We start from the raw sequence: 70,772 nt of genomic DNA, 5'->3' as shown, positions 1-70,772 counted from the left end.
CGGTGTTCAACATGGAGAACTTTTCTACAAATGGCAAGCGGAAGGTGATCCCGGTTTTGCGGCCGAGGTTGCTCACCCATACGATTGGCGAGATGGCTTCCTCTCCAGGCCCACGGACGTGGTGGTGACCAAAATCAGGGATGCTAGTCGGACGCAAGTCGGTTTTGAAGTTCAGGTCGGGGGTATCCCGCTAGATCTGCTCGATGACACGAACGACACCAATGCCCACCTCCACCGTAGTCTCACTATGCGGTAACGCATGGATACCAGGTGGAAGAGATGGAAGTGTTGGTGCAGGAAGCGTAACGGAGGATTTTCGCAGCTGCGGGCATGGATGACTACGCGGTTGGGAGGAGGCGTTCTCAGATGATTGCAGCCGTCGACCTGCCTACCAAACAGGGATTCCAACCCAGTGGTCAGATTCACACTGGCGTCTACCAAGCATTGCTCAACGCCAGCAGTCCTGACGACCTGACCCCAGCACTGCGAATAAAGCTACAGGCTGCACAACATCATAACACATCGGCGATTGATCAGTGGTATACCGAGACGTATCAGCGATTTTCACTTCCTCCTCCTGGTCGGGAGGCTCCTTCGCTGGAGGGCTTCATGCTGCAACATGGTGCCAATTTAGAGGCGCTTCGAGACTTGTTCGCGTTCATACCGTTCCCGGAGCTAGCGGCCAAGACGGCCCCGCCGCAGCAGTTGCAGCTCTGGGGCCGGATGGAGGCTTACCATTCGCAACTGGGGGCCCTGCGCCGGCTAGTACAGGATCCTGATCACCCGAAGGAGCTACGCGAGATGAGTCGGCAATGGCTGGACAATGCTACGGGGTCCGATCTTGGTAACAATCTCAAGATGGCTGCGGATGAAAATGGGTGGGCTTCCCTCGGAAAATGGCTCGCGGACAAGTACCTCCGTGGTCAGCCATGTGAGATGCAGGATTCTGTTTGGGCCACGCTTCACGTGTTACCACATGTCGTACGTCAGTGGGGAGCTACACCAATGGGGAGGGCGCCTCTGGGTGCATTAGCACAATGGTACGCCACAGATCCACTGGTGGAGCAAAGTTGCCGAGACGTCGTCCGCGGCAACTGGGGTGCGATGCTCAAGCTCCATACAGGACTAACATGGGATGAGCTTGCGGATGCGTCTAAGTTCCGCGCAGCTCTCTCAACCCGGAAATAAAGGCACTCGGTGCCACAACACCTCTGATGCAATTTCCATGCGGCATCAGAGGTTTTCGTCTCGAGAGAGGCGAAGCATGGATACGCTGGTGGGGTTTAGCGCTGAGCCATATGCTACCGCCAAGCCAGCACCTTCTCGCCTGCGAGGCGTACGCCAACAGCGTCTGAACGAGTTCTTCCCGGTCGTTTCTGGTGTCGTGCAAGCCAAGCAAACGCGAAACCAGTTTCGCGTGGACCGCCGCAAGCGGCTTACCCAGCTCCGAGCAGAAGAACGAGAGTACATGGAAACAAGAGGTGTTCGACCCACGGGGATACATCCCGCTGATCTAACTTTCGGTTGTGTTACGCAAAATGTGAATGGGTTTGGCGCTCGGGCCTGTGACCGCGATGCATGGTTCTGCAGTCTCCGAACTCACAGCACTCATGGCAGGAGCGATGTCACCCTCCTACAAGAAACGCACGTGGCTGAGGCAGACGTTGCAAAGTTCACGGATTTATACGCTTCCGGATGGGGCTTCCGCACTGGGACTCATTGCCCAACACGGTCGTTCTGGTCTCCCGCACACGAGAAGAAAGCAGGTGTTGCGATCTTAGTGGATCCGTACGGGGCGTTCACGGACGTGTCTCCACTCTTTGAGGATCAGTGGGGCGCGCATTTCATGGCAGTACAAGGACGGATTCATGGACACGCATTGATTATAGTCAACGTGTACGCGCCCCACCGAGTCCCGCAACGCGAACGATTCTTCCGCCAGCTGGCAGCCCTGGAGCTTCCTAGTAATACGCTTGTTGCTGTGGGAGGGGATTTTAATTGCACGCTTGACGACGAGGCAGACCGTAGCTACATTAGTCGCACAGGGGTGCACGACTCTCCTGCTCTGAGAGGTCTGCTCGCAACGTGGGGAATAATAGATCCGGTGGCATCGGCCCGCCCCAAGCACTGGCGGCACGATCAACTTCGAAGGCACCATACTGAGACGCATACCTATCATTATCCAGTGGATGGTCACGGCGAAGCATCTTCTCGCCTGGACCGGTGGTATGTCAACGGACGACGTTATGCGTGGGTCGCCGGATGGGAGGTCAAAGCCCCTGCGGTTTCTGCAGATCACCATGCTGCCAAGCTACACTTGCAGCAGCCGGATGATCCAATCCGAATCCGTAAGGCAGCTAAAGTCCACCCACCTCCCAGCTATTCTGAAGACTTCGTCAAACAACACACACACAGCTTGCTTCAACAATTTCTAGAGCGCATTTCGGTGGAGGGCGTCGCTGCACGGGAGATGGCCAAATGGTGGGACGAACTCAAACAGCGTGTTGTAACGGACACACTGCGGTCAATTCGCGAACGGAAGCGTACCAGGCGCAACACCTACCGCCAAAAGATCCGCCGACTTAGCAAACAGCAAGCCCGACTGAATGACGGCCACTCGGCAACGGTGGCGTCCATAACGGACGCGTTGGATGCGCTGACGCTCGAGGATGTGCGTGGCTCGACCCCAGCCGCCAGGATCCGACGCGCTATTGCCGACTGTCAGAGAGCGAGGTCGTCCTTACACCAGCGTCGCCACTTTGCTGCAGCGACTCACTGGGATGGGAAAACCACGCGGGACTTCTTCAGGCGGATCTCCAGCAAGTTTTCAGACAACACAATCCACCGACTCGATCCGCTACCGGGAGCCCCAGCACGGGGTGTACACGAAAAGGCGGATATCCTAGCGGATGCATGGTGTCCCATTCTCCAGCAAACCGCGCCGAATGCGGCATCACAGGACGACGTTGCCGGTTGGATTGAGGAGGTCACTCACCCGACGTCTGAACAAGAAGCGATAGTGACGGAGATCACGACAGCTGAGATAGAGGCAGCACTCGCGGCATGCAAAGATGGGAAGGCATCTGGCCCTGATCGTCTTTGCAATAGCTGGTATCGCACATATGCCGATCAATTAGTACCGATCCTGAAGATCATGCTCAATAAGTGGTATGAGGCGGGTGTATTCCCCGATTCCTTCCTGGAGGCCGATATTTTCTGTCTTAAGAAGTCGGGGAATTTGCACAATCCTTTAAATTATCGGCCAATCGCTCTATTAAATACGGACTACAAGATTTTTTCCAGGGTCCTAGCGACCAGAGTGCGCGAGACGTTGGACGACCGCATACATCTGAACCAGAATGGCTTCGTCCCGGGGCGGACGATCCATGAGACCTTAAACATCTTCGAGGCTGCTCAGCAGACTGCTATCGAGGACCGTGCTCAAAATGGTGCGCTTGTTGTACTATTAGACTTTATGAAGGCCTACGACTCGTTGTCCAGAAATTTCCTCCTCACGGCGCTGCGACGGCATGGGTGCCCAGAGCAATTCATCAAGACGGTCGAAGCCCTCCATGACGGCACGAATGCCACCTTTCTGGCTAATGGGTTTCAGTCTCACAAAGTTGAGGTAACCAGCGGTATCAGGCAGGGGTGCCCTCTTGCGCCTCTACTGTTTATTTTGGCACTTGAGGCGTTGTACCAGGAACTTGACAGGCATCCAGAGCTTCACGGGGTAATGCTTCACTCGGGTGGAGGGGAGGTTGAGATCAAAGTGGCTGGTTATGCGGATGACACGGCCGTCTACCTAGCCTCCACTGAACAGGTTGCTACGCTTCTGCACATAACCACAACATTTGGAGCAGCATCCGGGCTCCTCCTCAATCATAAGAAAACGATGGTGATCGCGCTCCAGCCGGATGGTCCCGCAGGGGACTCATGCTTGCCGCCACCTCTGCAGTTTCAGGGACCGGAGCACCACGGACGATATCTCGGTATCTACGTGGAAAGTAAGCGGGATCCGGAGAAGACTTGGACCATGGCCGAGCGCCAACTAACCGCCAGATTGCATATGGCCAGCCAGAAAACAACAACAGTAGACCAGCGCAGTTTGATTGCCTCGGTAGTCATAATTCCCAATCTTTTATACGTCGGACAGCATGCCTGGCCTGCAACTTGCACGGTTAATCGACTGTCACAGAAGATCAAAAATTACGTATGGCACGGTGCGTTTATTTCTGAAGTACAAGGTTCGAAGGCCTGGCTGGACGCTGACCTGGCGGCGCTACCCCGGACCCAAGGCGGTCTAGCCGTACCCGATTTACGTGTGGAACTATGGCAATGGCGGCGGTCACAGTCTCAAAGTGGGCAGTACTCGGTTCTCATGTGGATCATATTGTCGGTGATATCCTGTTAGCGCAAGTGAAGGCACCTGGCTCTCGTGCTCCTGCGACCTTTGTGACCCCGAACGCAGGAGATCCGCCGGCTGGCGGTTTTCGTCGACGTTCATCTATGTGGGCGACTGGACAGATGCTGATCTCGGCGGCAGGCAGAGCCGCTGACCTTCCTGCAAGGGCGTCGATGGTTTCGGCCCTGTACCAGTTGGCACGCCACTTCGGGTTTGTGGACCTTCAGTGGAACGGACCGAGGCTAGTTGCGGATGGTGCAGCGTTAAGGGCAACTACCTGTCGCCGCTTTCTTTTCGTTGAATCTGCAGTTCACAGACATAATTGTCTAGAGTGGCTCCCTTATGCCACATTGATGGATCTTAATTTGATCGATGGCCAAACTGGAACTACCGCCAACCGGAACAGTTTTCGCCGCTTGCTTACTTACGGTGGCCGGCTGCGTGACGTCATTCACTGGAGATGCCATGGCGCGGGCGTGATCACATTTACCCTGCTTTTCCCTCGACGAAGACGCACAACCGCACTGTGCATCATTGTGGAAACTCTGGCTCTGATGTTAATCACGAACTACCCCCGTTTACTTTATAGATTTGGCCCCAGCTCCGAGTTACGGATAGACGCGATACCAGCCGATCAACCAGTAATCGGGCGGTTGACTTCCGACTCGCCACCATCGGCCCAGCTGACCTCAGGGTCGACGGTATTTTCAAGGCGCCACGTGATCACCAGTCATCCCCGTCTGACTAAATTTGTGTCCACTTCGGTCGAACCCGAAGTACGAATGCACCATGTGCACCCGCACCCGAGTGTCAGTCGTATGGTCTGTTTATGGGTGGGCAATAGGCGTTGGATCCAACCGCGAAAGCACTATCGCTCTATCATCGCTGCTGCGTCGAGGAGTCGGGGCACCGCCAGCATTGCACGGCGGCAACAGCGGTGGGAGATGCAAAGCCCCGCAGCTGCAGCGGGACTCTCAGCTCGAATGGACACGGATCCGGCGCGTCGTAGGTCTCAATCCGAGGGGAGAGCAGCTCCTCTTCCGACTCAAACATCAAGCCCTTTCGTCATACGATCGAAGTCGTCAACAACTCGGATGCCCTCACGCGGACTGCGTTCGGCTCGACCGAGTAGATCTCTTCCATATCTTTTGGATCTGCCCGGCGGCGGCTTCTTTGCGCACGAAATTATTGCGGAGTTGGATGGCACTGGGTTTGACTACTTCGGGCCTGGAAGAGGCCTTTTTCGGCCTTGCTTTGCCTGTGGTCCCGGCTGGGATATGGACTCTAGCACAAGAGCTCTTTCCGGAATTGGATGGCCCCGCTCTTGACAAATTCTCAGTCGCGCTCACGTTGGTCACGGAGAGCTGCTGGAGAATTGGGGCTGCCCTGTATTTTCATGCTGTGTGGAGATGGAGGGTATCGTTTTTCGACCCCCTCAATAATGTATCATAGGGCCACCCTCCTTTCTCGTCTACGACAGGGATATAACACGGTCCATCTCCATCTCTGCAGGGGTGCCCACCCTGACATGTTCGAGCGAGCGGCGCAAGTGATGCGCAAAGCGCTTCACTCGGACTCAGTCTTACCAGCTCAAACACCTTCAGTAAGGCACTCCAAGTATCTACTCTTTTTCGATGGAGGATCCCGTGGTAATCCCGGACCTGGTGGCAGCGGAGCAGCGGTGGTCCGGGTTGGTGAAGGGTGATGTGCTTTTGAAATCTGCTGGGTTGCCAGCATGTCTTACGCGGCAACGTCGACGACGAACAACGTTGCGGAGAACATGGGGTTGCTAACAGGATTGCACGCCTGTTACAGATACAAGTGGGTGCCACTTCACGTGGTAGGGGATAGCACGCTAATTTTACATCAACAGCAGAAGCGACGACCTCCGAAGGCTAAACATCTTATCCCGCTGTACTGGCGAAGTCGAAGGGTTGCGGATCAACTTGCGGTGCTCACTTGGCAGCACCATTTACGCTCTTACAACAAAATGGTCGATGCGCTAGCCAACTTAGCGATGGACACACGACGTAGTATGCAATGCACACCCAATCGAGTCATCGGCTCCACCTCGCTTTGGAAGGATATTCACTCCTTTGCTGCTAGTGACGTAGGTCACTGGCTGGAGCGCAATAGTGATGAGAACTCTTCGGGGTTCGGGGACTCCACACCTTAATGGCTGGGGGCGGCACTGAGTGTACCAACTCAGGGCATCGCAGTAGGGAGCTTGGTTAGAGACGAGCTCCGACTAGGTCATAGATCTCGTTAGCCAAGACGTAAAGTGACATCAATATACCTCAATGACAAAAACAAAACAAAATACCATACTTCCAGCAGTAGTGTAACCAAGTAATCTTATTCTGAATAATTGCTAGAGTGTAAGGCTATTGAGGTTGCACTTCGCTGTCTGATCGACTGGATCCCTACCGCGAGGCAGACGGCGTGCGCGTGCTGGCACGTGCCACCGGGGTCTGTGGTTGAAGATGGGAGGATCTCGCAACCTGATTGGCTGGACTATCTTTGATACTGGAATGGGATTGGACGACAACTTCAATTTGGGTGCTTATGATTTGCATGTGTTGAGTCAACCGTTTTGAGCCGCAGTCGTGACTAGGTGGATCAGTCCTACGACTGGCAACTTCGTTTGGACCGCAGTTGAGATCGTTTGGACCACATCTACAAGCCTCACCTACTAGGGAACATTGCATACACTAGGGACTGCTAGCTGGTAAAGACACTAGCCTAAATCGAGCTCACTTTCGGATTTCCTTCCAACTACTAACTCGACTACCAAGCCTCATTCGCACACTCTCAATTAAGGCTGGGGCTAGATGGGTATCATACAAAAATCGAGTATATCCCGGTCGGAGTATAACACAATTACCCTACCACTTCCCGAAGTATTATGCATACACTTTCCTATGCAGATTAGTTGCCCAGTTTGCTGACTGGTAGGAGCCTGGGGATGGATGTCACGAAGCGAGCCCGCCTGTGGTTTGCGGAACACACGGAGGCGTAGGTGACGAGCACCAACGCGATTAGGGTTCTGACTAACCGAGTGTAGCGAGCCTTTATGGATTTTGGGATCGCGAGGAGCGCGTAGCTGGGTGGTATTGTATGGGTGACGCCCCACCTATTCGCATGTTTTGTGGGCAGGAAGTCGCATGTTCGGTGATTATGGGGTATTGCCCTAATCAAAAAATCGGCTCGAAAACTTGATACTTCCACAACTCAAGAATTCATGGCCAATGAGGTCGCGTGAAACTCCATGTTTACGTTTCCCTTATTGTAATCAGGTAACGAATATAAATTATGCATTGTTTTACTATATAGCGCTGCCCATCGGAAACAGGAGTTTTTACAGCAGTTAACGTTGGAGTTCTTCGACGCCAAGTCAATGATGTGGCCGAGGACTCATTGACCCACGCCATCGCTTACTTCGTTCATTTTCTCTTTGGTGGCAAACATAAAGCTTCAACAGTCCTCGATTCAAACGATGCACCTCCTTCGGCTGATAATCTTGACGCTCTTAGCCTTCTGTGCGTCTATTGATGCCTACGCTTCGGTGACTGGCCCCACGCTGCCAGTGTCCGACTGTTCCCACTGGCGACCACACTACAAGTGAAAATACTGACATCTCCGCGGGAAGAACTGTCTACGATCATGACGGCGAAGAGAGATCAGGATTGTCCGTGCCTGTCGCCGAAAAGGTCAAAACCTTCTTCTCGTCGCCTAAAGTAACTCAAGATCACCTTCAGAGATGGCTCGGCAAGGGGAAATCTGCAGGCTGTTCTACTCTGACGACTTCACTCGTTGGCTCAAGTACGTCGACGATTTGTATTCCAAGAACCCCGCGAAGGGAGCGTCCGCGATCGCAACACTCACTGTTCACTATGGCGACGGTTGATGAAACCACGAAGATCACGAGAACGAAAGAGCTCGCCACGGAACTGCAAACAAAGCAAATGAACCACTGGGTGGCCGTTGCAAAAGACCCTGACGATGTCTTTCATTTTATGGAGTTGGACAAAGTGAATGAACACATTCTCAGCAATCCGAAGTTTACCGCTTGGGCGAAGTATGTGGACGATTCAGTGCAAAATATCCCGTAAAACAGGCGTCCATGGTCCCGGCGCTCTTGAATAACTATGATGATGTCACTCTATTCGGAATAGCTGAGGCGGCGATGCGCGTGGAGGGAACCAAAACTGTCGCCATAAACTACAGGATCAACTGGTCAAAGCCTGGCTAAACAGTGGTAAATCACCGGGTGGCGCTTTCGTAAAACTTGGACTCGGCGAGCCGGTGAGTAACCTATTGGAGAGACCGCTCTTCAGCAATTGGCTCAAATACACGAACGCCTACAGCGTAAAGTATCCCCACGAGAAGGCAACAGCTATCGAAACATTAACGCAGAAATTCGGCGATAAGCAAGTGGCGCAGATGCTTGATATGGCAAAATCGAAAGATGCACCGCAAAGTATTGCCATCAATTTGGAGTCCGCCCAGCTGGAAATGTGGTTCAGTGGAGAAAAATCTGTCAACGATGTACGAGTGTTGCTACGTCTCTATTCGGTCGGTGACTTCGGCGGCGATTCTCTCCTCAACACTTGGGTCTCGTACATGAATGTTTTCCTCAAGGACAACCCTGGCGAGGTGACGTCGATATTGACGAAGTTGGAAACTCAATTCAGCGACAGACCATTTCACCAAATTCTCCAAGCAATCGTGAAGTTCTCCAGTATGGAAAGCGCTGCAACTAAAATCCAGGCGGAGAAGATCCGAGCGTAGCGAGTAACCAATCTCCTCAGAAGGTCTTTAAATGGTTGAACCTTGACAATGTGGGGATTGATCTACCTGGTGACCCTTTGTTCACGACGTGGATGAAGTACGTCAAGGACTTCAACCAGAAGAATCCAAAGCGCCAGGAATCGGTATTTACACCAATCCGTATGTATTATAATTACCACGAGGAAATGATCAACAAAGCGATGAACAATCCAAGCACTGTGAAAATCGCCGAACAACTGGAGAGGGAGCAATCCAAGTACTGGTTAGATCTGAGGAAGCTTCCTAAAACTGTGTTCCGTTTCTTGGAATTGAACCTGGCTGGCGAAAAGACTCTTGTCAATCGGAACTTCAAACCTTGGCTTCCAGGCAAAGTTCTCCATTCTTGCCACTACTTAGGTCTCTCCCCCCCCCAATGTCTTCATCGCCATCCTTATCCTTAATGGCCTGCTCATCGCCCGCAGTCTCCTCGTCATTCACCGGAGTTTCTTCATTTCCAGCAGATTCGTAACCCGCCGAGGCCTCTTTATCACCCGGTGGAGCCTCTTCATCATCCGCGGGGGCCTTTTCATCTTCCTCATAATATAGTCTAGCCAATTATACTAATCAAACAGAATTATCGTGATCGACAGTGTAGTGTGCTTCATAATATGATTATATTATACATTATATTTCGTTGAAGCAATCAAATACGCATTGAAGATGTTACTGTATGGGATTTTATTATTATAGCATCAAACACTACAATGTATTATTAATAGCGGCACAATAATTATTATTATTACATTTAATATGTGTACGGGGTCAAGGGGTTTCTAGTAAAATCACAATGACTACGACACTCTACTAATAGATCTATAATATTATTAATAGTAATATTATAATTCCAAGGACAGCGATTAGTACTAACATATACTTAGTAGGAACAAAAATCACGATATTAGTACTAAAACTACTAAATATCCTACTAATATCCAGGTTGATGTTCAAGATCAATATTTTAAACGGACGCAAGCAATGGGTGGCAAACAGGTGGCTGCCGAGCTGCTCTGTCGTATTCTCCCGCTCATTTTGCGTTTTCCTCCCTGAAGATTGCAACCGGGTCCGATGAAGTACTCAAAGGCAGATTGCTGTTTGCCTGATATGACGGAAACGCCGCCGTGTTGTATCTGCGGTCATCCTGTTCATCATATCTCCAGCTGGGGTGGACCTGAGCTTTCCAAACGATACTTTCCAAACGATACGGCTAGCACTACTAGGGTCCATCGTTTACTAGCATCTAACGCGGCCACCTCTATGCGTAGATTTTGCAGTCTAGGGTGCGTTCTAACCTTCAGGAATACTGATCCACCGGACGGTGAGCCCTTCCCAGCAAGCGGTCAAGGGATATCTGTGTCGAGTGCAGCTACGGAAGCACTAATATTACTTAGGGACGAAATCGATATTACTACAAATGCCTGACGGGGTCCATCCAAATATTTTTCTTGCCAACTTACTGCAGTGAGGCGTCACGGCATAAAAGTTCTCGAGGAATTTATGTCAGGAGTCAAGGAGCGATAGGAATCCCTGTAGTTTAGTGCTTTCCTGACCAAATCGATCCATCAATTTCATCGATAAACCAGGGTTTTCATACAAACGTAAGTTGGGCTGTTGTCCCAGAAAACATACACCCCGATTCAAACGATAGTTTGAGTTAATGTTACCCTGTGGCGGCAGAGGCAGTCCATGGCAAATACGGTAGTTGCTTCAAGCTAAATTTTAGTTTGAATTTCCAGCGTTCTCATCACATCCTCCACTCTCGTTGTCCGCCGTACTTTCTCTCTATTACAGTCTCAAAGTACTATCATATTGCTTCATCACACATTTTCTTAATATTCTTACATGGTCATGTCGATTGAATCAATGTACAATGCATCGAAAATTGACATAACCTGTGGTGGTGTCGCTAAAACCAATGCTACTGGCACGGCTGCGGTGTAAACGATGAAATATTGGTTTTGAATTGATGGCTTTTGCTACGAGTTTGAGCGAGATTCATTGTGTGGTAAGACCAATAAAAATAATCAGAGGCAATGAAATGCAGTTGATCATTGACCTCCCAATGCCGATCAAAACTTCTGTTTTACGAAGTAGCTCCTGATAGTGCCTTGATCTTCTCGGCATATCTCTCAAGCAGCTCATTGGCGAATTGTATATGATTGAATTGCCTTCTAAGAACTGCAAGCGGTTCCTTTTCAGCTACCCATTTGTTGACCAGAGCGCTTTCCAAGTTCATGGCTAGCTTTTCTGTCTTGGGGTCCTTCTTCGCCGCATTAAATATCCTCAGAAGTTTAATGTTTTTGTAGTTAGCCCGGAGACTGTCGATCATCGTCGTTTTGTCCTCGAGATACCGACGGTTGAACTGGTTCAGGTACTTCGTGAAACCTGAAAAAGGCCGAATTGTTGAAGAGAAAAAGAGGTGACAGGTCGTGAACAGCTACATGTAGTTGTGTTGCAGGAATGAAATGTGCATTTTTCCCTTCATTTTCAGTTCGTTAGGAGAATACACAACTTCTTATCTATTAGGTAGTGTTGTGCAGACGATCTACTTGCAGCCGAGCCACGCTTCCACTTCTGGGTCACACTTGTCGCCAACACCTTCTGCTATCTGTCGACGACGCATTTCAATGGGGAAACGGTCCTTCGTGCACGCGATTGCCATGAATCGAGCGTTGAAGCACATCGACTCGACGTTGTCAGCTGTGGGGCACCGCTTCCACATTGTGCCGTTGCAGGGAGCCATGAGGTCTGCTGTCGGAGGTCCTTCCACAACTCCAGGCTGGAGAATAGGCCCGCACGTAGTGGAATGGAATTTGTTAACAGCAGCGAGTGTCGCCGGCGAAGCCTTTTTATCTGTACATGGGACGGCTGGACTCCCCCACAGCGGGTGAACGCCACAGTTGGGATTGGCGAGGTCGCATTTGTTGGACGAAGGCAGTGAGACGCACGGTCAGTTTTCGGGTCGGACTATCATCATGCGTAAGTGAAACAGCCAATCTCGCAGCCGAGGATGTTACTCTGCTTCTTCTCCTCGACTCTGCCGCCTCACTCAAAGCCTTCTCAACCATTTCTTTCAAAGGCCGGTTGGTGATTTGGTGAACCAAGTAGGTTTGCTTCGACCGCCGAATACACGGAAGCATCTTGATGAGAATTCCAAAGTACCCCAGCGCAACAACCGAAAGACCAAATGTGGCCACCCCCACCATCTCCTTCGAAGGGTCTACCATCAGCCAAAACGTGCCGTAGTCGAGGGTTCCCGCGTTCATGACGCTATTCACCGTGTTGTTGGGTACGACGTTGAGCAGGATGAGCCAAAGAGTCCAGCCGAGACAGATGCAAACCGCTAGAACCATTAACAAGTGGAAGAAAATGCTTTGCCGGGTTTGAGGTTGGTTCGCACGCCGAGCTTTCACTGAGTTGTTAGGGGCCTTGCCAACTGTTTGACTGTTTTTCGTGGCCTTAGTGTCCGTGGGGTAGACCTTCTTCTGCGAAGCTGCTGCAGGGTTTGAAGGAGACTTGCGATGCAATGGCCCGTCGAAGATTTCGCGTCCATCGTCCTCATTTGCGGGTAGATGGCTGAAAGCAGTGGTCTCCATCATGCCACATACACACACCAGTACGCCGTTCTTGTCCCGTACGACGCTTCGGTATCGTGCTAGACGGTTGAATGGAGGAACTGACTGACCCCCAAATAATCCTTGGACAGCGAGTTAGGTAGGATGATTCAAGCGTCCAGCATCCTGGCTACATGTACCTATTGATAGCATTGTGAGCCATAGCAAAAATATGAAACAAAAATGAAACTGAGATTCCAACCTCTCTGCGACAGCGCGAAACCATTAATACTGCGCTCAGAGAATGAAGACAGGAAACAAGGGCTGGCAGACAAATTGCATCCCACATTTTGTATTTCTCGAAGAGCTGTCAAACCGAACGAAACAGTACTGTACTCGTCGTATTTTTTTCATGGTTCCTTACTCTTACACCCGTGTTCAGCTTACCTCCCAACCCAGTCCTGCTGGCGGCACTTCCGAATCAGAGCGATCGCTCACACCCTGCGCGATTTGACGACGACGCAATTCAATGGGGAATCGGTGCGTCGTCCAGGCATGGGATGCAGTGCCCAAAGTCAATTCGAAGTGCTACATGTATAACGCTTGCTTCATGGAAGTTGCCTGTACGACGAAACGACTCCCCATTGAAATGCGCTGTCGTCCAATAGTGCAGGGTGTGGGCGATCGTTGTGATTCGGAAGTACCAGTAAAAGTAGTGCGAGGAAAGTTACATTTCCTTGATAATGAAGAAGTTTGCAAATTTGTGGGAAACCAGCAATTACTGCATGAACTTCATTAAAGATGATCGCGATCCACAAACGAGATCGCACCTAGGGAGTGGTGAGGTGGGTTGGGCTGAGAGAAAGCTGAAATGGCGTCTCCAGAGTAGTCCCGCCCTCGCTCCTATCTGCCCTATCCTAAATTTAAGGTATCTCCCGCAGTCTGAAAACTAGCCCTCCGCTTCTTGCATGCTCGGCTGCTCCCACATGGTTCCATTGCTAGGTACTATGAGATGTGGTGTAAGCGGCCCCTCCACAGCTCCAGGTTGGGCTACTGGTTGGGCTACTGGGCCACACGTTGTGGTATTGACTATTTTTTACTGCAGCGAGAGGCCACAGCTCGCTCTCCGAGAAAGACGCAGTAGGGCTTCCCCATACCGGGCGTTCACCGAAGTTGGACTGGACAGATTGCATTTCCCAAGTAAACCTTTGCAGCTCCAAGTGCCATGATCGGATGCTTCGAATGACCAATGTGCCCACTACATCGTTTCGAGTTTTGTGAACTCTTTGAACTACACTAATGCCCGAGTGTTCGTGTACCCCAAAACCTTGACCAAGAAAGAAGGGTTCAACTCAGCTACAACAATACCATACGATTTGGTTACCACAGCAATACACCTTACAGGTATCGCACACCCTTGCAGCGGCGGAGCTCTTCTGGTATGATTGATAAATCTCAGTTGATCAGTTGAATCGCGTGCAGCTCGCCCATCGTAGCAAGCTGCGTCACTTTTCCTTCAGCATAAAGTTTTGGTGCGATATCGGGTCCCTCAGTATCCGACACGGGCATTGGGTTATCTATTCATTTTCCAGAACCGTGCCTTGCAACACATTCTGGGTGTGGCTTGCACGCGAGCGCAGAAGCCCGCAAAAGCTCCTCCATGAGCACAGTCAGAAAGTACGAGAACGTCAGCTCCCAAGCGATGCCGCTTTGGATACACGCTGCCTAGCTGCTTCGTACGTTTGTGAAGTAGATCCACCATCTTCCCAGACCGGTAGAACAGTGTGAAATTTACTCTAATTCGCAGATATTTGAGGCTCTCGTATACGGCTGCAGTCTGTTCCGCATGTGCGATTACACTCGCCCCATGCTCGAAACCACCAGATCGGAAACACTGCGAAATTGATAGCAAGTTGGCTCGGTCGAGTCTAAAGTGCGACAGTAACGCATGACCAAAGATAATACTCTCTGCTGCTGGTAACCAGCGGTTGTTGCGTTCGTGAGGTCCATTGGTTCTGGACCTCCCGTCCTCGCTACCGGGCGCGGTTGCGGCCTCGGTACATTTACATGGAGTTTAGCCTGCCGCAGGCTAAACCCTTCTTGCATGGGAAGGGTGATTGCAGCTTCGAGAGTCCTCGGGTACTCTCGGAAGAGATAGATCTTCACGGGCCCATCCATAAGTCCTTTCATGAACGTGACGACCTTGGTCGCCTCGTCAATCGGGTTAGTCACGATATTTGATACCAAGTATCGTGCGCGCTGCGCGTAAGCATGAACGTCATGCTTACCCTGCTGAAGGTCGAGGAACTCCGCCCTCGACCGGGACTCGTTTTGCGGGGATTCAAACGCTTGTCTGAGCTCCTCCTTGAACACTTCGTACGTGCTGAAGCACGTAGGATCGGAGAGTCGGCGTCCATACGCCCAACTCCTTGCGCGTCCGCCAAGGCAGGACATGGCGAACGCGACCTTCGACAGCGGCTCGACGATGCGTCGAGCCGCTATGGCTGTGTCGAGCTCGACAAGCCACCGGAGGAGAGGCTCGCCCTCTCTTCCCACGTAATTGCTTACGCTCAATTTCAATGATTGAGCACGCGGTGTCGTCCCTGACGACGCCGTCACTGAGGAAGCAGCATCACGCTGCTCCTTCATGATGAACCCCAGACCAACACCATGTTGCTCTGTCGGCGATAGCGTACGCAGCATCGTAGCTAGTTTATGGTAAAATGATAACTGTATTGCTTGTAAAGTGATCTTCCTCTAAAATCTGCTAAAAACTGTTTATCATCTATGAAAGGGTTGGCAGCGGCTGGCTGTCAGAGCCCCGCCAATATGCACGTCTCTAATTGGTAGAAAGATGCTGCTTTCTACCAATAGGATGTTTGGGTAGGTGTGGCCCACTCATTGTGGTGGCCCACTTCAATGTATCCATTGGTGTGCCTTACTCCAATGTGAGGAAGTATCTAAAACTTTAACAGATATCCTATCTGTTAAATTCACAAGTGGCTTGTAGCCACTTGAACGTGTAACCCCGTTACAGCTGTTCCCTGGATCGAAACGTGCCCGGCGGCGCAAGGGACTGCGTTCCGCTGGCTGACTGGGACTGCGTGCTCGCTTAGCCACAGTAAACGCGGCGCGGGACCTATAGGTGGTGTGTCGCTGTCATCGTCCGAGTCAAGCAAGCGCTCGTCCGCAACATGCACCTGGGTTGTCTGTTGAGGTGTCTCGGTAGTCCCTGGACCCTGCATGGTTAGCGCCACTGTATACAGAGAATCATTGACCAGTACCCTCGGTGGCGGCTGACGCCGCCCGTTATGATAGTAAACGAAGTTGAATATCGAATCAATGGACGCGTGACAGACCACACGACGGGACACGTCATATAGATGCACGCGTGTTGTCTCCTCGGGAGGCTGAATATTAAGACGACCGAAAATTGTAGAAAGCTGCCTTGTCGCGCGTCGCTGACGACCTTCCCCATGAAAGGCTGTGTGCACGGCCTCGTGCGGGCCTTGGTTTCTCCCAGCATCAAATCACACACAGGGCGGTGCACACATGGACGCTTTGCGTAAGTCGCCACCGTCAGGTCCTGTAGATAGGTCTCCTCGAAAGACAGTGATTCAGGACCGTCGATAAACACGAGGTGCAACCGTCCGGAACTAGAGTCTTCGTTCCAAGTATAGCCCACCACAACACCATAATCTCATCGCTTGGGGCTATCGAGAGGCACCCGGGGTACACAGACGCACCTGCCCATGTATGTGCCGATGCCACTTTGGGCTTCAGCCTCGGTGACAGCTCGACACCCCCACGTCTGGACTGCTACATCCGCATGAGTACGAGGGTTCACTACGCCAGCGCCCGCTCAGCACCAGATCGACGTGTATCGTGTCCGCACCCGTGGTCCCATCTTGAGTAACACCGTAGCAATAGCCTGACGTGGCAAGGTCAGAAGGTCGTAGGTAGGCGTACTGCGGTGCCGACATAGGTGGAAAGCCTGGCGACTACCGCGGTAGTTTGAAAGTAGTTCCAAAGCTTGAGCTACGAGGAGAAAGATGAAAAGTGGGCTCTCTCTCGCTCCTCCGCTCGTAGTGGTTTTCTAACGGCTTTCTTGTGATCGGGAGAAGACGCTTTCGGTTTTGCGTTGCTTCGCGACCCAAACCGTGATACCACTCAGACGACGGTTTTGGTTCCCTCCACGCGCATTGCCGCCTCAGCCATTCCGAATAGAGTGACATCATCATAGTTATTCAAGAGCGCCGGGACCATGGACGCCTGTTTTGTGGGATATTTTGCGCTGAAATCGTCCACATACTTCGCCCAAGCGGTAAACTTCGGATTGCTGAGAATGTGTTCATTCACTCCATAAAATGAAAGACATGGTCAGGGTCTTTTGCAACGGCCACCCAGTGGTTCAATTGCTTTACTTTCAGTTCTGTGGCGAGCTCCTTCGTTCTCGTGATCTTCGTGGCTTCGTCAACCAATTTGTACAGCTTTGCGTCGCCATAGTGAACAGTGAGTGTTGCGATCGCGGACGCTCCCTTCGCGGGGTTCTTGGAATACAAATCGTCGACGTACTTGAGCCAACTAGTGAAGTCGTCAGAGTAGAACAGCCTGCAGATTTCCCCTTGCCGAGCCATCTCTGAAGGTGATCTTGGGTTACTTTAGGCGACCAGAAGAAGGTTTTGACCTTTACCGCGACAGACACGGACAATCCTGATCTCTCTTCGCCGTCATGATCGTAGACAGTTCTTCCCGCGGAGATGTCGGTATTTTCACTTGTAGTGTGGTCGCCAGTGGGAACAGTCGGACACTGGTAGCGTGGGGCCAGCCACCGAAGCGTAGGCATCAATAGACGCACAGAAGGCTAAGAGCGTCAAGCTTATCAGCCGAAGGAGATGCATCGTTCGACTCGAGGATTGTTGAAGCTTTATGTTTGCCATCGAAGAACGAAATGAACAGTAAGCGGCCGAGAAAATATCGCTGCAGCCAGAGATTACTGTACCGCGCGGCAGCGGAGTCGGCAGCATATCTCGTGATTAAGGTCCATTCTCGGTCATTTTTTTACTATAGAGAATGCCATTCAGTGATGACGGTTTTATCCGTCGTTGTCTTATGATTGATCGGGTTATCGACATGTATATTCTCTATATATGTATCCATCTAGTGGATGGCCTAGGTCAGTAAAACGGTCTTGGCTACAGTCCCACACGCTGTGCAAGAACACGCCAAAATTACGCTGCTGAATTTGAGGTGGCTTCTCGATACTGCCCATACCTAGAAATGGGGAATAGCTTGGGCACTCGAAGCAATTGATTCACGCTTCATCTTCAAAGTTTATGTTAGCCAAACGTTGTTTTGTAGTTTGTGGACCTCACGACTACTAAGTACGTAGGGCTCAAGTGATATGATACATCTGTGTAAATTTACTAGCATCCTAACCAAGCCTCAACTTCGGGATCGCACTTGTCGCCAACACCTTGAGCTATCTGGCGCCGCCGCATCTTAATTGGAAAAGGGTTTGTGGTGCAAGCGATCCCCATGAACCGAGCATTGTAGCACATGGACTCGATTTTATCGGCTCTTGGGCATTGTCGGTACATTGTCCCGTTGCACGGGGCCATGATATCAGGTGTTGGAGGCCCTTCCAAGGCTCCAGGTTGGAGAACGGGACCACAAACTGTCCCCGCAAATTTCTTTACGAGTTCAAGTGTTGCTAGGGTGGCTCTTTTCTCGGTCCGGTTTGAGGGTAAGCAGGTGGCAGCCGGGGTTCCCCACACTGGATGCACCAAACACTTATCGTTGGTCAGATCGCAGTCGCCGAGAAACCCATTGCAGCACCATGTTCCACGATCTGAAACTACAAGCGACTTTAAGTTTCGAACTGGGGCCAGGTCAGGAATGCTATCGATCGATACAAGACCCGCGAAGTCAAAGCGCTCGAGCTTATGGAGGTTGGTGAGTGGAGGTATTTCCTGGAGAGCCAAAAAGAGTGCCAGCGTGAGTGATTTGAGACCCGAAAGGCCCTGGAGTGACGGTAACGTTGGCATCGAAATGCACATCGCCAGATGAATAAACGTGAGTGACGGCATATCGTCAAACATATCGTCGGGAAGAAGCACCATGGGACTGGAAACTTTGCTTTCCACATGCCTAGCATGAAATCCACAATAAGTACCATGATACCAACTGGATTCGATTAGCAAAATACGTACAGGAACTCAAGTTTGGTGAACTCCTCCACCCACGGCGGGAATGTCTGCGTGTTCGTGTACTCCAGTGACCTAGATGCAGTCATTTATAAATGTTATCAATACGTGAGTGTTACTTCAGGTAAACAGTACGGTGATCTGTTGTGAACAACAATTCAACTTACAGGTGTCGCAAATTCTTGCAGTGCCGAAGCTCGACAGGAAGTTCACCCAAGTAACGATTAGTCAGCTGCAACATTTCTAAATCTCCTGTAGTAGCTAACTGAGCCACCTTCTCTGTCACATTCATTGGCATTATCCACTCGGCGAACGTCTTCGGAGCAATATCTCGGTCAATTAGCATCAGGCACGGACACTGCGTCAACGAGTTGCTCTTGAGAATCGTCCATCGGTGAGCATTCACAGCGCACTCTGGGTGAGGATGACAGGCTATCGTAGACGTCCTCATACTCTCCTCGACAAATATAACTAGAATAATAGCGTACAGTACGAGTCCAATAGCTCCGAGACGATGGCGCTTGGGGTAGACACTGCTGCGTAGTCGTTTGGGACTGCGAATAATCTCCACGACGTAGCGCAAGCGGAAAGAGAACATTACGTTGACGCCCACCCTCGCCAGACACTCCAGCGCAGTCATGATGCGCAGTGACTTGAGACTTTTGTAGATGACGGCTACCTGTACCGGGTCCGCATTGACGCTAGCATTCTGTTCAAACCATCCTGAGGGATAAACTTCCATGTTGATAGCAAACTTGGTTCGGTCAAATGTGAAGGCCGAAAGGCAGTAGACAACCACCAGCATCGGACATCCGATAGCGACAAGAAAGTCAATCCTGCGTAAGAGTTTGTTCATCGGAAATATGTCAGAAACAGTATCACACCATCCGACAAATACCACACCAAACTTACGAAACATCAATGAAAAGCTCTCCTCGAGGCGCTCGCTCGTACGGTACAAACATCATGCCGGCACAAGCAATTGCGTTGAAGACGACCACAAACGAAAAAAATGCAACCAGTGGAGTAGGCGAGCCTGACTCGAGCATTTGAACGAGAAGAAACGTCTCAAGAGCCAAGTCGCCGAACTTAATCGCCAATTTCTGTAAAAAGCAGTTCAAAATGTTAGTTGACACGTCATCCCAGAATGAAAGTTAACGTACAATTCGTTTCCGCGCTACGCTCTCTTCATGCGAGAGCGAAACAACCAGTTTCGCCGCCGAGGATGCCACCCTACTACCTCTTCGGTCACCAGCCGCTTCACTCAGAGTCTTCCCCATTTTTTCTATCAAGGCATTGCTACCCAAGGTTTGCCGGTGAACAGCAGCATGTTTTCGCTGCCGCCCAAACGGAAGGATCGCGACGAGAACACCCAAGTACCCGAGAGCAACCACGGACAAACCAAACGTTGCCACTGCCATCAGCGTCTTTGGCGGATCAACCATGAGCCAAAAGGAACCGTAGTCGAAGGTTTCCGTGTTCATGACGCGATTCACCGTCTCGTTTGGCGCGATATTCAACAGGATGAGCCACAGAGTCCAAACCAGGCAGACGCACGCCACCACTGCGACAACGATGAGAGAGAAAATCGTTTTCTTACTCACTTTCTGACCATTTCGAGGTCTTTTGGATGATTGGGCATCGCTGCCAGTCTTTGACGCGGTTGGGTAAATTTTCTTCAGCGACGCTGACCCGCTTTCTGCTGGCGACTTCCTTAGCGATGGACCGTCGAAAACTTCGCGACCGGTGTCTTCATCAGCGGCTAGCGAGACGGGCATCTCTATCGAATTGTTTTTTTCCTTGAGCGGCAATTTTTGTGTGGCTATCCCCCAAGACGAAGCGCATCGAGTGCTATTTGTTGGAAGCATGTACTAGTACTCGAACCAGGTCAGAATCGTCTTATGATCATAAGACGATAGAATCCTATTTTCAGGGCACACCTCTATCTAACTACGGTAGCATTCTCGCATTTACCAGTGCATCCCATTGCTCCTAATCTTACAGTCGGCTGAAGTCTTAACACTGTTTAGTAGCGCGATATAAGTAAACGGTAGCGAATAGTGAGCACGATATTGCTGGCAACGAATACTTTGAACGGAAACAAAACATTCACACGCGTACACACCGGGGATGTATGTCCAAAAATCCGTCGTCTCCTCTTCAAGCTACCGGCACTGCTTGGTCGCACTACGCGCGGCTTACTACCAGTATCTACAGATAAAAAAGTGTGTACGTCCTCCCACATTCAAAACTGCGGCTAAAACCGCTGCCTGTCTGATTACAGCACACTGACGTTGTCACGCGGGGTGCGGAAGTGGGCGAGCGGACCCTGGGCCGTCGTGGAGCGCGGGGTCTTGCTCTCCAGCTCGTCCAGCATGGCCTTCTTCTTGCGCACGACGAAGATGGCGGCGGCGGCCACCATACCCACAGCGGCGCCGATGGTGAGCACGACGTACGGGGTGCTGTTGGCGCCGTCTTCCGCGGTCCTGTTGGTCACCGTCTGCACGCCGTCTTCCTTCGAGGCGGTAGATGGGGTGTTTCCGATAGTCTTCTCCGTGGACTGAGCGGTCTGCGAGACGGTCTTGGTCGTACTCTCAGAGTCCACCTGGCGCATGTTGTTGTTGCTCTGCTTGACGCCAGTCTCCGCCTGCGAGGCCGAAGCGGACGCAGACTTGGAGGACTGGTGCTCGTAGTGGTTTTGGTTCTGGTAGTGGCCGGCCGAGCCGTGCGAGCCAGAAGCCGGGGCCGAGTTCTGTTCCTCCGAAGGATTGGACGTCGGAGTCGGCGTGGGCGTAGGAGTCGGCGTCGGCGTGGGGGTCGGCGCCTGCGTAGCAGGAGCCTGCGTGGGGGGCTGCGTCTGGGGGGCCGGGGTGGCGCCGCCAGTGCCGCCGGGGCAGAACGTCAGGTCGAAGTCCGTGGACAGCGGGCACGTGTGCGTCTTGGTGTCGTCCTTGGGAAACTGGTAGCCGTCGGCGCAGCCGTCCGCCATGCACGTGAGCTCCACGCAGCGCGCGCCGTCCGGCGAGTGCGGGGTGATCTGCATGGCCACGTTGAAGCCCACGCCGCCCGTCTGGTCCTTGCAGGCCTGCAGACTCTCGCAGTACCCGGGCTGAAGAGATCATATAACGTAAAGATAGCGTGACGTTAGCATTCAGGTGGCAGAGGTGAGGACCGTGTCCTCTTCGAACAGCAAAAAAGATGTGATTAACAGAACTTACGCCACTCTTGGTGCCCGTGGGGATGATGCTGATGTCGTACCAGACCATACCGCCCTCGCACGAGAACTCGGCCACTGCAGCCACACACAACATCGTTAATTCGCCGCCATTTGAGTGGAAGTATCGCCAATTGCACCGCACTCACGAGTAGCCTGGGCGCCGGTGCCCCACTTGAACACGTGCGATGCCGAGCCGGGCGCGATGGACTTGGTGGTGGTGCCACCCGCGGCCACCTGCTCCGTCTCGGAGCCCGAAGGCGACACGTGCGCGAGCGTCATGCTTTCGTCGCACATGTTGGAAACGTAGATGTTGATGCCCTGTGCGACGCCATTGAGCAGCGCGAGCCCCATGAGGGCGCGCGAGACGAACTGCATGACCATTCTTTCGGTACGCTTTCGCAACGAGATGCAAGAGCGTAAGGGGGAATTCCTGAATGGAGCTCCCCGGGCCCCCGCCGCGGGGCCAGGCATACGGCGCGCCTATCCTGACTACATGCACGGTCTCTCTACCTGCGAGCGAACGACCGCATGTCCTGCGGGCGGGAGACACTCCCAGCTGGAGTTTAGGCGCCGCCAAAAGAGCCAGAGACCGAGCGAGTACTAACGGGCGAGACGCCAGTTCACGGCGTGATTAACGTTGAGAGTGACCCAGCCCCGTCGAGTTTTGCTGCTCGTGGTTGAAAAACAGTCGTCGGAGAGAGAAGCGCGCTTTTGTGCGCGAGCGGCCCCGCCCCGAGCCACAAATCCCCAGCGCGACCAGAGCACCCGACACCTGGGTCGTTCGATTGCAGAGACGACCAACTGCAAGCGTTACACCGGCAATATGGCAACCACCAGCAGGTTTCGCGAACACCTCACCGCGCTGCTCCATTCGTGCCCTACAGTAAAGACGTGTACTGTACATGTACATACTCCAGGTGAACATCGCATTCATACAGTATGCGGTGGCCTCGTCGACTGAAAAGTTAGTACGTATAAATTGCTCAGTTACACTTTCATCATGTGGGAAGGTCGACCTTCATGCTCGTCAGTCCACCGACTTCTGGCGTCATCTCGTGCAAGATTGTGGAGTGAGATCGGCGCCACGAGAGACGTGGTGTGCGGCTTGGTTGTCCTTGAGGGTGACGTCGGAATGTGCGCGAAAATGTTCCACATTGTTCGTCTTGTGGCGGTTCTCAAAGCTCGGGTCGACTGCAGAATGCACTGTTTGTGGCGTTACAAACTTCAAGTACCCATATACCGGCATGCGGGCGCCGTGGACAGACAACGTAGACTCTACGGTAGAGGCCTCGCATTCGCGGGTCTGACCATCCCGATCGATGGGCTCAGCGTGCTCCTCAGCAACATCTCGCATTGATACAGTCGCCTTTCATCGGTTTGGCGGAAGATTGGGCGTCCTGTTCCGTCCAGCAGGAATGGTGCGGGGGCGTTCCGGCCAACTCGAGTCACCAAGGCAGATGCGAGGCGGTGGAGACGCTGGCCACTGCAGATGATTTCGTTCTTTTCCGCCGTGGGGTAGCCATGTTGCGACAAGAGTTGCAATCTCAAATAGAATAGGCTTGTTGAGATTAAAGTACACCGACATAGGGTCGTATGAGTCTCGACACCTGGTGAATGATGAAGCCTCCATGCCCACAAAGTCGCCCAGACGTCATACGCGCATCTTCCTGTTGGCAACAGCTGAGAGAACGTGAGCTACTTGAGATCGCCGCAGCAACTTCGACAAGTCGCAGACGGTGGACAGCTCCAACTGGGCATGAACCTTGAGTAAATAGGCGTCCACCGAGACGGTAGGCCTAAAGCCTTCATTTCAACGTTAAGCTTATTATAATAAAGTGAATGATGTTGCAGCATTTATTTGTAGCCGAGGCTTCCAAGGTAGACTTTCCAGCACTTGTTGAATCCATGAAAATAGCCGATATGACACAATGGATTCGTTAGTTTCGAGCTAACAATTCACACAATTCATTTGAACTCTGTCCGGTTCGGAGGACGCGCTAGCTACCAACAAACAAAGAAATATCCAAGAGATAACTCATGAAGGAATCCGTAGTCAACGCGCAAGCCGAAGCGGAGGACGGCGGGCATGAAGTTTTTGATGGCTCCTCCCAGAGAAGTCCCGGTATCGCTTCGATTTCGCAGGCGAAGATCTACCCAACGGCGTCGACAGCGGACAACTTGTCGACAGCCCACGAATCATGTTTTCTGCCACTCATTCACAACTGAATGGCACCATCACTTTAGTATTGACCGTGGCGGCGGTGTGCATCCGCTTGGTTTGGACTGTATGCTCATCCTGCTGAACATCGCGCCAAATGACACAGTAAACCGCGTCATGAACACGAAACCCTACGACTACGGTTCGTTTTGACTAATGGTCGATCCACCTAAGATGATGATGGTGGTGGCCACGGCTGGTCTGTCAGTTGTGGCTGTCGAGTACCTCAGCGTTCTCGCCAAGATGCTTCTGTTAACTTCGAAAGCATGTCGTGTTTCTCTCGTTCACCAACGTCTTGATAGAGAAGGTTGAGAAGGCCTAGAGTGAAGCACCGTTGTCCGAAGGGGGAGCAGAGTGGCTTCACCCGCCCCCAGATTAATCGTTTCGCTGGCTAAAGAAGAAGTTCGGCATGGAAGCGTGTGACACGAATTGTCTGTGCTCGGCGGGGATTTTTTTTCGCATTTATCAGTTAACCGTTAAGTGTCCGCCTCGCTTCGCTCGGCGGGGGATTTTTTTTAGCAAGTCAGCCGAGAATTGTGCGTTGCTGGAGGGGAGGTTGTATTGTAAGTGAGGTTCTACACTACTATTTCGCGGTATACAATGTTTTTTGTGTAAATTCCATCTTCAGAGACTTCCGGATTATTTGCCAAAATCGTTATATTTCTTCTCGCTGTAACGCGCGACACAGCTACGTAAATCTGCCCATGAGAGAATACGCGCTCTGGGAGGTACAAACCTAGTCTTTGAATGGATTGTCCTTGGGACTTATTAATCGTCATCGCAAAGGTCACCTGCACGGGAAACTGCCTACTACAGTAAACACATTGGCGCAACTAAAAAACCATTTCCAAAATGATGGCACTTGCCAATTACGGGCTGACCCCACAACACGATTATCCACCTACGCAACTCGAAAGGGAAGCCAGAGTTTTTGCTGATAAGTGTGACTCGAGGTATGATAACGCCCTTACCCGCGCATGCACCACCCATAATTACGGCTTCCATGCCGATTCGTCGTAATGATCATACACGAAGTCTGGGCCAGTTGCATAGCCCCTCCTTTGTGCTCAAATTTCTGATAAGCATAACTGGTGTTTCCACCTTCAATTCCAGTTTGTGTGGAGGCATCCCACTAAGTGAGATAGTGTTCGAAACCTCAGGAGGATACAAATCACCTGTCGCTCTAGCTTGTCGTCACCATCCAGATTATCCACCGATTGTATTCTGTGATATTCTCCGGGAGTTTGTTTAGAATCATATCGTTTATGGCGAGTACGTCCGCGTTTGTAACGGGGTTACACGCACAAGTGGCTACAAGCCACTTGTGATATTAACAGATAAAATAACTGTTAAAAGTTTTAGATAGTTCCTCACCTTGGTGTAAGTCACACCAATGGATACATTGAAGTGGGCCACCACAATGAGTGGTCCACACCTACCCAAAGATCCTATTGGTAGAAAGCAGCATCTTTCTACCAATTAGAGACATGCATATTGGCGGGGCTCTGACAGCCAGCCGCTGTCAACCCCTTTCATAGATGATAAACAGTTTTAGCAGATTTAGGAGGAAGATCACTTTACAAACAATACAGTTATCATTTTACCTAATCTAAGTCACTTGGAGTCTTTATTTGATATATATTATACTTGTGTACTCAAGTATAATTAACTCAAGTTATTACTAAGTATTTACGCTTCCTCATACGCGTAGCGCAACGTGTAAGCTAAAGTAGTGAGTCAAGTTAGACCCACTACACCTGGTAGCACTTGTTGGTCCGTCCAACGACCGACTGCTTGACGTTCGTACGAGGTGTACGAACGCGGAGCCGAGAACCACATGAGCACGGAGGTGCCCATGGAGAGTTCCAACAGGCCTGCAACGCATGTTGCACGCGCCGACTGCCCCCACCTGTCTGACCCAGAGTGGGAAGCCCTCCAACGACTGTCAACAGTCATTGGAGAAGAGGCGATAGCTACGATGCTGCATACGCTATCGCCGACGGAGCAACATGGTGTTGCTCTAGGATTCATCATGAAGGAGCAGCGTGATGCTGCTTCCTCAGTGACGGCGTCGTCAGGGACGACACCGCGTGCTCAACCATTAAAGTTGAGCGTAAGCAATTACGTGGGAAGAGAGGGCGAGCCTCTCCTCCGGTGGCTTGTCGAGCTTGACACAGCCATAGCGGCTCGACGCATCGTCGACCCGCTGTCGAAGGTCGCATTCACCATGTCCTGCCTTGGCGGACGCGCAAGGAGTTGGGCGTATGGGCGCCGACTCTCCGATCCTACGTGCTTCAGCACGTACAAAGTATTCAAAGAGGAGCTCAAACAGGCGTTTGAGCCCCCGCAAAACGAGTTCCGGTCGAGGGCGGAGTTCCTCGACCTTCAGCAGGGTAAGCATGACGTCCATGCTTACGCGCAGCGCGCACGATACTTGGTATCAAATATCGTGACTAACCCGATTGACGAGGCGACCAAGGTCGTCACGTTCATGAAAGGACTTAGAGATGGGCCCGTGAAGACCTATCTCTTCCGAGAGTACCCGAGTACTCTCGAAGCTGCGATTACTCTTGCCATGCAAGAAGAGTTTAGCCTGCGGCAGGCTAAACTGCATGTGAACGTGCCGAGGCCGCAACCGCGCCCGGTAGCGAGGTCGGGAGGTCCAGAACCAATGGACCTCTCGAACGCAACAACTGCTGGTTACCAACAGCAGGGAGGTAACGTGCGATGCTTTCGTTGCGGAAGGATTGGTCACTTTGCACGGGAGTGCACAGCTCCCATGCCCCCTAGAGGTGGCCGTCGTGGCGATGCCAGGCATCGCCGTGGACCAACAAAAAACGCGAATATCCAGTAGGCGCGGGGCGCCCTACTGGTAATGCAGTCGCGCGTGCCGACATTGGGCACGCGATACTGAGGACTGTAGCCCCCAGTGAGACCAGCTCTCACTGCAAGAAACAAGATGACAGGTCAAACCTAGTCATCTTGAAGGTTTACTCGAAGAGAGCGACTGACTCTCTTCGAGCTTTGGTAGATTCAGGCGCGTCGAACAACTTTGTTCGACTACGAAGCCTGCCGAGACTTGACTTCGAGGAGGTAGATACACTTCGAAGTCTTCTGGAGGTACGACTGGCAACAGGTGCCATCGTAAAGACCGAGAAGCGCGTCGTGAACATGCGCTTCTCGTACAAACAACGAGTGTTTGTCGAACACTTTATCGTCCTGGACCTGGTCGATAAGTTCGACGTAGTAATGGGCATGCCGTGGCTTGCACGGCATGATCCGGTGATAGACTGGAAGAAGCGCACGCTCGTGCGCTTCGGCCGCGACAGCGGAACAGAGAGCGATGGCCCTGTTACCGCAGCGCACGCACCAACAGGTGCGCGCGACTCGCCAGTCGAGACAGCGCTTAATGCTGCTGTCCCGGAGTGCCCAAGAAGTGCGCGAGGGCGTGCACAAGTGACACCCGCGTCGACAATGCTGCCGACATCAGAAGAAAAAGATGTTCTGGCTCCAGGAACCAATACCCACGTTCAAGCGTGTAAGGGATAGTCCCTGACCCGAAGAGGTCAGGTCGACAACGACGCGTCGGCTCCGGGAGCCGACGCACCCTCGGTCATGAGGGGCTCCGCCAATGAATGGCGTCGAGGTGACAAAGGTGTGTCAACTCCGGGAGTTGACGCTGCAAACAGTGCGGACGGTTGCAAACGTACCGCACTAACGCAATTTGCATGCTGTCGTGCAGCCGAGCTGCACGACGAAGCGCCAGGCGATCAAGCCGGGCTTGATACCGCGCGCCCGCGGACAGGGTCCGCCGGCGAACAACTGTCCACGGCCGGGCCTGGACCAGAAGAACAACTGTGCGGAGCCCGGCTCCGCACAACAAGAAGACGGCGCAAGCGGAAAACGCTGCGCAAGTCTCGGTCCGGGACCGAGACGCAACAAGAACCGTCTGCTGGGCAGACTGAGGCGGTGACGCCGGATGTCGAGACGCTAAGCGTCTTGACGCGCACCGATACTGGATTCCAGTATCGTGACATGGAACTCGCTAGTCCTCCGACGATGGCGTCGGAGTTGACTTCGCTCCCAGTCACGAGCTGGAAGCGCTTCACGCGCGACTTGCACGATGGACGCATCGAGCAGATCTGCGTTCTTTCGAACAGCGAAAGAACGGAAAGCGAGAGCGAAGCGCTGAGGCAGCTCTTCATTGGAAGTACCACTGAGAGTGAAGACACTCTCAGTGCGAAGACGAAGCGAGAGCGCTTCGAGGAACAAGGTTGGGACTCGCTGAAGTCGAGTCCCTATTACGAATTGTTGAGGGAGTACAAAGACGTACTCCCGGAAGAGATTCCTGCGGAGCTTCCGCAGGATAAGGGCATTCAGCACGAGATTGATCTCGTGCCGGGCACGAAGTACTGTGTCACGCGGCAGTGGCCACTGCCGCGAGAGCAAGTGAAAGCGATCGACGACTTCTTTGAAAGTCGCCGTAAAGCAGGACAAGTGCGGGAATCAAAGTCCCCGCACAGTGCTCCGACGTTCTGTGTCAAAAAGCCACAGGGCGGATGGCGCATCGTTCATGCGTATAACAAGCTGAACGATGCGACGGTACCGGCGCAGACGCCGATACCGCGAAAAGATGTTATCATCGATTCGATGGCCGGGAGCACCGTTTACAGTGCTCTCGACTTGCGAGATGGATTCTATCAGATCCTAATGCGTGAGAGCGATATCCCTCTCACGGCAGTGAGCACGCCAAGCGGCATGCTCTGGGAATGGCTAGTAATGCCACAGGGGCTTAAGAATTCCCATGCGACTTTCAACAGGTGTGTGACACACTTGTTGCGCTCGGTGCGCGACTTCGCACCGAGCTACTTCGATGATGTATTCATCCACAGCCGGGCTGTGGGCGGAAAGACCGACGTAGAGATGCACAGGGTGCATCTCCGGAAGCTACTTGAGCTTATGCGAAAGCATAAGCTCTACGCGAACCTGAAGAAGTGTATCTTCGGGGCGAGCGAGATACCCGTCCTCGGGTGTCTCGTAGGGAAGAATGGTGTTCGCCCTGACCCGGAAAAGGTCAGAGTGATTAACGAATGGCCAACGCCTTCAAGTGTCAAGGAACTGAGGCAGTTCCTTGGCCACGTACTTGTGCAAGTACGTGGAGGATTATGCGGGCAAGATTCGCCCGCTGTCACAACTTCTTAAGAAGGAAGCTGTGTGGGATTCGACAACCGATTGCCAAAAGGCATTCGATGCAGTCAAGCGGGGCTTGACTAAGGCGCCGATCTTGGCAGTGGCTGACCAAGATCGCCCATTTCACGTAGTGTGTGACGCATCCGATTTCGCGATCGGATGCGCGTTGATGCAGCACGATCACGAGGGCCGTGATCGTGTCGTCTACTACCAATCGCGTCAGCTGAAAGCAGCTGAGCGTAATTATCCGGTGCATGACAAGGAACGCCTTGCCATGAAGTATGCACTCGCAAAGTTCCGAGTGTACTTGCTTGGGAGTAGACCATTTGTGGTCTACACCGACCATGCTTCACTGCGCACCGCAGTGAAGTCGCCACACATTTCACAAAGAATGGCGAGATGGCTCTCATTCTTTGCGGAGTATAACTTCCGGGTCGAATACAAACCCGGAAGATTGAAGGTAGTGGCCGACGCGTTATCACGTCGGCCGGACTATGCAGAAGCTGTTGACGTCAATGCCATTGACGCCATGCGATCGAGCAAACCCACATCATCTCTGTTGGATGACGTGAAGGCCGCGTACGCGCACGACGCGGACGCGAAGCTCTTGCTGGCCTATGGCACAGCGCCTTCTGACAAGTCCCGTCAGAAGCTGCCCAAGCACCTTCGAGCGCGTGCACACCGATATCGGGTGCACGACGGACTGCTACTCTACAATGCAGTCGACGACAACGCGGATCGCGTTGTCGTGCCAAATGACCATGACCTGCGACTCAGGATCATGTACGAGTATCATGATGCCCCGACTGCGGGACATCTCGGACGTGAGAAGACTTACGTCCTTCTCACGCGCGACTTCTACTGGCACCACCAGTATAAGTGGGTGCGCAAGTACATCCGTGCTTGCGAGGTATGCTAACGCGTGAAGCCTGCGCCATTCGCGCAGGCTCCACTGCATCACTACCGACTCCGTCGGAGTGTTGGAAGTCCATGTCTTTGGACTTCATCTTTGGTCTTCCCCCGGATAGCGGAGGGAACACCGGTGTTGTGGTCTTTGTAGACCGTTTCAGCAAGATGGTACATCTTGCTGCGGTGCCAGCAGAGGTGATCGCGAAGCAGACGGCCCGTCTGTTTCGTCGACATGGTGTTCAAACACCATGGCATGCCGTCCGACATCGTGTCGGACAGAGACCCGCGCTTCACAGCGCACCTGTGGCAAGAAGTGTTTACACTTCTTGGGAGCCAGCTTTCCATGTCGACTGCGGATCATCCGCAGACGGACGGTCAAACCGAGCGCGTGAATCGCGTGCTCGTCGATATGTTGAAGAGCTACGCTCACTCGTTCCAATACTGGAGCGAGTGTTTATCGATGGCAGAGTTTGCCATCAACAACTCAGTGCATGCCTCGACCGGGCATACACCGTTCTACGTGAATGCCATGCGGCATCCACGTCTACCGAGTTTACTCGGAGTGATGGCTCCCACTTTAAGTGGGGGAGGATCTACGACTGCAATACAGCAGCCGCAGAAAACCGCTGACACTTGCACAGTGTCAGCTGCAACAATGAACAAACCACATGAGTCTGCGCAGGGCGCAGACTCCTCCAACAACAAGGACAAGGACCACGGGTCTGCGTAGGGCGCAGACACCGCAAGGAACCACGCAGAGGCAGGGCCTCTAGCGGAGAGCGAGCTGAATAACTTCAGCTCGGATGCAATCAATTTCATCAACAAAAGACAAGCCGTGATTCGGTTTGTCCAAGACGCAATAGCAGCTTCTGTTGATCAACAGAAGCTGAACGCAGACAATGCGGGCAGAGGCAACACAAATGAATTCAAAGTTAGTTCATTGGTTTTGTTAGCTACACAAAACCTGCCTAAACATGCAGTTTCGGATTTCGGAGCAAGTAAGCTTGCTCCGCGCTTCATCGGGCCGTTCACTGTGTTGGCACGGCACGGCAACGCATACACGCTAGACATACCGTCTAGCATGCGCCTCCATCCGACCTTTTACGTCGGGCGGCTGAAGCCATACCTGCAGCACGAGCCACCTAGCTCGGCTGACCCGAAGCCTCGGCAGGAGCCGAGGAAGAAGCGGAAGCCTTGGCCTCGGCGACGAGCAGCCTCTCCTCCAGCGCGCGGACGCGCTGGTGCAACTCCTTCATCTGGGTCCCCAGCTCGACCTGGATATTCGAGGCGGTCTGCGAGACCGCCGCGACTTAATCCTTCTGGTTCGCCAGTTCCTGCTTCAGGGCGGCGAACTCAGCTAGACTCTCCACGGCGGTCACCCGGTCGTGGAGAGGCGCATACTGATCAGCCCGGGGCTGATCATACCCGGGGCATGTTCCCACCCCCGCCATCGCCGATCCGTGACGCCCGCGGCTCAACCCGCTGGATTGTTGAGCGGATTGTTGACCATAGTATCCCGAAAACGAACCCTCAAGGGGCTCGTTTTCGTATTCGTTGGAGAGGATTTCCTCCCCATCAAGATACATGGGAGCCGCGGAACGTCTTGCTGGAGGACGTTCACGAAATGGTGAGGGCTTACGAAGAGCAGTACGCGCTGGTGCAGCGGAAGTAGCACGGGCGCTGCGGTCATCGCTAGCGCCCGAACCCTCACGTGCTAAGAACTTAGGACGGAGCTGTTTGAGACTCTCGGACACACGGAATGACGGTACCCGTTCAGGTCGCGGTCGCTCAAGCGGACCGCGCCTGGGAAGCACTTCGTGCACTGAAAGCCCTCGGGCACAGCGCACGGCACATTAGCCTCCTCCGCAGCGACGTGGAGTTGCTCCAACTTTCCACGCTTGAGTACGTCTCGAAGCGATCACGCGCTTGCTTAATCCGATCACGGTAAGCATTCGGCTTCTTGTTAAAGTTCTCAACAAAGCATTCCAACTTTGACAAAGTGCCTGCCACTCGGGCACTTTGCTGTGAGAAGAGGTCTTCTTGTTTTTGAAACCATCGGAGCTCATGGAAGAGTCCGATGTAGTATCGCGCCTTTGATGCGTTTCCGCATCAAAGTGCATCTCGGCAGCCACGGCGTCATCTTTGATGGCGCTGCATACGTACAGCGGTACCTCATTCGGAGGTACCGAGTTCCCATACCGGTCCGAGATCTCGGACGCGGACGGCATCCACGGATCGCGTGCTGCAGGTGCAGCGCGCGGAGAGCCTTGAGCTTTGGAATCACGCGCTGCAGTTGCAGCGCGCGGAGACCTGAGAGCCCCAGCGGAAGCAAGTGGGGTATCACTCTCAGTACGCGAACGCTTCGAACTCGAAGCGTCCGATTCGTCCCCTTCACGCGGGCGAATGTTCTTGGCATGAGGGTCGAGCGATTCGCTCGACACTGAGTCTTTGCGCTTTGAGGGCGAGTCCTCCTCGCCCTCCATATCTTCATCGTCGTCGCCGTACTTCGCCTTCTGGCGTTTGAAGTAGTCGTCGATGGAGAGATGACTCCCCACAGAGTTTGAAGACTTCTTCTGAGGCGCGCTCATCGTTGAATGAGCGCGGGTTTCTTCTCCAAACGCGGAGAATAGACGAATGGTCAATTCCAAAGATTGACGTGCGGGGACCCCGCGCGTCTAACCTTAAGGGGGGGATGGTGTAACGGGTTACATGTACAAGTGGCTGCAAGCCACTTGTGAATTTAACAGATAGGCTATCTGTTAAAAGTTTTGGATACTTCCTCACATTGGTGTAAGACACACCAATGGATACATTGAAGTGCGCCACCACAGTGAGTGGTCCACACATACCCAAAAGATCCTATTGGTAGAAAGCAGCATCTTTCTACCAATCAGAGACATGCATATTAGCGAGGCTCTGACAGCCAGCCGCTGTCAACCCCTTTCATAGATGATAAACAGTTTTTAGCAGCTTTTAGAGGAAGATCAATTTACAAACAATACAGTTCTCATTTTACCTAATCGAAGTCACTTGGAATCCTTTTATTACTTAACTTATATTTGTGTATTCAAATATAATTAACCTAAGTAATTACTAAGTACTTATGCTTCCTCATACACGTAGCGCAACATGTAAGCTAAAATAGTGAGTCAAGTCAGACCCACTACAAATCGGCACACAATACACCACCAAAACAGCAAAAAGATGCCGCAATTCTGCGGACATTTGAAACTATGTAGCCTCCAGTAGGCGCTGATGGTTCTCCTCATCCGACTCCAGTAAACCCAGCGCCAGCGAGGCAGATTTGGAATATTATTTCACTTCTCAATCAACCGTCCTTAAATCGTCGAACGATCTTGGCCCTCGGCGATAACAAAGAAGAAATCGGATGTAGAATCTGCTGGTATCCCTAGGCGATACCAAAATCAATATATTTGTCTCCACCTTGAGTCCGGAGCACCCGACGGTTTTGAATACCAACTTTTTCCAAACGAAATGGATTGGTACTTCGTGGTACAGTAACTCGAGGGAATTATCACCAATGATGATTTCTTGGAGCACAAATCGAAAAAACGCCGTCAGTATGGTGGACTTGTTGGGCGCCAAAGCGTCCTCCAGTTGCGAATTGATAGCGTAATGGACCATCTGTTTGTCTTCGTCATGAACGGGGAGGCGATGGACGTGGTGGGACTTGTGCTTGCTCGAGGATGGGATCATTGTCAAACCCTAATAAATATTTTAAATCTGCCTCAAACAACAATAAATGATGCCGTATTTTATACTATATATTGAAACATCATTATTAATAATTTAAAACTGTATCCTGAAGGCGAACATGCGAATCGTCTGCCAGTGACTAAACGTTTGCAATTCCTCGCAAGATTTAGTTGGAGTCTCTTATATAAATAATAGATTTTTGGGAGGGACGAGGGACTTCCCGTTCACTAAAAAAGTGGCCGTACGGTACCACCCCTAAGGGCACCCAGAAATATATATTTAATATCAAAGAATGCGACGGAGAATGTGGCGCAGCTGGACACGATTGGGGGTTTCCAAATGTTACAGCTAACAAATGAGATTTGGCTGAACTGCTGACCAAGCTTCGCCGCTGCATAATTTTGAGGCACCTACACTACGGCTCATTCGGAAATTTCGCTCTGTAGATTATGGTCGGCATTAAAACCATGTATTTGTGTAATGCACAGGTCACTGGAGTACACAAACACACAAAACTTCCCGCCGTGGGTGAAAGAATTTACCAAGCAAAGAGAACAGTATTTCGAATTTTTACCTCCGCTCTAAGTCGTACTTCGAAGTCCTTTTTAATGGTATTCGATAGACAGGCGTGTTGAAAGCAATCTCACCAGTCCCATGGCGTTCTTTCCAACAATCAACACTTCAATCGGTGGGGAAAATGTTCGAACTGAATTGATGCCACTGCGCAGAGCGGTGGCGGCCCAAACCAGTAACCAGACACCCCGTGCGGTGGTAACAATGCATATCGGCTGTGTTCTCACTCGAATCGGTACGTGCTTAATGCAGATGGCCGTGCACACGCTCGAGCCCTTACCTGCCAGTCGGTCACCCTTTTGCCGGACCCCTGTGTGCCCTCCGACTGAGCGACATCGTTAAGCCCTTGAATTCAAGTCGATCACCTTTTAGCCGGACTACCGTGTGTCCTTAGAGTGCGACTGCGTCTGGTTGAGCCACAGCTCGAGTCAGACCCCAATCTGCCGTTCTTGTTGTGCTTTGGTACTTGAACCCATAAATGACAAATTGTTTCAACGAGTCCAAACGTTGAACGCCGCAATTTTTTAACACATCAGCCTCGCCACATCCTTGGCGCCTTCTGGTGTTGACACGGGATACTCTTCGAAGGTGTTCGAAAGCCACCTTCCGAGGACCTTGATCACCAGGCGGTCCGCCCCTGCGTTCAGCAATTTCGTTGCTCCCCCAATCCGGAAGGAGTGTGTTGAGTATCTAGCTGGGTTAAGGCCCATTTGGCGAGCTGCATGCTTTATTAGAGACGAAATCGCTTTTGACGTGACGCCTACCCCTCTGCCTGTCGATAGTGCTGGATCATGTGGGCCTGTTCCGAAAACTTTCGCAGCCTTCTTGATCCACCGAGCCGCCAAGATAGGGCAGATGATGCTGTCTCCCGATCGGTGAAGGAAACGGCGCTCTTCCCTCCCATATTGATTATTCTTTGCCCCCGTGAGCATGATGCTGGTCATTTGTGCCCTTATTGGTAACATATCGATACCGGCTGCGTCCAAGAAACCAATGTTGCCAAGCAACAAAATGTAGTTGTCTCGTCAATTACCAATGAAGACATATTCAGATCGACGCAACAAAACAAATACGCTAGAAGAAGCCCGCCCCACAGAAGTTGGTGCCGATGCAGCTAAAGTTGAGGTGAGAACGGACCGTCAGCAACAACGATATATTTAATGGCTTCTTCTTGCTGACCGGGTCGGAAAGGCAGCGTATACCTCGAAGTAAGATGGCATGACTCGCGTTAACCCCCTGGCCATATCCGATTGTTCTTGTGTTGCCACCGGACCGCACACAGCTGACCGCAGATCGTAGAGTATTGCTTACCGCGCACTTTACGATTCATTCCGTAGCGCCACAGATAAACAGCGAAAGCTCCCAGTTTAGCAGCGTTCTGGTCGACATTGTTGGCTTCTAGCCACTTCGAATAATTCATCATTTTACAGCATCGCAGCCACTGATTCCAAGCTGCATGATACTTGATGGATGACCCCCCCCCATTAGAGCTTCACTTCGCGGAAATGCGCACAAAGGTGCGAGGGTTTTCTCAAGGCCGTCGGTAGGTGAACCTGTGACCAAGTACACGATAGGTTAGCAAATCCTTTTCCATGCTCTGCCGACTGCCAACTCCGGCTGCATGCGTCGGCGAATTCATTCTCAATACCTGGCACGTGTTCAGCCGATGAATAAAAATTGTACTTGACTTCTAAGAGGCCCAGCACTCGCAATAATTGTTGAGTCGTGGCGGCTGAAATATTTGTTGCTCCAAGTGACGTCTGACTGATTGTCAATGTGAAACCGGACATGACACTGTTCATTGTGTGTTTTCCAGACCGGGCCCCAAATGACGGAGGCATACACCGCACTTAACAGTTCATGAACATTAATGTCGAAGTTACTGACACCTACCTTCTTTGCTTCGATCCATGCACGCTCCGCAGCATCGAAGTTCACCAACAAATACTCTTTCCGATCCGGAAACGCGGCGCACAGACCAACATCGCTAGCATCCATAAGCACATCAAAGTCGGGAACAGCTGAACAGCTCGGTAGACAAAGCGGTTTAGTTGGACACCATTCAGACGATCGGTGTGTAGGATTTTTAAGAACCAATGCAGGTCGTCCTTGACAAACGCAGAAAGCCCCACCTTGGTATATCTGGTTGCGGACCATGCTAATGCGGCCACCCGCTGAAAGAAAACCGTAGGTGGCCGCACGCACGTCACCACATGATGCAAACGTCCTAGTAATCGGCCCAGCCTTCGCTTTGAAGTGTGCGTTTGGCAGAGCATGTCATTTATTCGAGCACGGGCTTTGTGAATATTCACTTGTGGAATGGATACTGTCATCTCCGTCAGTGACCACTGTAGACTGAGTGCTTTTCCTTCTGTCGGCCACGACGAGGATTTGTCATTGTTGCAGGACGACGCTCCTAGGACATCTATCATTGCTGTCCGCAGCGCTAAATGGGCCTCAGAAAGCCGCGAACCCAACCGCGGTTCGATACAAATAAAATCGTCGCACCAGGCTGTTGTAGTAAACGGGTTCTTAGCCGCGTGAGATTGCTTATCCCATTTTGGTGCGGACGAATTGTAGGGGTGTCTGATCGCGCCTCCAGCTGCCCAGTAAAACCCTGTTGATTCTGTCCATCCGAACGGACAGGATAGATCAACAATTAGGATTCCTAGCTCTGGGATGGTACCTGAGAATCGACAGACTGCGTCGGCGAGAATCGGGATATGTAGTGGGTCTAACTTGACTCACTACTTTAGCTTACACGTTGCGCAACGTGTATGAGGAAGCGTAAGTACTTAGTAATTACTTAGGTTAATTATATTTGAATACACAAATATAAGTTAAGTAATAAAAGGATTCCAAGTGACTTAGATTAGGTAAAATGAGAACTGTATTGTTTGTAAATTGATCTTCCTCAAAAATCTGCTAAAACTGTTTATCATCTATGAAAGGGGTTGACAGCGGCTGGCTGTCAGAGCCTCGCTAATATGCATGTCTCTGATTGGTAGAAAGATGCTGCTTTCTACCAATAGGATCTTTTGGGTATGTGTGGACCACTCACTGTGGTGGCGCACTTCAATGTATCCATTGGTGTGTCTTACACCAATGTGAGGAAGTATCCAAAACTTTTAACAGATAGCCTATCTGTTAAATTCACAAGTGGCTTGCAGCCACTTGTACGTGTAACCCCGTTACACCATCCCCCCCTTAAGGTTAGACGCGCGGGGTCTCCGCACGTCAATCTTTTGGAATTGACCATTCGTCAATTCTCCGCGTTTGGAGAAGAAATCCGCGCTCATTCAACGATGAGCGCGCCTCAGAAGAAGTCTTCTAAGTCGGTGGGGAGTCATCTCTCCATCGACGACTATTTCGAACGCCAGAAGGCGAAGTACGGCGACGACGATGAAGATATGGAGGGCGAGGAGGACTCGCCCTCAAAGCGCAAAGACTCAGTGTCGAGCGAATCGCTCGACCCTCATGCCAAGAACATTCGCCCGCGTGAAGGGGACGAATCGGACGCTTCGAGTTCGAAGCGTTCGCGAACTGAGAGTGATACCCCACTCGCTTCCGCTGGGGCTCTCAGGTCTCCGCGCGCTGCAACTGCAGCGCGTGATTCCAAAGCTCAAGGCTCTCCGCGCGCTGCACCTGCAGCACGCGATCCGTGGATGCCGTCCGCGTCCGAGATCTCGGACCGGTATGGGAACTCGGTACCTCCGAATGAGGTACCGCTGTACGTATGCAGCGCCATCAAAGATGACGCCGTGGCTGCCGAGATGCACTTTGATGCGGAAACGCATCAAAGGCGCGATTATTACATCGGACTCTTCCATGAGCTCCGATGGTTCAAAAACAAGAAGACCTCTTCTCACAGCAAAGTGTCCGAGTGGCAGGCACTTTGTCAAAGTTGGAATGCTTTTGTTGAGAACTTTAACAAGAAGCCGAATGCTTACCGTGATCGGATTAAGCAAGCGCGTGATCGCTTCGAGACGTACTCAAGCGTGGAAAGTTGGAGCAACTCCACGTCGCTGCGGAGGAGGCTAATGTGCCGTGCGCTGTGCCCGAGGGCTTTCAGTGCACGAAGTGCTTCCCAGGCGCGGTCCGCTTGAACGACCGCGACCTGAACGGGTACCCGTCATTCCGTGTGTCCGAGAGTCTCAAACAGCTCCGTCCTAAGTTCTTAGCACGTGAGGGTTCGGGCGCTAGCGATGACCGCAGCGCCCGTGCTACTTCCGCTGCACCAGCGCGTACTGCTCTTCGTAAGCCCTCACCATTTCGTGAACGTCCTCCAGCAAGACGTTCCGCGGCTCCCATGTATCTTGATGGGGAGGAAATCCTCTCCAACGAATACGAAAACGAGCCCCTTGAGGGTTCGTTTTCGGGATACTATGGTCAACAATCCGCTCAACAATCCAGCGGATTGAGCCGCGGGCGTCACGGATCGGCGGTGGCGGGGGTGGGAACATGCCCCGGGTATGATCAGCCTCGGGCTTATCAGTATGCGCCTCTCCACGACCGGGTGACCGCCGTGGAGAGTCTACAGGGCGCTGAGTTCGCCGCCCTGAAGCAGGAACTGGCGAACCAGAAGGATCAAGTCGCGGCGGTCTCGCAGACCGCCTCGAATATCCAGGTCGAGTTGGGGACCCAGATGAAGGGGTTGCTCCAGCGCGTCCGCGCGCTGGAGGAGAGGCTGCTCGTCGCCGAGGCCAAGGCTTCCGCTTCTGCCTCGGCTCCTGCCGAGGCTTCGGGTCAGCCGAGCTAGATGGCTCGTGCTGCAGGTACGGCTTCAGCCGCCCGACGTAAAAGGTCGGATGGAGGCGCATGCTAGACGGTATGTCTAGCGTGTAAGCGTTGCCGTACCGTACCAACACAGTGAACGGCCCGATGAAGCGCGGAGCAAGCTTACTTGCTCCGAAATCCGAAACCGCATGTTTAGGCAGGTTTTGAGTAGCTAACAAAACCAATGAACTAACCTTGAATTCATTTGTGTTGCCTCTGCCCACATTGTCTGCGTTCAGCTTCTGTTGGCCAACAGAAGCTGCTATTGCGTCTTGGACAAACCGAATTACGGCTTGTATTTTGGTGATGAAATTGATTGCATCCGAGCTGAAGTCATTCAGCTCGCTCTCTGCTAGAGGCCATGCCTCTGCGTGGTTCCTTGCGGTGTCTGCGTCCTGCGCAGACCCGTGGTCTTTGTCCTTGTTGTTGGAGGAGTCTGCGCCCTGCGCAGACTCATGTGGTTTGTTCGTTGTTGCAGCTGACACTGTGCAAGTGTCAGCGGTTTTCTGCGGCTGCTGTACTGCAGTCGTAGATCCTCCCCCACTTAAAGTGGGAGCCATCACTCCGAGTAAACTCGGTAGATGTGGATGTCGCATGGCATTCACGTAGAACGGTGTATGCCCGGTCGAGGCATGCACTGAGTTATTGATGGCAAACTCTGCCATCGATAAGCACTCGCTCCAGTATTGGAACGAGTGACCGTAGCTCTTCAGAATGTCGACGAGCACGCGATTCACGCGCTCGGTTTGGCATTCCGTCTGCGGATGGTCCGCACTCGACATTGAAAGCTGGCTCCCAAGAAGTGTAAACACTTCTTGCCACAGGTGCGCTGTGAAGCGCGGGTCTCTGTCCGACACGATGTCGGTCGGCATGCCATGGTGTTTGAACACCATGTCAACAAACAGACGGCCCGTCTGCTTCGCGATCACTTCTGACGGCACCGCAGCAAGATGTACCATCTTGCTGAAACGGTCTACAAAGACCACAACACCGGTGTTCCCTCCGCTATCCGGGGAAGACCAAAGATGAAGTCCAAAGACATGGACTTCCAACACTCCGACGGAGTCGGTAGTGATTGTAATGGGGCCTGCGCAAACGGAGCAGGCTTTGCGCGTTGGCACACCTCGCAAGCACGGACGTACTTGCGCACCCACTTGTACTGGTGGTGCCAGTAGAAGTCACGCGTGAGAAGGACGTATGTCTTCTCACGTCCGAGATGTCCCGCTGACGGGGCATCATGATACTCGTACATGATCCTGAGTCGCAGGTCATGGTCATTTGGCACGACAACACGGTCCGCGTTGTCGTCGACTGCATTATAAAGAAGCAGTCCGTCGTGCACCCGATATCGGTGTGCACGCGCACGAAGGTGCTTGGGCAACTTCTGACGAGCCTTGTCAGAAGGTGCTGTGCCATAGGCCAGCAAGAGTTTCGCGTCCGCGTCGTGCGCGTAGGCGGCCTTCACATCATCCAACAGAGATGATGTGGGTTTGCTCGATCGCATGGCGTCAATGGCATTGACGTCAACAGCTTCTGCATAGTCCGGCCGACGTGATAACCCGTCGGCCACCACGTTCAATCTTCCGGGTTTGTATTCGACCCGGAAGTTATACTCCGCAAAGAATGAGAGCCATCTCGCCATTCTTTGTGAAATGTGTGGCGACTTCACCGCGGTACGCAGTGAAGCATGGTCGGTGTAGACCACAAATGGTCTACTTCTAAGCAAATACACTCGGAACTTTGCGAGTGCATACTTCATGGCAAGGAGTTCCTTGTCATGCACCGGATAGTTGCGCTCAGCTGGCTTCAGCTGACGCGATTGGTAGTAGACGACACGATCACGGCCCTCGTGATCGTGCTGCATCAACGCGCATCCGATCGCGAAATCGGATGCGTCACACACTACGTGAAATGGGCGATCTTGGTCAGCCACTGCCAAGATCGGCGCCTCAGTCAAGCCCCGCTTGACTGCATCGAATGCCTTTTGGCAATCGGTTGTCCAGTTCCACACAGCTTCCTTCATAAGAAGCTGTGACAGCGGGCGGATCTTGCCCGCGTAATCCTCCACGTACTTGCACAAGTACGTGGCCAAACCAAGGAACTGCCTCAGTTCCTTGACACTTGAAGGCGTTGGCCATTCGTTAACCACTCTGACCTTTTCTGGGTCAGGGCGAACACCATTCTTCCCTACGAGACACCCGAGGACGGGTATCTCGCTCGCCCCGAAGATACACTTCTTCAGGTTCGCGTAGAGCTTATGCTTTCGCATAAGCTCAAGTAGCTTCCGGAAATGCACCCTGTGCATCTCTACGTCGGTCTTCCCGTCCACAGCCCGGCTGTGGATGAACACATCATCGAAGTAGCTCGGTGCGAAGTCGCGCACCGAGCGCAACAAGTGCGTCACGCACCTGTTGAAAGTCGCAGGGGCGTTCTTAAGTCCCTGTGGCATTACTAGCCATTCCCAGAGCATGCCGCTTGGCGTGCTCACTGCCGTGAGAGGGATATCGCTCTCACGCATTAGGATCTGATAGAATCCATCTCGCAAGTCGAGAGCACTGTAAACGGTGCTCCCGGCCATCGAATCGATGATAACATCTTTTCGCGGTATCGGCGTCTGCGCCGGTACCGTCGCATCGTTCAGCTTGTTGTAGGCATGAACGATGCGCCATCCGCCCTGTGGCTTTTTTGACACAGAACGTCGGAGCACTGTGCGGGGACTTTGATTCCCGCACTTGTCCTGCTTTACGACGACTTTCAAAGAAGTCGTCGATCGCTTTCACTTGCTCTCGCGGCAGTGGCCACTGCCGCGTGACACAGTACTTCGTGCCCGGCACGAGATCAATCTCGTGCTGAATGCCCTTATCCTGCGGAATCTCCGCAAGAATGTCTTCCGGGAGTACGTCTTTGTACTCCCTCAACAATTCGTAATAGGGACTCGACTTCAGCGAGTCCCAACCTTGTTCCTCGAAGCGCTCTCGCTTCGTCTTCGCACTGAGAGTGTCTTCACTCTCAGTGGTACATTCCATGAAGAGCTGCCTCAGCTCTTCGCTCTCGCTCGCCGTTCTTTCGCTGTCCGAAAGAACGCAGACTTGCTCGATGCGTCCATCGTGCAAGTCGCGCGTGAAGCGCTTCCAGCTCATGGCTGGAAGCGAAGTCAACTCCGACGCCATCGTCGGAGGACTAGCGAGTTCCATCTCACGATACTGGAATCCACTATCGGTGCGCGTCAAGGCGCTTAGCGTCTTGACATTCGGCGTCACCGCCGCAGTCTGCCCAGCAAACTGCTCTTGTTGCGTCTCGGTCCCGGACCGAGACTTGCGCAGCGTTCTCCGCGTGCGCCGTCTTCTTGTTGTGCGGAGCCCGGCTCCGCACGGTTGTTCTTCTGGTCCAGGCCCGGCCGTGGACAGTTGTTCGCCGGCAGACCCTGTCTGCGGGCGCGCGATATCAAGACCGGCTTGATTGCATGGCACTTCGTCGTACAGCCCGGCTGCACGACAGCATGCAAATTGCGTCAGTGCGGTACGTTTGCAACCGTCCGCACTGTTTGCAGCGTCAACTCCCGGAGTTGACACGCCTTCGTCACCTCGACGCCATTCATTGGCGGAGCCCCTCATGACCGAGGGTGCGTCGGCTCCCGGAGCCGACGCGTCGTTGTCGACCTGACCGCTTCGGGTCAGGGACTGTCCCATGCGTACTTGAACGCGAGAGTTGGTTCCCGGAAGCGACACATCTTTATTTTCCGACGTCGGCAGCACCGCCGACGTGGATCCCACTTGTGCGCATCCTCGCGCACTTCCTGGGCACTCCGGGACAGCAGCATAAAGCGCTGTCTCGACTGGTGAGCCGCGCGCACCTGCTGGTGCGCGCGCTGCGGTAACAGGGCCATCGCTCTCTGTTCCGCTGTCGCGTCCGAAGCGCACGAGCGTGCGCTTCTTCCAGTCTATCACCGGATCATGCCGTGCAAGCCACGGCATGCCCATTACCACGTCGAACTTATCGTCCAGGTCCAGGACGATAAAGTGTTCGACAAACACTCGTTGTTTGTACGAGAAGCGCACGTTCACGACGCGCTTCTCGGTCTTCACGATGGCACCTGTTGCCAATCGAACTTCCAGAAGACTTCGAGGTAACTTTACCTCCTCGAAGTCAAGACTCGGTAAACTCCGCAGTCGAACAAAGTTGTTCGACGCGCCCGAATCTACCAGAGCGCGAAGAGAGTCGCTCGCTCTCTTCGAGTAAACCTTCAAGATGACCAGGTTCGGCCTGTCATCTTGTTTCTTGCACTGAGAGCTGGTCTCACTGGGACTGCAGTCCTCAGCGTCGCGTGCCCGATGTCGGCACGCGCGACTGCATTACCAGTAGGGCGCCCCGCGCCTACTGGATGTTCGCGTTTTTTGTTGGTCCGCGGCGATGCCTAGCATCGCCACGACGGCCACCTCCAGGGGGCATGGGAGCTGTACACTCCCGTGCAAAGTGACCGATCCTTCCGCAACGGAAGCATCGCACGTTACCTCCCTGCTGCTGGTAACCAGCAGTTGTTGCGTTCGAGAGGTCCATTGGTTCCGGACCTCCCGTCCTCGCTACCGGGCGCGGTTGCGGCCTCGGTACGTTTACATGGAGTTTAGCCTGCCGCAGGCTAAACTCTTCTTGCATGGCAAGAGTGATTGCAGCTTCGAGAGTACTCGGGTACTCTCGGAAGAGATAGGTCTTCACGGGCCCATCTCTAAGTCCTTTCATGAACGTGACGACCTTGGTCGCCTCGTCAATCGGGTTAGTCACGATATTTGATACCAAATATCGTGCGCGCTGTGCGTAAGCATGGACGTCATGCTTACCCTGCTGAAGGTCGAGGAACTCCGCCCTCGACCGGAACTCGTTTTGCGGGGGCTCAAACGCTTGTTTGAGCTCCTCTTTGAACACTTCGTACATGCTGAAGCACGTAGGATCGGAGAGTCGGTGCTCATACGCCCAACTCCTTGCGCGTCCGCCAAGGCAGATATGGCGAACGCGACCTTCGACAGCGGGTCGACGATGCGTCCAGCCGCTATGGTTGTGTCGAGTTCGACAAGCCACCGGAGGAGAGGCTCGCCCTCTCTTCCCACGTAATTGCTTACGCTCAACTTTAATGGTTGAGCACGCGGTGTCGTCCCTGACGGCGCCGTCACTGAGGAAGCAGCATCACGCTGCTCCTTCATGATGAACCCCAGAGCAACACCGTGGTGCTCCGTCGGCGATAGCGTACGCAGCATCGTGGCTATCGCCGCTTCTCCAATGACTGTTGACAGTCGTTGGAGGGCCTCCCACTCTGGGTCAGACAGGTGGGGGCAGTCAGCGCGTGCAACATGCGTTGCAGGCGTGTTGGAGCTCTCCATGGGCACCTCCGTGCTCATGTGGTTCTCGGCTCCGCGTTCGTACCTCGTACGAACGTCAAGCAGTCGGTCGTTGGACGGACTACAAAGTGCTACCAGGTGTAGTGGGTCTAACTTGACTCACTACTTTAGCTTACACGTTGCGCAACGTGTATGAGGAAGCGTAAGTACTTAGTAATTACTTAGGTTAATTATATTTGAATACACAAATGTAATTTAAATCAGATAAGACTCCAAGTGACTTAGATTACGTAAAATGAGAACTGTATTGTTTGTAAAGTGATCTTCCTCAAAAATCTGCTAAAACTGTTTATCATCTATGAAAGGGTTGGCAGCGGCTGGCTGTCAGAGCCCGCCAATATGCATGTCTCTGATTGGTATAAAGATGCTGCTTTCTACCAATAGGATCTTCGGGTAGGTGTGGACCACTCATTGTGGTGGCGCACTTCAATGTATCCATTGGTGTGTCTTACACCAATGTGAGGAAGTATCCAAAACTTTTAACAGATAACCTATCTGTTAAATTCACAAGTGGCTTGCAGCCACTTGTGCGTGTAACCCCGTTACAGGATACGACGAAAAGCGGAGTGGACATCGCCCGTCATGAACTGAACCTCATCATTTTGAGATACCTGAAGATCCAGCACTCTGTGAGCAATTGCCGGCGCACCTTCGTAAGTGATCTCGGCCGAGTCACCACACACCGTGTGGTCATTGACCGACCAGCCTTGAAGATATGATAGGTCGTGTATGATACGAGCGTCAAGTTCGAGAACTGCCGAACCCTTTGCAACCGCTCCAAATGGGCTGCAGGTAAGTCCATCAAGGTGGTAGAACAGATCGATGTCAATAATTAAGTACTGGTTCAAATCTTGACCCTGACGGAGATTCCTTGCAAGAACGTTGAGCACCATCTTGATCGACTTATGGTACTCGGGTGGGCGATCTTGTCGCTGGAACTCCGCTGGTCATCGAGGGCGTACACCCTCCCGGACGATATGTTCCCACAATTCTCGATGTGGGTATGATTGCCATTCCTTACGATGGAACGGGATTTCCAGCGCCTTACTTGGTCTGGTGTCATCTGCTGATTCATTCCTGAGAAGTCGTACGAAGTCTGGAAGCGACATACCTGTACGACGGATAAACTCACTGTAGGCGCGTTGTTTTTCCCGATCTATCAGGTGCTGTGTGTTTCCCAAACTGGAGTCGTAGATAGGATATGGTAGTGGAAGTGCAATACCACTGGCAGTAAGTGTCGAATGCAGATGAGCGGTGGCCCGCTCGAGATGGAGCTCTATCAAACGAGATGGCTCGCGTGGAATGGCTTCCGTTCAGCAGTGCAAAATGTGTCGCTGTCTTGTGCTGGCATCCTCGATATTCCTGGGTTCGGAGCCTTGCATGCAAGGGCCGGTGGCTCCGTGGACGAATGCCGTTGTCGTTGCCGTGGTGAAGTTCAAACACCCACCTCACCGTGGCCATTTCAGATGATTTGGAACTCGGATTTCAGCCCTCCGAAATGACGCTTGATGTACCCGTGCACGATGTCAGGAAGGGTATCAGGTTTAAAATGACTGCGAGACTCGAATACACAAGCCTCGTCAGTGCCCTTACAGAAGTATTTTGCAAGGTATTTCATGCATAGCTTCTTCCCGCTGTGTAGTGGAAGTGTCGCTATTACATTTTGTGGAACTGGTCGCCTAAGCGATCGTAATTGCTTGTCCGCCACGACAGAAACTCCTTGTCGTTTTCCGTGAGCTCCCGAATGACGATATGCTCCGAAATGGCTTGCTTTAACTCCTCGAAGCGGCGATCAGCCACATTCTGCAATAGCTGTTGATAGGAGTCGTGGGGAACTGTGAATTGTTAGAGGACGAGCGCGGTGTCGCTATCGTCCTGACGCGCTAGCAGTGCACGAAAGTGGTCAAATCGCTCGTCAATCCAGCTTATCAGATCTTCGAAAGCGGAGCCATCGAACACGGTCCGATTTCGTTGAAGGCTAGCTACAAACTGTTTCGCTCGGCTGTGATTTCGACCACGCGTGTCGTATATACTAATTGGACCATACCCAGCAAGCAATTGAGGGCTTCCTCGACTTCACCGAGGTTCGCGGCAGTGTCCGGTTTACGAAGACGTGCTTTGCTGGAGAAATCCGTCATGTCGAGTTGACGACGGCGGCTCCGAAGAATCGGTGTAGTGAGAGGCTTGACGTGCATCACGGAGAGTCCACGTTGTCCAAAATCCCAGGAGAAAAATCACCACAGGACAGCTGGATGAAGCAGAATCGAGAGCCCTTGACAGTCGCTCTGAATAAATTCCAAAAACGATTAGGGTGTTAGTCTAGCGTACCTACCAGTAACTAATCTGCTGTGTATCCGTGCTGCTGCCGCTGACGGCCTGATAGAAGACGCGCTCCCGGGATACGCGCTCGGATTATGTTCTTGAACTCGATGCGATATCTCTACTGTTGATCCAGTGGAGAAATCGATAAGTTGATGACTGAGACGGGCGGGAGTCGTAAGGGAGGCGACCTCCTCGTGGTCCGCTGTCCGAGACGAAGTTGTGCGGTGCCACTTCAGACGAGGATGAGGTACGTTGGACGGATCATCTGAGTCACTGTCATCCTCCGAGTCCAGCAACCTCTCATCGGCAGGGGGTAGCGCAGCCGTGCCCGGTGATGGCGGTGCGGCATCCGGCGCAGTGTCCGTGTACACGGACTCACTCGCGTGAACATTAGCCAGGGCCCGACGCCGGCCGACCTTGTACTAGACACGATCTAGAATAGACTTGATAGAGACATTGGCGACCTTGCTACTGATTGGGTCGACCCAGGTAACAAGTACATATACATGAGGAGGCTGCAGTTGGTAACGACCGAAGATAGTTGAGAGATTCCTCGTCGCTCGGCGGTGGCTACCAGACCCGTGAAAATCTACCTGGACACTCTTGTGCAGAGCTGGTGCCTCTGCAGGCATAAGGTCACAAGTGGCCCTTCCGAGACACGGGCGCATCGCGAACGTCTCCATCTCTACAAAGAGAGTACGTTCAGTCGAGAAAGGGGTGTCTTCCGCTGCATCTGAGAATGAAACTCGCAACGTGTCAGTTGATGTGTGCGAAGCCCATGTGTATCCAACATCGGAGCCATCCCAATGTGGGACACCGCTGACAGGAGTTCGGGTGGCGCAGACACAACTTCCGACGCACGTGCCGATACCCGAGAGCGCCTCGGTTTCTGTAACTTCCCGAAGGCGGACAGAACTTCACGGCAAGTCCGATGAGTGAGCTTCCACGTCCTCCCATCTGCCGCTGCAAACGCGTACGACGTCAACATTAGTCGACTCGGTAGACGGTCGTGTTGTTGATCCGTAGCAATAGCCCGCAATCCCCATTGCGTTAGGGCGAAGATATGCGTATACTTGCGAGGGCATACTAAAGAGTGCCTGGAAGAGGAACACAGTAAACGACTGGAAGACTTGATTCAGCGAAAGCAAAATGCAAATTACCCTACTGCTCCCGCACCTCGCGTGGTGTTTCCTAACTTCTTAACCGACTTCCGCGCGATCGGGAAACATTGGTTTCACGTGGTTCGCTCTCCAAACGTGCCTACTGAAACCTGCCATTTCCGACGATAGCTTTGATGACATGTGGTCACTGACTCACGATCACCTGGCGATGGTCTTCCCGATGGCAAAGCTGCCGTTGTATTGAGGCCTCGCAGGTCTCAATTGGTAGACTTCTTGGTCCTACAGGGAATGCCCCTGCCCACAAACTTTCATGAGCTCGAGCGTCTCATCATTGCCGCACTTACTTCGATCGACAGCCTGCCCGGCTTGTCTCCAGTTCAAAATCTCAAGTCATTTCTCTTTTCGGATCGAGGTACCTGGTGCTGCCATGGGGGTTTTCGATTCGAATGTCGATATGTGCATGGTGCATCCGGTGTGGGAAACTCTAGCTGCCACATTCTTACCATCGAATCGAATCGAAAAAATGGCCACCCCGGCAACAATTGAATTGGTTAAGAAATTTGCGCCGGTGGTTTGCGGTCCCGCGCTCTAACCTCAAGATTTGTAATATCCAACTCAAGATACCATGGCACCGTGCGATGGGACGCTGTGTCGGCAGTGTCCGCGGACTGACCGTGTCCCCTACAACCCCTACAACGCTTGTTTCATGGGGAAAAGGTTATCTTGGTGTAGGTGTGAAAAGAAAGCTTAGTCAGGCAAAATCGAGCGAAGGAGCTCCAGAGGGCAAAGTTCGAGCTAACGGTGGATCCTCACCACTGCAAGAATTTGAGACACTTGAAGTTGAATTGTTGTTCACAACAGATCACCATACTGTTTACCTGAAGTAACACTCACGTATTGATAACATTTATAAATGACTGCATCTAGGTCACTGGAGTACACGAACACACAGACATTCCCGCCGTGGGTGAAGGAGTTGACCAAACTTGAGTTCCTGTACGTATTTTTGCTAATCGAATCCAGTTGGTATCATTGTACTTATGTTGCATTTAATGCTAGGCATGTGGAAAGCAAAGTTTCCAGTCCCCTGGTGCTTCTTCCGACGATATGTTTGACGATATGCCGTCACTCACGTTTATTCATCTGACGATGTGCATTTCGATGCCAAAGTTACCGTCACTCCAGGGCCTTTCGGGTCTCAAATCACTCACGCTGGCAGTCTTTTTGGCTCTCCAGGAAATACCTCCACTCACCAACCTCCATAAGCTCGAGCGCTTTTGTCTTCGCGGGTCTTGTATCGATCGATAGCATTCCTGACCTAACCCCAGTTCGAAACTTAAAGTCGTTTGTAGTTTCAGATCGTGGAACATGGTGCTGCAATGGGTTTCTCGGCGACTGCGATCTGACCAACGATAAGTGTTTGGTGCATCCAGTGTGGGGAACCCCGGCTGCCACCTGCTTACCCTCAAACCGGACCGAGAAAAGAGCCACCCTAGCAACACTTGAACTCGTGAAGAAATTTGCGGGGACAGTGTGTGGGCCCGTTCTCCAACCTGGAGTGCTGGAAGGCTCACCGACACCAGACATTATCGAACCCTGCAACGGGACAATGTACCGACAATGCCCAAGAGCCGATAAAATCGAGTCCATGTGCTACAATGTTCGGTTCATGGGACTCGCTTGCACTACAAACCATTTTCCAATTAAGATGCGGCGGCGCCAGATAGCTCAAGGTGTTGGTGACAAGTGTGATCCCAAAGTTGAGGCTTGGTTAGGATGCAAGTAAATTTACACAGCTATATCATATCACTTGAGCCCTACGTACTTAGTAGTCGTGAGGTCCACAAACTACAAAACAACGTTGGCTAACATAAACTTTGGAGATGAAGCGTTCGTGACAATTGCTTCGAGTGCCCAAGCTATTCCCCATTTCTAGGCACGAGCTGAATCGAGAACAATGATAGTGTTACCTGTAGCGGCAGAGGCAGCCCAAAGCAGTTTCTTCAGGATAAATTTCAGTTTCGAATTTCCAGCGTACTCATCACACCCTCGATTCTCGCTGTCCACCGTACTTCCACTCTATTAAAGAGGCTCAAAGTACTATCATTTCACTTCATCATAAAGGAGGTCGATAGTTGTGTTTATAGGAAAAAAGGAAGACACCTAGAAGGGTCGACAGCGTCGGAGGCTTGGTCCGCTGAACGAGGTATATTTGAGAATGAGAACTTACCTGGAGCAGGGGCCCCGTACTACAAACACTAGGGTATTCCCCTTGGAAGTCTGAGGCTAGATATCTAACCTAGCTACAACTGTTGCCTGTCTTTCTGCTGGACAGAAATGAGCATTCGCACTACTCCATAGTGCGTCTGTAGTGCATACCACCGCTGAGTAATGCTTGCACAGTGTTCCAATTTGCAACACAGCACACATATTCTAAATATTCTTACATGGTCCTGTCGATAGAATCAATGTACAATGCATCGAAAATTGACATATCATCGCTAAAACCGATGCTACTGACACGGCTGCGGTATAATCTAAGAATTATTGGGTTTGAATTGATGGCTTTGCTAGGAGTTTAAGCGAGATTCATTGTGTGGCAAGACCAATAAAAATAATCAGACTCTGATTATCAGAGGCAATGAAATGCGGTCCTCCCAATGCCGCTCAAAACTTCTGTTTTACGAAGTAGCTCCTGATAGTGTCTTGACCTTCTCGGCATATTTCTCAAGCAGCTCATCGGCGAATCGCACATGATTGAACCGCCTTTTAAGAACTGCAAGCGGTTCCTTTTCAGCTACCCATTTGATGACCAGAGCGCTTTCCAAGTTCATGGCTAGCTTTTCTGTCTTGGGGTCCTTCTTCGCCGCATTAAATATCGCCAGAAGATTGATGTCGGCATAGTTAGCCCGGAGTCCGTCAATCATTGTCGTTTCGGCCTCGGGATACCGACGGTTGAACTGGTTCAGGTACTCCACCCAAGTTTTGAAGTTCCGATTGACAAGAGTCTTTTCGTCAGCCTTGTCCAATTTCAGGAAATAGAACACATTTTCGGGAAGCTGCCTCAGATCTAACCAGTACTTGGACTGCTCCCTCTCCAGTTGTTCGGCGATTTTCACAGTGCTTGGATTGTTCATCGCTTTGTTGATCATTTCCTCGTGGTAATTATAAGACTCACGGATTGGTGTAAATACCGATTCCTGGCGTTTTGGGTTATTCTTGTTGAAATCCTTGACGTACTTCATCCACGTCGTGAACAAAGGGTCACCAGGCAGATCAATCCCCACATTGTCAAGGTTCAACCATTCAAAGACCTTGTGAGGAGATTGGTTACTCGCGAGATACCCTTGGATCTTCTCCGCCTGGATTTTAGTTGCAGCGCTTTCCATACTGGAGAACTTCATGCCTGCTTGGAGAATTTGGTGAAAGGGTCTGTCGCTGAATTGAGTTTCCAACTTCGTCAACATCGACGTCACCTCGCCAGGGTTGTCCTTGAGGAAGACATTCATGTACGAGACCCAAGTGTTGAGGAGAGAGTCGCCGCCGAAGTCACCGACCGAATAGAGACGTAGCAACACTAGTACGTCGTTGACAGATTTTTCTCCTCTGAACCACATTTCCAGCTGGGCGGACTCCAAATTGGTGGCAATACTTCGCGTTGAATCTTTCGATTTTGCCATACCAAGCATCTGCGCCACTTGCTTATCGCCGAATTTCTGCGTTAATGTTTCGATAGCTGTTGCCTTCTCGTGGGGATACTTTTCGCTGTAGGCGTTCGTGTATTTGAGCCAACTGCTGAAGAGCGGTCTCTCCAAAAGGTTACTCACCGGCTCGCCGAGTCCAAGTTTTACGAAAGCGTCACCCGGTGATTTACCACTGTTTAGCCAGGCTTTGGCCAGTTGGTCCTGAAGTTTTATGGCGACAGTTTTGGTTCCCTCCACGCGCATTGCCGCCTCAGCCATTCCGAATAGAGTGACATCATCGTAGTTACTCAAGAGCGCCGGGACCATGGACACCTGTTTTGTGGGATACTTTGCGCTGAAATCGTCCACATACTTCGCCCAAGCGGTAAACTTCGGGTTGCTGAGAATTTGTTCATTCACTTTGTCCAATTCCATAAAATGAAAGACATCGTCAGGGTCTTTTGCAACGGCCACCCAGTGGTTCATTTGCTTTGTTTGCAGTTCCGTGGCGAGTTCCTTCGTTCCCGTGATCTTCGTGGCTTCGTCAACCAATTTGTACAGCTTTGCGTCGCCATAGTGAGCAGTGAGTGTTGCGATCGCGGACGTTCCCTTCGCGGGGTTCTTTGAATGCAAATCGTCGACGTACTTGAGCCAACGAGTGAAGTCGTCAAAGTAAAACAGCCAGTCTCCGGCATTAGTGAGACGCATGCGAGCGAAAACTACGTCTGCGGATTTCCCCTTGTCGAGCCATCTCTGAAGGTGGTCTTGGGTTACTTTAGGCGACGAGAAGAAGATTTTGACCTTTTCCGCGACAGACACGGACAATCCTGATCTCTCTTCGCCGTCATGATCGTAGACAGTTCTTGCCGCGGAGATGTCAGTATTTTCACTTGTAGTGTGGTCGTCAGTGGGGTCGGAAAAGTCGGACACTGGTAGCGTGGGGCCAGCCACCGAAGCGTAGGCATCAATAGACGCACAGAAGGCTAAGAGCGTCAAGCTTATCAGCCGAAGGAGATGCATCGTTCGACTCGAGGACTGTGATTTCGTTTTAGAAAATATCACTGCAGGGAGAGGTAGGTGTACCGCACGGCAGCGGAGTCAGCAACTGTGGAGGACTTTATGGTGTTTTGCGCGCTGCAAAGTTGATTGCGAAGTGAATTCATTTAGGCAAGCATTTATCGATCCTCTCCTACTCCTGCCTGCCCTGCAAGGAGGGCTTTCTCTGTATGACAGCACCCTCCAGCTCCGCCACTAATTAACGGCGCTTGATTACGCAGGTCGCTGTTGATGTGGCACCCACGCAGTAAATTATAGTATTAAAAAAACTACTGCATATTGTGCAGTGGCAACGTTGACGCGGTCCTCAGGTGTCGGTTGCTGTGTCGGTCGAGGTGTTGGTGTGTCGGCTACAGCGCGGTGTCATCAGCGACATTACGATCGCTGCCGGCGTCGCAGTCGTCTTAAACAATACTCGCATTGCGGGGGGGGGGGGGGGGGGGGTCAGAGAACCTCTATTTGTGTTAGTAGTTAACTATAGAGTCCAGGATTTTCTGTAGGCTCAGCCTATTTTTTGCATTTGTGGTAGCCATCATGGGCTGACGTAAATGTGTCTTGAGCCTTGAAGGCTGTCTTGGTACTCATGCTTGGGGCTTGAAGCCCAATTTTCTTGGTGGTGCTTGGACGGTAGAAGTCGGTCACCATGGTTTTGTTGTGGTCCATTCAATCCTTGTACTCCTCTTCCCAACAGCCCGTCGAAGTCGACACGCTTTCACGAAGCAGCTTGAACTGGTTGGGGCTCTCGGGAGGGGACGTGGGCCCGTTGATCAAGTGTCCGGGGGTTAGTAAATACTTATTAATACCTATAACATGGCTAGTGCGGTTGCTATGAGCTAACACACGCTGCGCGGGGAAAGGCCCGGAGGCTGGAACCGATTACCCAAGTCGGAAATTACCCGGCCTAGAACGAGTCTTGCCTGGGCCTGCCATCTTCCGATCGCGAAATTGACAAACGAGGCTCTATTGTCGATCTTGGAGAAGACGTCGCAAACGCAGAACTAGTCGCATTGTAGCAAAGAGCGAAGCTGGGGACACCTACAAACCGGAGACTGAATCTCAACGGAGCTCGCGCGCTCTACGCAGTTCGCTTCCGTCCAACAATGAAGAGAGCTTAGCGTGGAAACGAATTGTACGTTAACTTTCATTCTGGGATGACGTGCCAACTAACTTTTCCAACTGCTTTTTACAGAAATTGGCGATTAAGTTCGGCGACTTGGCTCTTGAGACGTGTTTTCTCGTTCAAATGCTCGAGTCAGGCTCGCCTACTCCACTGGTTGCATTTTTTTGCGTTTGTGGTCGTCTTCAACGCAATTGCTTGTGCCGGCATGATGTTTGTACCGTACGAGCGAGCGCCTCTAGGAGAGCTTTTCATTGATGTTTCGTAAGTTTGGTGTGGTATTTGTCAGATGGTGTGATACTGTTTCTGACATATTTCCGATGAACAAACTCTTACGCAGGATTGGCTTTCTTGTCGCTATCGGATGTCCGATGCTGGTGGTTGTCTACTGCCTTTCGGCCTTCACATTTGACCGTACCAAGTTTGCTATCAACATGGAAGTTTATCCCTCAGGATGGTTTGAACAGGATGCTAGCGTCAATGCGGACCCGGTGCAGGTAGCCGTCATCTACAAAAGTCTCAAGTCACTGCGCATCATGACTGCGCTGGAGTGTCTGGCGAGGGTGGGCGTCAACGTCATGTTCTCTTTCCGCTTGCGCTACGTCGTGGAGATTATTCGCAGTCCCAAACGACTACGCAGCAGTGTCTACCCCAAGCGCCATCGTCTCGGAGCTATTGGACTCGTACTGTACGCTATTATTCTAGTTATATTTGTCGAGGAGAGTATGAGGACGTCTACGATAGCCTGTCATCCTCACCCAGAGTACGCTGTGAATGCTCACCGATGGACGATTCTCAAGAGCAACTCGTTGACGCAGTGTCCGTGCCTGATGCTAATTGACCGAGATATTGCTCCGAAGACGTTCGCCGAGTGGATAATGCCAATGAATGTGACAGAGAAGGTGGCTCAGTTAGCTACTACAGGAGATTTACAAATGTTGCAGCTGACTAATCGTTACTTGGGTGAACTTCCTGTCGATCCTGTTGTGGTCAACGAATCCGACTACTTACTGTACCATGAATGCTAAAGCAAAAACATCTCGATGCGTAATCGATAGCGCCGAATGGAGAAGAATTGACTCGTACACTGACGCGTGGTTAAGTTCCCCACCAATATAATAACTCACCATTAATGCGTTCACGCAATGACGAGAAGTGTCAACTCTGCTAACTCGATCGTGCTGTGGGCCTAAGCGTAGCAGCATATTTCTGTATGAAGAGCCTCCAGAGCATCGACGTCATTCTCAAAACGACAAAGTGGCAAATTGAAGGAACCACCAACAAGGGAAAAAAACTCATGGAGATCCAAGCGTCGTCATATAACAGCCAGGAAGGCTAACACAAAGCCTCTCTTCACCGAAAGTCGCAACATACAGCTAAACCCAACACATCGCAAACAGAAGTCCACCCCGCCGGAAGCGAATGTGCGCGCGTCTTTGGTCACGAAAACCAGACGACAATGTACAAGAAAACAAGTGGCACTGCTGGACCAAGCACCACGAAAGTGGTTCTGCCCCAAGTGATGATCGCTTTCATTATTTGCACTTGGTTTTAGTGGATCGTTTGGCTCGTTTTTTAATTAACATTTTCCCAAATAACACGGTGAACAGTGTCATGAACACGGAGATGATCGACTGTGGTTCATTTTTGGCTGAAGGTCGACCATCCTAAAGCACTGATGATAGCCACCACGCTTGGCTGGTTGCCGTTTGCTACCTGCGTATTCTCGTTCGAATGTTAAGGACAAAATGCACGTTGCCTACCAGCATGTGGAGTTTTTTGCTAAGGCCGAGAACGCATTAAAAGTTGCTGCTGCGGGGCCTTCGAGAAACAAAGTGGTGGCCACTATCGTGAAACTCGCTGCTGCGCTCACCAGTGAAGATAGCCAACAGCTAAAGATCGCCGTACGCTGATTTCATTCCGCTAAAACTTGCTCAGGTACTTAGATGATTGATGTTGCTGTGGTTGTTGGTATTACACAGAAACTGTTGATCAAGTTCGGCGACTTGACCCTCGAAACTTTCCTCCTCTATCAGATGCTCGAGTCGGGATCGCCTACCGTGTTGATCGCCATCTTCACCAGCATTGTAGTATCTAACGCACTAATGTGTGCTGCCATGATGTTCGTCCCGTACGAGCGAGCGCCCCTCGCAGAGTCTATCATCGACGTTATGTAAGTGCTTCGATTGCCACAAAGGTAGAAACAATTGGGGTCAATTCTTACCCCAACTCTTTTCATTCTTGTTCGCACTTTTGCTGCAGGTTCGACTTCTTGATCGCCATCGGGTGTCCAATGCTGACCTTGTGCTACTGCCTCTCCACCTTCTCCTTCGACCGCGCCAAGTTCGCCATCAACCTGGCGGTTTTTCCTGCAGGCTGGTTCGAACAGGGCGCGCGAGTTGTGGCCAACCCCGTCCAGATCGCGATCATCTCCGAAAGCCTAAAATCTCTACGCATTATGTCGGCCTTGGACTTCTTGTCGCGCATTGGCGTCAATGCGACACTGTGCTACCGTCTACGGCACGTCGTGGGTCTCCTCAACAGCTCGGAAAGGCAGCACAGCAGTGTGTACCCGAAGCGAAGCCGCATCGGTGCCTTTGGTCTCGCACTATGGGCCGTGTTGCTGGTAGTTTTTGTTGAGGAAAGCATGCGTACATCCGCTTTAGCGTGTGCAACGCACCCCGAGTGTGTGGTAAATGCACGACGGTGGACGGTTATCAAGAGCGGGTCGCTCACACAGTGCCCATGTCTGACAATGATCGATCGCGACATCGCCCCCAAGACTTTTGCAGATTGGACGAACCCGACTAATGTTACTGACAAGGTGATACAGCTGGCCACAACAAGAGATTTACAGACACTTCAGATAACCAACCGCTACCTGGCCGAATTACCTGAGGAGCTTCGGCGGTGCAAAATCTAAAGCACCTGTACGACTTTTTTTCTATTCGTTCTCCTAAAGTCAGCGCAACGTGGTGGCTAACGGTGTGCATTTGTAGATCGCTGGAGTATACGCACACGCAAACGTTACCTGTATGGGTCAAGGAATTCACCAACCTTGAGTATCTGTAAGTATAAGAGTTCACATACCGGTAGATAAGTCCCCAAAATCCTTACTTCTTGAAGGTTTTACACTGAAGACCGTATATTTGTTGTGCAGACACCTGGAAAGCAAATTCACGAGCCCGATGTCCACCTTACCAGAGGATACGTTCGACGGCATGTCCTCACTCACGTTTATACATTTCTCTGCTTTCACATCGATGACCAATTTGCCGTCGTTCGACGGCCTGACGAATCTCAAGTCAATCACGTTGGCCTGCCTGCTCTCGTTGGAGGAGCTCCTCCATTCAACAACCTAGGAAACCTCGAGCGACTAGTGCTGTCGTCGATGCCAGCCATGGACAGTCTGCCAGATCTCTCCCCAGTCGCCGATCTCAAGTCATTCGCTGTAGCGGACCGAGGTGCGTGGTGCTGCAATGGATTCATAGGCGAGTGCGACCTGGAAGATCGCAAATGTGGCATCGTTCACCCTGTCTGGGGACCCCGCCGCGACTTGCTTGGCCTCGAACCGCACGGAGAAAATGGCCACAGCAACGACAATTGAATTGGTCAAGAAGTTTGCGTCGACAACTTGCGGTCCGGTGCTCGAAGCTGGCGTCTTGGAGGGCCCTCCGACGGAGGAGATCATGGCTCCGTGCAACGGGACATTGTACCGACAGTGTCCGCGGTCCGACAATGTGGAGTCGATGTGCTATAACGCGCGGTTCATGGCAATTGCGTGCACTACAAACCCCTATCCAATCGAAATGCGAAGGCGTCAGATAGCTCAAGGTGTTGGCGACAAGTGCGACCTGGAAAATGAAGCGTGGTTGGGATGCAAGTAGACTATTTACATGCACTGCATCTCGTAATCGCACACTTCAAGTTCTTAGATAGGTGACACTGTGTCACTAAGCCTGGTGTTGGTACTTGATAAGTACTGTGTTAAGAGTGAGCGAGCGAGTCCAGTTCGATCTGCTTCACGAGTTGCTGGCACCGAAGGAACGAATAAACATTTGGTCATCGAAATATAGCAAACGTGAGTACATGTACGGCATCGCACTGTATCTTAGCCAAGATACACCATGTAGATCTGCATGAGCTGATCATGTGGCAGCGAAAGCCAACTCGGTTTGTAAACATAGCCCGCATGATGAATGGTTCACACACTATGCGCTTCGTTTTCTCATCCCGCAATTCGCTTTCCAAGCACTCGAGCTCTTTAATTCAGCATGGCTGCTGGGCGTAGATTGAAAATGCGTCTCCATCGCGTGACTGCGATCATCGTGTTGGCATATGCCGATACGTTATCAGTGACTGCGGACTCGATGGAGAACACGGCCACCTCGACAGTCGAGCACTTTGATGCCCATACAAGTAGGCATTTGAGGATTCGCACGCATAACTCAGCGGAAACCATTTTGGAGGAACGGGGGTTTAGCGTTGCCGAGCTTGTTGCCAAAATCACGAAGAAGCCGAGCAACCAAAAGGAAGTCACCAACCTCTTCGCCAAGTTGAAACTTTTCAACGAAAGGGCCAAGCTGTTTGAAAACGCGCAGTTTGCAGAGTGGACAAAAGCCGTTGAAAAGGGTTACAAGACGAATCCCGAGGCGGCGCTCACGGCTATGGTCTCGACTTTGAGACACCAGTACCGTGATGAGGCTCTCGTGGATATGATCGCGGCGGCGAAGAAAGTAGCGGGGACGAAGGATACGGCTACCAAACTGGAGAAGGCGCAGATGAAGAGCTGGCTGAGTGAGGAAAAAAGCGTAGAGGATGCGTTTCGCGTTTTCAAACTTGACAAGGACAAGTACAGCATTTTGTCGAGCCCGCTGCTGCAAAACTGGGTGTCCTACGCGAAGATGACGGGGACAGATCCGTACAAGTGGCTGTTTGCGAAGATGAAGGCGCAAAAACTCGATGATAGTACAATTGCGAATGTAGTGGGTTCACCAACTCAAAACCCGGCTACAGCGGAAAGGCTGGCGGGGGTGCTGTTCGATAGCTGGAAGCCGCAGAGCGCCTCCTACATTTTCGTACTTCTAAAGCTGGGTAATGAAGACGAACTACTGTTCACCCTCCCCAGGCTGAGAACATGGATGTCGTACGCGACCAAACTCGGGGGCGGAAATGCAGACGAGCAAATTTACAAGATACTGCGAAAGGCGTACGGTGACGCTGATTTGGCGGCGAAACTTGCTGTGTCGAAGCAGTACTCCGTGGGAGATGTTGTAACGCGATTGGAAAAGGCACAGCAAAAGGTTTTGCTGAGCGAGAAGAAACCCGCGGATGAGATATTCAACATGTGGAAGCTGAACGGCCAAGGTGACAAACTGTTCGAGAACCCGGCGGTCGCTACCTGGGTCGCCTACGTAACAAAGTTGGATGCGAAGAACGCTGACGAGACGATGCTATCGGTGTTGAAGACCGCTTACAAGGATGACACTTTGGCTTTAACTAAGATGCTTGCTGCAGCGAAGGATAATGCCGACACAAAAGCCATTGCTGACAAGCTTGAGGAGGCTCTGTACAAGGACTGGCGCAGCAGTGGCAAGTCCGCGGATGACGTTTTTGCTCTTCTCAAATTGGACGACGAAATGGATGATCTTTTGAGTAACCCCGTGTTGAACAACTGGGTGACGTATGTGGAAAATCTGCAGCAGAACCCGTACTCGGAATTGCTTGCGAAGCTCAAGTCATCCAAGCTGTCAGGTACCGACGCCAAGCTCGCAAAAACGCTCGTCAAGGCACAGCAAAACGCTAAAACACGCTATTTGAAGGCTATTGCTGAGAAGTTGCAGGTGGAGCTGTGGCTGAGTCAACGAAAAACGCCAGAAGACGTTTTCAACTCGCTAGGAATTTTCCAGTCGTGGGTTACGTTGTTCGAAGAGCCTGCGTTCCCAAGGTGGGTCTCCTACGTTACTACAGTAGACTGGATGCGAAGAACGCGGATAAAATTATGTTTTCGTTCCTAAAGTCCCGGTATCATGAGGGGTACTTGCGCAAATGTTCGCCGCCGCAAAGAAGTTCGAGAGTACAAAGGGGATAGCTACCAGACTGGAGACTCAATTGCGTCTCAGCAAAAAAAGTGACCCCAAAATAGTGAACTCCACTGACATGTTCGTCCGTATTACTAGACACTTACATGTTAGTTCAAAACTATACATGTTAGTGCCTGTTAGTATTGTATACTAAGAACAAAAGGAGTCATGCATTGATTAAAGTAGTCTGCGAAGCAGGATTTTTTTAAGCACTGATTCTCCACGTAGTGCTGCCGCGCCAACGTTCTCCTGGAACTCTGATGTAACTTGGCCATGCCCCTATGATTCAACTTCTACGTGAGCCATATTTGCATATGCAATGTCTTTTAATTCTTGGATAATTCTTTATAAGTTGAGACCATAATATAACATAGTTGGTTCATTATATTAATATAATATATTAATAGGAGAATACTCCAACGTTTTTAATAAAAAAACACCCAAGTGTGGGTCTAAACTCGTTGTATTCGGTATTTCAGCGACAATTTGGCTAACAGCTCACTTGTGATGTAGTCGACGCTTGGGCTCGTAAAGGGCAAAACGAAAGTGATTTTGTAACTTAAAGTCCGTACTCTCTTGTACTCTAGACTAGCTACTCACTTCATGACCACTCCTTGTTGAATGCAATTGTTAGTTGACGGGTCGCCCCGTAAACTTCGTCCCGTAAGTCGTCCCGTAAGTCGTCCCGTAAGTCGTCCCGTAATACGTACCACAACAAATATAAATTAGGTGTTCCGTAATAAATTACGAAATCAGTAATATATAACGCAGTGCGTTACATCACTAGCTAGCGTGTTACTAAAATGACATCAAAGAAGGATATTATACGCTATTAGATGCAACAAAGAAGAAGACAAGCTCATTTTCAAGTTTTCAAATCGTCGAGTCCACGCTTATCGCTCCAACTTCTACTGACATGTTAGCTCAAAATACTAGACACTAACTAACAGTTAGCTAACATGTATAGTAACTAACATGTTAGTGTTAGGGAGTACACTAGCGTTATCTTGTTGAAGTTAAACGTGGGAAAGCCGCCATGAGCTCGGTATCCTACCCTCTGCTGGTTGGCTTACGTGTTGGATGGATTAGCAGGACTAGTCCTTGGAACTATAATGAAGCCGTAGGATTGACGCTGGGAACTCAATGACCAGATCGACACGATATCGTGGTTTATACATGTATGTTCCTTCTTCGGCATTGGCCCTCGGTTTCGTTAATAAGTTACCGGAAACTTCTCCTGACTATATAAAGTGTTTTGCCCCCCTGTGGCTGGTTTCAAGACGTTTATTGTATCGGCCCGAGGCGGGTGATCTTGCAACGGCCCGCGGCGGCTTGCTTTGCCTCGAATCGCACGGAGCAAATGGCAATGGCGATGACAATGGAACTGGTGCTGGAAATTGGCACCTCACTGACAGAGGTGACTTGCAACGGGTCATTGCACCGACGGTGTCCACGGTCTGACCACGAAGCCGCACCTGATCGAAATGCGAAGGCGCCTGATACAGTTATTCAAGCAAGCTGTTGGTAAGCCTAGGCTGCACTATTAGTGTTCAGAAGAAAGGTTTCATGTGCTATGCACTGCTTTAAACCACAAGGAGAGCTGTATTCAATCAGTAGCAAACCAAGTATATTATAGGACAGCAACAAGGAATTACCAGTTACCGTAAACCACGGGTTCATTGCTACACTCGTAAAAAGTTCCCGTCATGTATAATTTGTTGGTAACTTCTGAGTTGTTACAGCGTAACCACTAAACGCGATCAGTCATAATATAATTTGCGGATTTGAAGAAATGCTTAACCTTTTCAATAAAAATATTAAGATACAGACGTGGTGTCACCCCCATATATCCGACCGTTTTTGCCGAAAACCTGACCGTTTTTGCCGAAAACCTGACAGTTTTTACGTGGTGCATTGAGGAGGTGTGTTGCGATGAATCCGTGATTTACGATGCATGTATTGTGCCTTTCACCTATATTTGCGGGTAATTCCGGCGGAATTAGATCCATAAAAGAGCGACAAACGCCTATTTAATGCTAACTCTGGCTGCGATTTCCCTAACTCCCGCGGTCATCATTTGCAAACCAATAGACGGGAATGCGGCGGTCAAAGCATGGAATGGCGGGTAGATAACCGCCGATCGCGCTGTTTTCCTCGAATTCGGGCTCAACTCAGCTTCACAATCGCCGCTCCTAGGAATTAACATGTGAATTAGCTAACACAAGGCATAATTAGGCCAGGAGGGGATTAGAATTATGTCAAAATTATCATGGCAGAATAAGTGAAAGGCACAACAATCAACTTGAATTCCTTCCTTCTACCAGGAGAGCTGACTAACATCCTCCTCCACGATTCCAGTTGTTGAAAACCTATCGTAACGTCACATATAGCGGGCAAGTTTATATTTTTTTGCCACAATCGACTTGCTGTTTCTGCTTCAGCATTGTGAGTGTAGGACACGCACCATATACAGTCGTGCATCTCTAATTAGGGATGTCTGATCATATTTTAAATCAGAATAGATAACTTCTTGGATGTGTCTGTGATTTGACAAGTGTACAAATCCGTATAGGTTATCTGAGATTATGTGTTTATACAGGTGCCTAATCTGATGTGCAGGACTGCATTCAAGGAGAATGCCGGCGTTCTGTAACTTCGAATGAAGCTGGTTCATCGTATAAAATACATGAACAGAATGCCTGCTACAATAGGTGGTAAAGTATCTCTGCTACATGTACCGTAGAGTTAAAGGTTCTAATGTCATTTAAAAATAATAGATGCACGTGACCAACACCACGAGTCGTGGTGTGATGGGGCTTCTTCGTGGTCCGCGACGAATCCCCATCAAACCTGAAACACGATCGATGGTCCAGGTTGCGCCATCATCATTATCGCGCAGAACTGTACATGTAATAAGGCGTATCTATGAAAGGACGTTCAAACGACGACGTGCACAAAAAGCCAATTGATTCCAACGCAGGTACAGTACATGTACGATACATTTATTCATTCGAGGAATTTTATCGAGTTCTGCAAAGGGGTCAGCGACGTCGCTTGCTGATGTCAGCTAGAACGCGTCGCGAGGTTGTGCGGGGTAAGCGTGAAAAGCACGCATGGGGGAAACTGAGCCCGTCCCACGGCAGGTCTAGGACTGCCCCACTTATATCTCGTGAGTTATGGCGTTTGTAGCGATTTCCTCGTGCTTTAACACCTTGTAAACCAGTTGGGGTCACTTCACCTGGTTTACAAGAAGGCACAAAGGACCCTCTGGCGGGAATGCGTCAAAAAGCGAACGGCTCTCAGCTTGACGGCCGTGGTGCTTTGAGGCAAGGATAAAACCAAGGCTTTGAAATGGCCGAAACGATGTCGAGTGGCTGCCTGCCTAGCAGCCTACCGATCACCGAGGGCACAAGCAAATTGTCCACTTGAGTGGCAGGACAGAAGAGCATCATGAAGTTCACTCTCCCGGAGAACGCGTTCCGGCAGTTGGATTTGACCAAGGAGCAGCAGAACGCGCTGATCCAAGAGGCGGAGTCGGTGGTGCGCGAGACTTTGGAGGAGAACGAGGCGTTTCTGGCAGGTGGATCCAAGTTTTCAAACGAAAAGTGGAGATTGGTGCGCGCGAGGGACGGACTCAATGTCTATCGCGAGCGGAGGCCCGTTGAGAGTACCACAACACTGGGAAAGCAGCTTAGTGGGCTGCAGTCGCCCGGGAGTCAAAGTGCGACGTGGTCTACGGGGGACCGCAGTCGCGCGGGAACGGAGCAGTCGACTATGAGTACGGACGTGGAGTCGTCCACCTCATCTGTCCTCGCTAAGAACAAGCTGATGCAGCGCCCCGTTATGGTTCTGCACGGAACGGTGGACGGTTCCCTGGACGACTGCATGTTCGGCACCTTTGCTTCCACCGACGAGGCCTGGAAGTGGCGCAGTTCGCACATTAACGACCGTCTTGACGATGCCCGGATCCTCGCCACCATCCGTAAACCGACCCACGATGACCCGTTCCAGTTTCTGGGTATCAAGTGGTTCGCGAAGGAGAGGCCGGCGGTGCTTTCGAGCATCATGCAGCAGCGCGACTACCTCATCATGGAGGCCACCGGTCTCACCAAGGACTCCAAGGGCGAGAAGATCGGGTACTACCTTATGCACTCCATTTCGTTGCCCGGCGTCCCGGAATTGACCGATCTCGGTATTATCCGCGCCAAGTTGAGTCTGTGCTTTATTGATCGGCAAAAGGGTCCCGGGAAGGTGGAAAAGTACTGCCGGAACTACAGCGACCCCGGCGGCAAGATTCTGGATCGCGTGGCTGCTGCTGTTGGAGCTGAAGCCATCATCAGCGCCTCCAAGGTGGTCGACTACGCGTACGTCAAGAAACTCACGTGGCTTATGAAGGAGAAGGGCGCACCTCCACGTGAGTCGGATCGGCCAGGGATGCCGAGGCCCAAGCGCTGCGAAACTTGCTTCAAGAACTTCAGCAAGTTCGCGATCGGCGGTGGTGTCAGTTCTGCGTGTGCTATTTGCCGTCGGGCCATGTGTGCCAAGTGCAGCGTGATCAAGAAGATGACGGTGGACGTGTCGAGCACGGGCGCAGTCAGACAGTGTGCGCTCCGGTTTTGCTTGAATTGCCTCATGGAGGCCAAGGAGCAGTCCGTTTGGGATATGGCGCTCAGCGGAGTGGAAACTGCGTCCGAGACGTCGTCCACATCAGGCTCAGGATATCGGTAGATGGGTATATTTCGTTTATACTAAGTAATCTTCTTTTCATCTTAAATTTTGTAGTTAGCACTATTAGCATTATAGATGACATAAATTGGTGGCACTCGACAATGCGCGCAAAAAAATTCTTTTCCGTTCCTCGTGTTCTCTTCCAATTCGTCGTGCAATACTCGATCCTGTGCACCGCACGAAGCACGTCTTGGCTCACGATTAATGAGCCTTGACAGTCTAGGAAGTACCCCGGAATCTGTGGTGCTAGACTCTACATTTCTCCATGTCGCTTCACTCACACACCATTAGACGTTTCCGTGGCAAAGTGCGATGAGGTGGTTCTGAGTTCGTGATACCAAGTAGTATCCTACTTACGACTGGATAGGTTCTCGTTAAAAAAAGACTTGGCCTCTCACCCTCTGTAGGGTAGGTCCTATTGTCTTTTGTGGCTTACTGTATCTTCAGCCTTGTAGCGATCTCTTTTGTACTTGTGACACTCTAACATTGGTGCGCGTTTCTTTTCGTCGCTTTTGCTCTTCCAGCAGTTTCCCAGCAACATCTTTTCCTGCGATTGTACTGAATGTCACCAGAACGCCTTCGTAGTGTACCTCAATCATGGATCTGTGTTATGTGTCGTCGTCGCATTTCGTTCATGAATTGATTTGTCGAGCAGTTGATAGTTGATCCCATGCAACGGTCATTGTAGCTCGTTAGGCCTATTGTACTGTCGCCTTTGCACACCGCCATCGCCTCGGGGCCCTGGACCTGTTACTCATCTATAGAACGATCCTAACAAAAGTGCAATGAAATTGAACCCGGCCGGACATTTTTTCTACTTCAAAAGATGCGAAGTACCTCACTGTAGCTAGACCAGATTGTTTTCGTAGCTTCGGGCCTGTTGTAGTAATCGTCGATGACTGCCTTGCTGATCCGTACTAGCTCTCTAGATCTATAGTGATCACCCTCTCAACAATTTGGAGTTCACAACCATGTTATCGAGATTAGCCGCGTCGTGTAAATGACGGTTCTTTAGGCCCTCGTGACTTGAAAGTGTTTTTTGTATGCCTATTTCAGCTCCTGTGCCGCCTTCAATCTTGAAGCAATACGTGCTGAACCCTTGGAGAACTCTGCCTTGGTTATTAGATTGGACAGGGTGGCTTTACCATACTGCTTTTGTAGTATTTCAACCATGGATACGAACACGTTCGTATCGTCCACCATCTTCACGTAAGACGCCCAAATGTTGAAGTTTGATGTTCCGAGGATATTTCCATGTGTTAGGTTACTCATCATGAAACCAAAAACATCATCCGCGCTTTTGCCCTGGCTTTTCCACACATTGAGAACTGCATTCGTGACTTCAACAGTGTAGACCTTCGAAGGTGAGAGCAAAATCCCCGTCGCTAATACTTCCCCTACCTTCCTGTCTGACGAAAACTGCCGCTTCAGAACGGCGTATACCACATCATCTGCATTTTCCCAATTCTCCTTCACAAACTTTAACCAGGCGCTCACTCCCGCTGACGCCAAAAGATAATCTCCTGTCTCGTCGAGTTTTAGTTGCTTGAAGACATCATCCGCCGTCATTTTTGCACCCGACCAGCTACTAAGCTCCGCTTTCTCTAATCTGGCAGCGATCGTACGTGTGTTGGAGTTTCCTTGTGCATTCACGATCATGTCTGCTAACTTGCTGTCAGCGTTTTCAACCTTGGGTGACTTGAGCTTCGCAAGCAACATTGGGTACGGGTTCTGCTGCAGATTTTCGACATACGTCACCCAGTTGTTCAACACGGGGTCACTCAAAAGATCATCCATTTCGTCGTCCAATTTGAGAAGAGCAAAAACGTCATCCGTGGACTTGCCACTGCTGCGCCAGTCCTTGTACAGAGCCTCCTCAAGCTTGTCAGCAATGGCCTTTGTGTCGGCATTATCCTTCGCTGCAGCAAGCATCTTAGTTAAAGCCAAAGTGTCATCCTTGTAAGCGGTCTTCAGCACCGATAGCATCGTCTCGTCAGCGTTCTTCGCATCCAACTTTGTTACGTAGGCGACCCAGGTAGCGACCGCCGGGTTCTCGAACAGTTTGTCACCTTGGCCGTTCAGCTTCCACATGTTGAATATCTCATCCGCGGGTTTCTTCTCGCTCAGCAAAACCTTTGCTGTGCCTTTTCCAATCGCGTTACAACATCTCCCACGGAGTACTGCTTCGACACAGCAAGTTTCGCCGCCAAATCAGCGTCACCGTACGCCTTTCGCAGTATCTTGTAAATTTGCTCGTCTGCATTTCCGCCCCCGAGTTTGGTCGCGTACGACATCCATGTTCTCAGCCTGGGGAGGGTGAACAGTAGTTCGTCTTCATTACCCAGCTTTAGAAGTACGAAAATGTAGGAGGCGCTCTGCGGCTTCCAGCTATCGAACAGCACCCCGCCAGCCTTTCCGCTGTAGCCGGGTTTTGAGTTGGTGAACCCACTACATTCGCAATTGTACTATCATCGAGTTTTGCGCCTTCATCTTCGCAAACAGCCACTTGTACGGATCTGTCCCCGTCATCTTCGCGTAGGACACCCAGTTTTGCAGCAGCGGGCTCGACAAAATGCTGTACTTGTCCTTGTCAAGTTTGAAAACGCGAAACGCATCCTCTACGCTTTTTTCCTCACTCAGCCAGCTCTTCATCTGCGCCTTCTCCAGTTTGGTAGCCGTATCCTTCGTCCCCGCTACTTTCTTCGCCGCCGCGATCATATCCACGAGAGCCTCATCACGGTACTGGTGTCTCAAAGTCGAGACCATAGCCGTGAGCGCCGCCTCGGGATTCGTCTTGTAACCCTTTTCAACGGCTTTTGTCCACTCTGCAAACTGCGCGTTTTCAAACAGCTTGGCCCTTTCGTTGAAAAGTTTCAACTTGGCGAAGAGGTTGGTGACTTCCTTTTGGTTGCTCGGCTTCTTCGTGATTTTGGCAACAAGCTCGGCAACGCTAAACCCCGTTCCTCCAAAATGGCTTCCGCTGATTTATGCGTGCGAATCCTCAAATGCCTACTTGTATGGGCATCAAAGTGCACGACTGTCGAGGTGGCCGTGTTCTCCATCGAGTCCGCAGTCACTGATAACGTATCGGCATATGCCAACACGATGATCACAGTCACGCGATGGAGACGCATTTTCAATCTACGCCCAGCAGCCATGCTGAATTAAAGAGCTCGAGTGCTTGGAAAGCGAATTGCGGGATGAGAAAACGAAGCGCATAGTGTGTGAACCATTCATCATGCGGGCTATGTTTACAAACCGAGTTGGCTTTCGCTGCCACATGATCAGCTCATGCAGATCTACATGGTGTATCTTGGCTAAGATACAGTGCGATGCCGTACATGTACTCACGTTTGCTATATTTCGATGACCAAATGTTTATTCGTTCCTTCGGTGCCAGCAACTCGTGAAGCAGATCGAACTGGACTCGCTCGCTCACTCTTAACACAGTACTTATCAAGTACCAACACCAGGCTTAGTGACACAGTGTCACCTATCTAAGAACTTGAAGTGTGCGATTACGAGATGCAGTGCATGTAAATAGTCTACTTGCATCCCAACCACGCTTCATTTTCCAGGTCGCACTTGTCGCCAACACCTTGAGCTATCTGACGCCTTCGCATTTCGATTGGATAGGGGTTTGTAGTGCACGCAATTGCCATGAACCGCGCGTTATAGCACATCGACTCCACATTGTCGGACCGCGGACACTGTCGGTACAATGTCCCGTTGCACGGATCCATGATCTCCTCCGTCGGAGGGCCCTCCAAGACGCCAGCTTCGAGCACCGGACCGCAAGTTGTCGACGCAAACTTCTTGACCAATTCAATTGTCGTTGCTGTGGCCACTTTCTCCGTGCGGTTCGAGGCCAAGCAAGTCGCGGCGGGGTCCCCAGACAGGGTGAACGATGCCACATTTGCGATCTTCCAGGTCGCACTCGCCTATGAATCCATTGCAGCACCACGCACCTCGGTCCGCTACAGCGAATGACTTGAGATCGGCGACTGGGGAGAGATCTGGCAGACTGTCCATGGCTGGCATCGACGACAGCACTAGTCGCTCGAGGTTTCCTAGGTTGTTGAATGGAGGAGCTCCTCCAACGAGAGCAGGCAGGCCAACGTGATTGACTTGAGATTCGTCAGGCCGTCGAACGACGGCAAATTGGTCATCGATGTGAAAGCAGAGAAATGTATAAACGTGAGTGAGGACATGCCGTCGAACGTATCCTCTGGTAAGGTGGACATCGGGCTCGTGAATTTGCTTTCCAGGTGTCTGCACAACAAATATACGGTCTTCAGTGTAAAAGAACTTCAAGAAGTAAGGATTTTGGGACTTATCTGCCGGTATGTGAACTCTTATACTTACAGATACTCAAGGTTGGTGAATTCCTTGACCCATACAGGTAACGTTTGCGTGTGCGTATACTCCAGCGATCTACAAATGCACACCGTTAGCCACCACGTTGCGCTGACTTTAGGAGAACGAATAGAAAAAAAGTCGTACAGGTGCTTTAGATTTTGCACCGCCGAAGCTCCTCAGGTAATTCGGCCAGGTAGCGGTTGGTTATCTGAAGTGTCTGTAAATCTCTTGTTGTGGCCAGCTGTATCACCTTGTCAGTAACATTAGTCGGGTTCGTCCAATCTGCAAAAGTCTTGGGGGCGATGTCGCGATCGATCATTGTCAGACATGGGCACTGTGTGAGCGACCCGCTCTTGATAACCGTCCACCGTCGTGCATTTACCACACACTCGGGGTGCGTTGCACACGCTAAAGCGGATGTACGCATGCTTTCCTCAACAAAACTACCAGCAACACGGCCCATAGTGCGAGACCAAAGGCACCGATGCGGCTTCGCTTCGGGTACACACTGCTGTGCTGCCTTTCCGAGCTGTTGAGGAGACCCACGACGTGCCGTAGACGGTAGCACAGTGTCGCATTGACGCCAATGCGCGACAAGAAGTCCAAGGCCGACATAATGCGTAGAGATTTGAGGCTTTTGGAGATGATCGCGATCTGGACGGGGTTGGCCACAACTCGCGCGCCCTGTTCGAACCAGCCTGCAGGAAAACCGCCAGGTTGATGGCGAACTTGGCGCGGTCGAAGGAGAAGGTGGAGAGGCAGTAGCACAAGGTCAGCATTGGACACCCGATGGCGATCAAGAAGTCGAACCTGCAGCAAAAGTGCGAACAAGAATGAAAAGAGTTGGGGTAAGAATTGACCCCAATTGTTTCTACCTTTGTGGCAATCGAAGCACTTACATAACGTCGATGATAGACTCTGCGAGGGGCGCTCGCTCGTACGGGACGAACATCATGGCAGCACACATTAGTGCGTTAGATACTACAATGCTGGTGAAGATGGCGATCAACACGGTAGGCGATCCCGACTCGAGCATCTGATAGAGGAGGAAAGTTTCGAGGGTCAAGTCGCCGAACTTGATCAACAGTTTCTGTGTAATACCAACAACCACAGCAACATCAATCATCTAAGTACCCGAGCAAGTTTTAGCGGAATGAAATCAGCGTACGGCGATCTTTAGCTCTGGCTATCTTCATTGGCGCGCAGCAGCGAGTTTCACGATAGTGGCCACCACTTTGTTTCTCGAAGGCCCCGCAGCAGCAACTTTTAATGCGTTCTCGGCCGTGGCGAGGAATTTCGCTTGGTCAGGGACCTGGTGAGC

General features: G+C 51.5%; 8 protein-coding genes across 8 annotated transcripts; 3 read left to right on the top strand and 5 right to left on the bottom strand.

Moving 5' to 3' along the window:
* Nucleotides 1-9,544: 9,544 nt before the first annotated feature.
* On the bottom strand, nucleotides 9,545-20,203 carry IUM83_19891 (uncharacterized protein; the record flags this gene model as incomplete). Its single annotated transcript, XM_067944960.1, has 6 exons — nucleotides 9,545-9,782; nucleotides 18,844-18,936; nucleotides 18,999-19,067; nucleotides 19,160-19,828; nucleotides 19,905-20,095; nucleotides 20,156-20,203. The coding sequence occupies 6 exons, from the start codon at nucleotides 20,201-20,203 to the stop codon at nucleotides 9,545-9,547; spliced, it is 1,308 nt and encodes a 435-aa protein (XP_067782892.1).
* Nucleotides 20,204-21,270: 1,067 nt separating this feature from the next.
* IUM83_19890 (Thaumatin protein) lies at nucleotides 21,271-22,590 on the bottom strand (the record flags this gene model as incomplete). Its single annotated transcript, XM_067944959.1, has 3 exons — nucleotides 21,271-22,101; nucleotides 22,211-22,284; nucleotides 22,356-22,590. The coding sequence occupies 3 exons, from the start codon at nucleotides 22,588-22,590 to the stop codon at nucleotides 21,271-21,273; spliced, it is 1,140 nt and encodes a 379-aa protein (XP_067782893.1).
* A 28,516-nt stretch (nucleotides 22,591-51,106) lies between these two features.
* IUM83_19889 (putative RxLR effector) lies at nucleotides 51,107-52,816 on the bottom strand (the record flags this gene model as incomplete). The annotated part of the gene is made up of 1 exon (XM_067944958.1): nucleotides 51,107-52,816. The coding sequence occupies one exon, from the start codon at nucleotides 52,814-52,816 to the stop codon at nucleotides 51,107-51,109; it is 1,710 nt and encodes a 569-aa protein (XP_067782888.1).
* A 1,673-nt stretch (nucleotides 52,817-54,489) lies between these two features.
* On the top strand, nucleotides 54,490-57,204 carry IUM83_19888 (uncharacterized protein; the record flags this gene model as incomplete). Its single annotated transcript, XM_067944957.1, has 5 exons — nucleotides 54,490-54,545; nucleotides 54,622-55,183; nucleotides 56,048-56,185; nucleotides 56,264-56,454; nucleotides 56,544-57,204. 5 exons carry the CDS (start codon nucleotides 54,490-54,492, stop codon nucleotides 57,202-57,204), a joined length of 1,608 nt encoding a protein of 535 aa, XP_067782887.1.
* Nucleotides 57,205-58,651: 1,447 nt separating this feature from the next.
* On the top strand, nucleotides 58,652-60,415 carry IUM83_19887 (RxLR effector protein; the record flags this gene model as incomplete). The annotated part of the gene is made up of 2 exons (XM_067944956.1): nucleotides 58,652-60,228; nucleotides 60,301-60,415. 2 exons carry the CDS (start codon nucleotides 58,652-58,654, stop codon nucleotides 60,413-60,415), a joined length of 1,692 nt encoding a protein of 563 aa, XP_067782886.1.
* Nucleotides 60,416-63,814: 3,399 nt separating this feature from the next.
* Nucleotides 63,815-65,092, top strand: IUM83_19886 (AP-1 complex subunit gamma-1; the record flags this gene model as incomplete). The annotated part of the gene is made up of 1 exon (XM_067944955.1): nucleotides 63,815-65,092. The coding sequence occupies one exon, from the start codon at nucleotides 63,815-63,817 to the stop codon at nucleotides 65,090-65,092; it is 1,278 nt and encodes a 425-aa protein (XP_067782897.1).
* Nucleotides 65,093-66,139: 1,047 nt separating this feature from the next.
* Nucleotides 66,140-67,183, bottom strand: IUM83_19885 (putative secreted RxLR effector peptide protein; the record flags this gene model as incomplete). The annotated part of the gene is made up of 1 exon (XM_067944954.1): nucleotides 66,140-67,183. The coding sequence occupies one exon, from the start codon at nucleotides 67,181-67,183 to the stop codon at nucleotides 66,140-66,142; it is 1,044 nt and encodes a 347-aa protein (XP_067782885.1).
* Nucleotides 67,184-67,540: 357 nt separating this feature from the next.
* IUM83_19884 (uncharacterized protein) lies at nucleotides 67,541-70,541 on the bottom strand (the record flags this gene model as incomplete). The annotated part of the gene is made up of 3 exons (XM_067944953.1): nucleotides 67,541-68,055; nucleotides 70,146-70,261; nucleotides 70,351-70,541. Coding segments are annotated over 3 exons (822 nt in total), but the record flags the coding sequence as incomplete, so codon positions are not given.
* Between the last annotated feature and the right edge of the window lie 231 nt (nucleotides 70,542-70,772).

Source organism: Phytophthora cinnamomi (assembly GCF_018691715.1).
Source record: "Phytophthora cinnamomi strain GKB4 chromosome Unknown Contig103, whole genome shotgun sequence".
In the NCBI taxonomy this organism is placed as follows: Eukaryota; Oomycota; class Peronosporomycetes; order Peronosporales; family Peronosporaceae; genus Phytophthora; species Phytophthora cinnamomi.
This window is presented reverse-complemented; position numbering and strand designations above follow the sequence as displayed.